The sequence below is a fragment of the Antennarius striatus genome, chromosome 13, assembly GCF_040054535.1.
Source record: "Antennarius striatus isolate MH-2024 chromosome 13, ASM4005453v1, whole genome shotgun sequence".
Taxonomy (NCBI): domain Eukaryota; kingdom Metazoa; phylum Chordata; class Actinopteri; order Lophiiformes; family Antennariidae; genus Antennarius; species Antennarius striatus.
In genome coordinates, this window is record NC_090788.1 from 10,878,914 (window position 1) to 10,951,002 (window position 72,089).

Sequence of the window (72,089 nt, forward strand, 5' to 3'; positions counted from 1 at the left end):
GTGTGGGCACAGAGATGTTGTACATCAACCAGCTGAGAATGGTTATAAGAAGTGACTGCTGCTGGAGGGAAACTAAGAGAAATAACAGCAGGTTGGAACCTATGACATCATTCTATGACATTTCTCACCTTAGAATTCTTTTCTGAAAACAACCAAACCTCAACTGCAATTGAGGTTTGGTTGTTAATTATGTTTTGGGGTGTGACAGGCCTTGTTGAATCATTTTCTCACAGCCCTTTAGTGTGGCTTTAAAATTTGACCAAAAGCACTTGCAGGTTTTCATGGGTGAGTTATGCCGTGAACACAGGTCAGATGGTTTTACTTTGCTGGAATAAACCGACTTCTCTCACAAACAAATGAGCTATCCTTTCATTCCCATACAGCATGTACAAAGTGGCAAAAATAACCCAACTCCATCATAGTTTGGTGCTCTAAATAATATCAGACTGACTAAATCAATGTTTGCACAGTTATGCAACAAATGACTAAAAACAATCTTCACCCTTCTGAAACAGATATCTGACAGTTACACAAGGTGCAGACCACACAAATTCAAATTTAGGTGAAGTTTTTCCAACCCTTCACCTAATAATCCCATTACTTCTACAGGTGGAAACCACCATGGATCACCTATGTGACCTGGAAACTCTCAAGGATGAAATTCACACTGAAGAGCAAGGCAGATGTTCTTCAGATGAGCTTCCTGTGACGGTGGTCAGTTGAAATAGAGATTATAGTGGTTTAATCCCACATGATCTCTGCTTCTGAGAGCCACTGCAGCAGAAAGTCAGGAAAGACCAAAGCTTAGAGAAAGTGCCCGGTTAGTGTCACAGCTGGGAATTGAAGGAAGTGACAGACAGATGCATGAATGAAGTCTCACATACTCAATGAGCTTTGTCTCTGTGTGCTCATGCATCCTCAAACATCAGTGAGGTCATTGATGTATTTTAATTCCGTTTGTTTGACTCTAAAACCCTGCATAGAGGTGAGGATGTGACTTGAATCAAATGAAATTATATGCAGCGGTTGTTTCAGACAAGTGAGAGTAATGTTGTTACTGTCAAGTAAGATGTGAATTGATTTTTGTTTTTCCACCAGCGGTCTTTAAAGCAGGACAGCTTTGCATGTAAGACATCAGAAAGTAGATTTCTTTTCATAATGCAGTTGAGAAAATAAGTAATCCTCTCTATGCAGATCATACTGTGCATGGGTTATTATTTTCCTCCTGTCTTTATTCCCTTTGATTTCATTTCACCGTTGCAGGCAGATACTAAGTCTTATCTTTTGGATTTAATGTCAGATGACAGAGATATTACTTTGCCCTCCAGTGGAAACAGGTTCATGGGTTCTGTGCTCTATTGTTTTTATGAAAATCAGACGAGGGGTTTTGATTTACACATTAAAACCAGATCCTGACAACAATCAGCCCTGGTCCGGTGTCAGTGCCAGCCTTTGGGAGGATGCCTCTCTGTCTCCATCTGTGAGAGATGAAAACACTCTTGTAGAGCAATTAATAACTGTACATGGAGGTGAAAAAAAGAAATACCACTGAGCATTTCAAGGACAGGTCAGAGAGGTAGGTCACGTCCTCCAGTGGAGTCAGATTATGTTGGCAGCTGCAAAACTACAGATACTTTCATCCGGGTGCTCTCTTAATCTCAACAAATGTAAGCTGGTGAAGCTTCGGCACAAATCCCTCTTTTAAGAGATAAAGAGAGGAGGAGGATGATTGCTTTTCCTATCCATTTTTACTCAAAGAAGCACCTCACATCAGTCAAAGCCGTTGCTTCTGACTGGTGCTGCTGCTGACAGGTGGAGACTGGCTTTGTTTTATTTTGGATTTGGACTCAACAAAGGAGAAATCAGGACTTTTTGATATTTTCAGGTGCTTTAAGCTCTTGTTTCCAGCAGTTTGATGTCTGACATCCTGTGTCTGGATGTTTCAAAGCTTCACAAGTCTTGAACAAAATAGCACTGCCTTGTTGTTTTGTTTCTAAGTTGAACACAGCTAATGCCAAGAGCAGATGTAACAGGCAAAACCAGACAAAAGAGGGAAGAGATTTTAATCCGTTTGCAGCACTTGATTGCAGATAACAATGTTTGCCAGCCGTGGTGGTACTGGAGGAGGTAAAGGAGGGAAATACTCAGTGGAAGATCTTTATGGTATCAGCAAGAAACCCAAGGCATCCTCCTCCTCAGGGAGCATCGTGGCCAAATCTGGAGCTCGGAGTAAGGGCTCAGACCAGAGGAATGAATCCGAGGCCCTGGCCTCTCAGATCCTGGAGGCGGCGCACCGGCTGGTAGAGCGACGCCGACTGGAACTGTACCTGAGAGAATATGGCCTCTCCCTGGCCGAATGTGAGGCTGAGCGCTCCGCGATGACATACAGGTAAGGAGAAGAAAGCAGAAGAGAGAATTCAATATCATTTTTGGTTTTTGTGGATGAAAATGTGTTGACAAATGTGCATCCAGTTCCATTAAATCAAACCTCTTTTCCACTTTATAAATAATCAGAAATAAAAAGTTCAGATTTATCATTGAGAGAATGTCAGGCCATCCTGCGCACTCAGCCATCATTTATATTTTTCTAACATAGCACTAATGTGCAGATAAGTGCAGCTGATGGCAATGAAATATGTTAGTGGGGTTTTATTTTAGATGTGACCTAGAAAGAAATATTCCACATGTAAGGAACTCTGGAAGCACAGCGGTGTGGAATATATGTTGCCGAGTTGTAGAAACATCTGTTTGCTCATGATCACTAGTGATAAAATACTGATTTTTGAATCAATACTGATTTGATCAGTATTGATTCAATATTGACCTCTTTGTTGGTGTCACTCATGATTTAGTCATTCCTAAAATGTATAAATGTGTTGATCGTAAGCCTATATTTATGAGACAGATCAGTGACATGCTTTTTATGTACTTTTCATGACACAGAAGCAAACACACCAGCTGTAGACCTCAGGTAAACTGGCCTCTAGGTGGCAGTGTCGTCACAGAATCGTGACCAGTCACCACTATGACTGGAATCAGACAACAGACCCAAGTGTGCAGCTCCGACAGAATCATTTGTCAGAAGGGACGAGAGAAAACACTCTCAGATCTACTTATAGCAGATTCTATCAACATGTGGTGATAAACATTGCCCTGAAATGAAAGCTTTTCATTTCAGGGCATTTTGCCCCCACCTGATTCGTCCACTGGTGACAGTTGCTCCCTCTCCACCTATGTGCGTAGGCCCTGGCTCATTTGTGTGATGATGTGTCACAGTCGAACTACCTCGTGTGTGAAAGTGATTACTTGTAATCAACACAAAAACTGCAAACTATCCACCTTGGCGTCCTCACTAATTTGCTGGTTTTGTTGGCAACAACACTTTCACACCTCCAGTCATCTAGTGAGTGCAAAGTAAATTATAGGGGAACTGAGACACACACTTACATCTTGATAAAAATACTCTAAAGGCTGGTTGGTCTTATTTTTGACTTATTTTATTTTTTGGAATGAAATAAACATAAAAATAAACATAATAGATTCATAATAGATTGGAGTGAGATCGGTTCGACTAACTCTGAGGTACCAGCTGAAGTTTGTTAGACATTTACCTTTTCTGCCCCCTACCTATAGTAAAAATGATGTTCAATATGTCACATAGTTGCAGAGCATTTAATATGCAATTCAACATCACAACAGCGTGAGATGAAAGTTAGGTAAAATCACACCATGCTGCCAGAGACACAAGTAATAGGATGATGTGATAATGTGTGTGCGAAGGAACTGACTTTAGTTTTTAGTACTGGTAGAGAGAGGGGGGAAGGGGTCAAATTCTGAAGGGCCCCACAGAGGCTTGGCTCTGTTGGCCAAACAGAAACCGGATGGAAACGTGGACTTTCTAGAAAACCGAGATGAGAATAATTTTAATTTGATATATTTCTCTGGTTTATTTGTGAACATGCAGAAATGCCAATAGTTATAATCTGATATCACGAGCAGCGTGTGTTATATCTCCACTAACATAATGTGACGAAGGGACTGTGTGTGTGTGTGTGTGTGTGTGTGTGTGTGTGTGTGTGTGTGTGTGTTTGTGTGTGTAGGTGTGTGTGTGTATGTGTGTTTCAAAAAATGTCGAGCTCACATACGAGAGAGAGAGAGAGAGAGAGAGAGAGAGAGAGAGAGAGAGAGAGAGAGAGAGAGAGAGAGAGAGAGAGAGAGAGAGAATTTTGAAACCCTCACATTGTTCGTGTGTCGTTTTTTATTGAAGGTTATTGAAGATTCTGGAAAAAGAAAGAAATACTGAGAAAGATGTCGGACTGATCTGATAAATAAAAGACGCGCTGACAGAGAGGTGTCGTTCTGACTGCAGATGATTCGGGGCCGGGATGCCGGCGTTTTTTCTAATCCGCGCACCGTGAGATTTTGTGGGATAACGGGAGACCTGCTCAGTTGTCTTTGCTGCCGGTATGTGAACGACTTGTGAAGGTAATCCAAACCGGCTCAGCGTTTGCTCTCATTGGCTTTTTCATCCCTCCCCTTTCTCTTCCTATTGCACCAATTTGATGCTGCGCGCTCGGCGATGATGCATCGGTGGGGCTTGACTATGTGAATTTCGCATCCTATCAAGTCTGTTTACCGTGCTCGGACTGCGATGTAAAAAAAAAAAAAAAGCAACCGACCCAGTTTGTGCTGACCCACACTGAGACAGAAAAAAATCAGCAACAACCAGGGGTAAAGATGCTTTATACCGAGACGAGGTGCGAGGATGCCAGTAGCTGTGATTATGCGTTCGCCGCAGCCCGCTCCGGAGCACCACGGCTGGAGGAGGACACATCCAACCTCAGCTGAAAAGGAGGCAGCAGGCGATCAGGCGCTTTATAACCCAACGTAAGCCACAGGAGCCCGTGCATGTATTTTATGTGTGTGTGTGTGGGGGGCAGCAGAGGAGGAGGGGAAACCTGGCATCTGAAAGGAGGCATCAATTGCACTGAGGTTTCCCCCATGAGCTGCCACATCCCAGAACACGTCTGAGGACTGCTGTGAGCTTACAAGCCTCCTAATGATTTTTGGAGAGCAGCCCTGATGCATCTCGAGAGTGTGAAAACTCAAAAAACCCTTTGCCAGACAGAGACGGAGCAGATGGTAACTCTGTGTGTGTCATGTTAGAGGCTGGACTCTTGCCTGCTCCCTCAACCTTCAGCCAAAAAAATAAAAAAATCTGACCTGGCCTGTCTGAGCCCCTCCGCATGAGCGCCACCACCTTGCCATAACAGCACAACAGGGTCAAACGGCAGCAACAGTTTACAGACATTCGTCTCCCGGGGAACCTGGGTCAGGATGCAGGTGTCTTTTGCCTGCACTGAGCACAATCTAAAGAGTCGCAGTGAGGACCGACTTTGCGGCCTTCGCACCGCTCCACCCCCTGGAGGAAGCAGTGGAGGTGTAGGGGGAGGTGGCGGAGGAGTTGGAGGAGGAGGTAGCGGTGGTGGTGGAGGAGGAGGTGGTGGTGGAGGAGGTGGAGGAGGTGGTGGGCAGGGGAGCAATGGCAACTATATCTCCCAAGGCTCCGTCAAATCCAGGGAGGGGTCTGGGACCCGTCAGGCCCCTCAGGGCCATGCCCACATGAAGGAGGCTATCGGGCGCCACACCAGCATGAAGTACAGGTGAGTATGGAACTCAGCAGGTGGGGGTTTCATGGGATGGAGGGATAATTCCATAATCAGAAGCACATCCAGTACAGGTGATGTGGTCGGCCTCCTCTCATTGACGCCGGCTTTCTCATATTTCTGTTTGTCAGTCTGTTTTGTTGAAAGGCAAGGTGAATTTAAGGTTAGCTTCAAATGCCACCAACATTCATTCAGTAGCACGCTGCAGCCTGCCTACATATCCATTAGCAGTAATGAAAAGCACCTCAGAGAGTGTACAGACAGCAGTTATTCTCCTGACATTATAAAAACACTCTAAAATGCTCCCTCTCTTGGATGTAAAAAAGCTCATATAATCCATAGCAAACAGCCATAATGTTATCTCAGCATGGCAGGCGCTGAGTATACAGGAGCGTGTGCCATAGGGTTACGTTTTATGCAGATTCTAGCCTGGCCTTTGCTCCGCATCAAAGATGAATAAAAACCCTCCAATAACTTACCTAAAATCACCTCAGGACAGCCCAGTTTTTATTGTGGTTTTTAAAATGATCTGTTTCCCATAAAGCAATGGTGCCAAAGAGTATTTTGTGCACAGAAGGCAAATGAATAATGTGATTTGTCTGTTTTAGTGAATTCTGAGTCAAACTCAGTCCAGTTTGATGGATGAGTCTGATCTTGACAAGGACAGCCCCCTCCTCTCCACTGACAGAGGGGTCTTCATAGCATCAGAAAACACTGCACAATTATACATGCATGTATATGAAAGCATACATCATCATAATCTATGAGGGCATAATCTCACCTCCTGTTTCCCTCATTTTGGCTGTAAAATCCAATAACCGGGAGGAGACTTTTAATGACCTGTTTTCCAAGTAATCAGGCTGATTGAATTGCTGCAAATTTAGCTTTCATTTAATGGGGTGTTTAAAAAGGGAATGACTTACAAGATGAAACCTACTGTTTTTTCCATCCCTGAGAATCACCTACTTCTGATGGAGGTGGATTGTTGTGGTTATTCTGCCTCAGGAAACATGTTACTGATAAGGAGTGCAGCAGCACAAGTCTACAGCATATGGTCAGCTGTCTCTGCCAGGGGCAACACCCCAGGCCTTGTCTTTAGTATTTGTCCATCTTGTTTCCTAATCATCCAGCACTGCTGTTGCTTATCAGCACCTTTAGCAACTGAGCTAAAAAGCCCCACCAGCCAGCCACCGAGTTATTTCTGGAGGCACAGCACTTATACAGTACATGCTCCATTTTACACTGCAATCACAATCAGACCTTCAGAAAGAAACATGGATGTATGAAACACGACGGCATGCTGAATGAATGAGTCTGGGAATGGAAAATGAAATGAAAAGTTGCCAGCTAACAAGATCTCTTCTGATTTTGATTTCCCAGATTGCAGCTACTGCTGCTATTATCTGCCTTGCTTGACTGGGTGCTTTATAATCCCTCCAGCCGTCTTATTAACCCGAGCGTTCATCGCTCGCTGGCAGGTTTCAGAGCCCGCTATCACCCCACAACCCCTAGGCTCGCTTCCCTGCTCCAACTATCTCTCTGTTTGATCCTCTCTTTATCTCCATGATATGATGGAAGTTTTTCATTTCCAACTTCCTGAAAATATATCGTTCAGCAATGTTGCAGTGTACTGCGTTCTTGAAATAAGCATGCACATTTGGGATTGGAAGGGTTAACCAAAGGTATCCCATATTTACTGCTGTTTGTGTTTCACGGCAAAGACACCCACACCAACATCGGAACAATAAAATATATGACGCATGCAGCCAGGATATACTGTTGAAGGTCATTTTATATCCAGATAACAATCTTCATCACCATGCAATGCATCTGCTGTGGATTTATGAAAACCAAAACCATGTGACCGACAGAGCTGAGAAGGATTTGCAGTCACTCAAATCAATTTCACACATAAGTGAAAGGTAAAAATCATAATCTTAAACTACCAATGATGAACACGTGATTCTAAATTCCATTCGAGGAATTGTGTGCTTTTGAGTAAACACTTGTTGTCATGGTGACATCAGCATAGATTGAGCTATACCCAGCATGTGTCTACTGGCATGCAGGCCCTGAGTTCTCTGTAGTTTGGAAACTGTGGAGGGGTGGGTCTATAAGTAATGCAGACAAAGTTATGTCATTCTGCAAATAAGGTTTCTATGGCAACTAGGTCATCTCTTTTCACCAACACCAGTTCAAGTGTAGAAGATTGTATTTCCAGAATTAAACTGCCCTTGTTGGACATGTCTCATGGAGGTATGTAATCTATTTACCTTGGTACACATTGTGCCAGTTAGTCAGCCACATGCAACTATGAGAATGATTTTCAGTAGAATACACAACCCCACCCAGGTCCAACAGTCCCCTTTAATGCAATCAAGCCTTCTCCAAAACCAATCATTCCCTTTATCCTGGTTCAGACACATCCTTCCACCAAGTTTCATGGAAATAATTCCAGTGGTTTAGTGCTGATATCAAAGGCTAGGTTCAGACTGGCAACCAAAATCCGATTCATAGCCCATCCAGATTGGAAGCGGATAATTCTTTATTAGTCTGAACACATTGTGTAAAATCTGATTTTTGCAAAATGGATTGAAACCATTTTCAGGGGGTAGTTTCAGGGGGTAGCATTTGGAAGGAAGTGTTTCAGTATGAACAGCTGCAAACACATCGATCGGTTTTCACTGTCTGTGATGTCACTCTCTGCGCCGCAAGAGCCAATGTGAGTGATGGAGCGTGGACGCCGCGTCTGACTGGATTTCGTTGCTATGGCAACCTGTTAGATCGGCCTTAAAATGTGGCCCAGTCTGAACAGAGCCAGATCCCACCGACCAATCGACCAAAAAACCAATGGGCATGGTTTGGACATAATGAAACATCCAGTGTTGGGTGTATCTTCTAAAACAACTCAATACAGACACCAAGTATAATCTCCTGCTCTCAACGGGAGCAGACCTCTTTCTTCTGTCTCCTGTTGTCGCTATCTCTCTAACTCATACCCAGACTGACTCTCACTTATTCTCCGCAAAATGCCAAAAGGAAAAGGAAAATTGGAGGATACTAAAGACCAGATGGTCTCTATGAAAGAATTAAAGAGTGAGTTAAAGAGCAACTTTTATAAGTTAGGGAGTGACTTTGATAAAAAGTTGGAAGAAACCGGTGCTCGACGCCTTGGAAGAAATGAAGGTCAAAATGAAGAAAATGCAGAAAGACGTGGAGGAAAAAGACCGAAGAATTGTTGTATTGGAACAGGGACAACAAACAATGGATGATTTGGAACAACGCATTTGTATAAATGATATGATCATCACTGGAATCAAAATTAAGCAGAGGAATTACATAAATGCTGTGGACAGCGCTGACATCGAATCTCTGGAGCAACAAGTGAGTTCTCAACTGAGGGATCTGGAGATAACTATAGATCCAGACCAGATTGAGACATGTTAACCATTGCCATCTGGAGGGAGGAGACCACCTGCAGTGCTGATAAAATTCAACAATCGTAAACACAAAATTGCTGTTCTGTAACAAGGCGTCAAACTGAAAGGAAAAAATGTCTACATTCATGAGAATCTCACTAAAAAGAATGCTGATATCACTAAAAAGGCTTGACAACTGAAGAAGAATGGGCTGATCGACAACACCTGGATGAACAACTGCAGGATCTTCATCAAAACAAAGGGGCTTTCTCCGGACCAGATGAAAACAATGGTGATCAGGAGTGCAGAGGAGTTGATGAAATATGAGCAATAAAGACGGACAAGAATTTTTACAACACCAAAGATCAGTACAACAGAGTCACTTTCAATATTGGGAGCTCTACAATTTTGGACAAGTCAAGTATTTCATGGAACAGTCGAAAAAATCAATATCATTGATGTCAGAAACATGGACTAATGAACAAAGCAAAAAAAACAAAAAAACAAACAAAAACCAAAACATGTATTTGTGATAACATGGGATAACATTAACTTTGAGACTTTAAAGAGCATATTGATATCTTTTGACAATACAGTATAATACCATGTAAAACTGTTAAAGTGTCTGCAACAAACTGGTTAGTTCTTGTATAAACACTTTCTGCTGAAAGAGGTGAATATGATCATTATATTCTTGTGGAGAACACTGGCAAGGCCAACTTCTTGTTTTGACTATCCACGATGTTAACAAACCTTGAGTTCCTAGGAAGAATGTAAACATGGTTATACTCTAGGGTAAAAGGCTAATATCTGGAAGTGAATAAGGGTATGAACGTCTGTCAAAATTCAATGTATGAGCTGGTTGAAAACTTTTAATGTCTGAGTTTGTTGATTACATATTCTAATGAGAGAAATGTTTGTTGATTCTGGGGAACGGGAATTTCACAAGCCTATTGGCTTTGATCCGTCTGCCCTTTTTTTCGGATGTTGTTGTTGATGTTGTAAGTATGATGAAGGTGTGAAGTCTGCTATATTAACAAGTCCGGAAAAAATAAAATAAATAAATAAGTTGAATCATTAATGCTTTTCTACTGTTTCCAAAGCAAACTCCTTGGTTGTGTGGTGTGAACTTCATCTCCTCACTTATCAAATAAACAATAAAATATTTTGAATGCAATAATTAGCATTGTGTGAATTCACAGTAGTATCTCTATGCTGAATGTGACGCTATGAGCAGTTAGCTCAGCTCAAATGGACAGGTAGATAGTGGTGGACAGACAGACGCAGGCTAACTGCTTTGACTCTATTCAGCTAAGGACTGTTAGTGCTAGCTTGATATTGAGTGAAGAGACATGAAAGTGGATAAATCCTCTCATCTAAGCCCTAAGTGCTATAATTCCTGGTCTTGTCTTGGTCTCTCTTGCCTACGGCTCACATTCTTCACCGACAAACTGAGTTTCCTTTTCTGCTGTAGAAGAAGTTTGTTTAGCCAGTAATTTTGTTGAGCTATAATTTTCAATATAGTAACATCATGTCAGTTAGTAAATATTAAGGATTTAATATTCCTGCTCTCGGGCAGGATTACATTTCTCAGTCCAATTAAATTTGGCTGCACTCAGACATTTTTCACAATAGGAACGAAAAAACTAAACCAAATAACAAAGATAATTGCTCACTGAATGATTAATGACTCAAAAATTAATGACTCTAATAATAATAATAATAAAATATAATCATACCCAGGATTCGGCTGCTTGTTAAGTTTGGGATGAAGGCTTTTGCATGGTGGCAGGGTTTGAAGAGTTCTGACATTTCTCCAACAGTGTATCTTTAGTCTATGAGAAATTGAACTCAGCAACTGTGTGTGTGATGATGGTGCTCATTTACTCCTGTAGTTATGTTGCTCTTACAGGATACCCGCTGTCACAGTTACACCTTCATTCACACTCCATAGCGTCAGTTTGTAAGTTTGATCCTAGATTATTCATGAAAATGTTTCTGAGTTGATGTGGAAAAAAACAATAAGCAGACTGTTCCCACTTTGACAAAACACAAAGGACACCACATGTATTTACTTTGCAATGAATGCCAAAACAGCGATAAAATATGAAGTGGACTCATCATGAAAGATAATTAATTCATAATTAGTCAATTTGCCTTAGGGTGTTATCGTAATGAATAACCAGTGGAAACAAATGGCTTGTGTAGCAGGAAGGAGGACTTTGACCTTCACCTCGCTTTAGACATCTTGCTTTCAAGACGATAAAACAAATTAGTGACACAACCTCGAGGTCCTGCAACAAGCTCAAGTCATGCTGTATCTTCACCTTCTTGATTTCAAACTATGAGTAGTTTTGGCTTCAAATGTTTCATCTAATGAGTGAAAATGGATTTGTAGAATAGTGTGATAATTATTATTAGCATAACTTGTTCACCTGTGCGTTGAGATTTTAAAACAAATGTAAAGCGGAGTTCATCATTCCTGAATGTGAAGTGACTGCTGGGTCAGTGTTGTTTAATGAGGCCTACATTTGTCAATATTTGCCCAGGGATAAGAGCGATGACACAAAGGCTACTTCTGAGCTCATCACAATCAGAGTCAGACGATCCATGATGTGTCTTCTGAGTAGGTCATCTAGTTAAGGTCAAAGTCCACTTTCTCATCACACACCATCATGTCATAACAACACAACCTAAGGAATCTCCACAGATCCTGGAAAAAACTTTTAAACACATTAACTAAATTGAAAATCTTTCTGTTTTTATGTGTTGAAGTTATAAAAGCCCTTTAGACACATACAGTAGTTACTTGAGAAACTGTAGAACTAAAAAGAAACACACAATTCACACAAGAGGTTCACATTTTTAATATGAGCTGATGCGACTTCTCAACTGTGGTACTTCATTACACGCAATTTCAGTAAATAGGAGAATCACAACCACGAATGAGGTGTTAGCAGGACCAGCTGCTGAGGTAGTGCATCTGTGTGAGTCTGTCTTGTTGCTTCTACCTCATTTGCTTTGCTCACAGCATGTGTGTTTCATAATTAGGAAAGACCTACTTTCCAAATAACTTTAATACAAGTGAATGAAAAAAGACAACATCACACAAAAATGGTGTTCAGCCTAATTCATGAATAATAGCTGTAGCAGGAATTAAGAACACTGTTGGTCACAGTGAGCTTTTTAAGAACAAGGGAGAGGTGCAGAGTTGTGGCAACTACGGAGGAATAAAGCTGATGAGCCATACAATGTAGTTATGGTAAAGAGTAGTTGAAGCTAGACTAAGGGCAGAAGTGAGCATTTGTCAGCAGCAGTATGGTTTCATCCCAAAAATACATGTAGTGTACAGATGCACTATTTGCTTTAAGGATGTTGATAGAGAAGTACAGAGAAGGCCAGACGGAGCTGCATTGTGTTTTTGTAGATCTGGATAAAGCTTATGACAGGGTGCCAAGTCACTGCAGATAATTTATTATTAGACTACAGCTGTCCTGGCGTCATTAATGATCATCGAGCAAAAGAAGGCCAGTCCATGAATATATTGTCTTAGATGAAACTGGTCCATGGCGCAATAAAGGTTGGGGACCACTGCTGTAAGACAGTGGTGAGGTGTGCTGTAGATGTAACAGAGGAGTTCAAGGTGGAGGTGGGACTGCATCAGGGATCAGCTCTGAGCCCCTTCTTGTTTGCTATGGCGATGGACAGGCTGACAGATGAGGTTAGACAGGAATCTCCATGGACTATGATGTTTCCAGATGACATTGTGATCTGTAGTGAGAGCAAGGAACAGATGGAGGACAAACTAGAGAGGTGGAGGTTTGTCCTGGAAAGGAGAGGAATGAAGGTTAGCCGTAGTAAGACAGAGTACTGTAGGACATGTGTGTGAATGAGAGGGACCTAAGTGGAAGAGTGAGGTTACAGAGAGAAGAGATCAAGAAGGTGGAGGATTTTAAGTACAGTACTTAGGGTCAACAGTCGAGAGCATTGTGGCGTGTACAGGCAGGATGGAACGGGTGGAGAAAAGTGTCAGGTGTGATGTGTGATAGAAGAGTTTCAGCTAAGATGTAAGGAAAGGTGTACAAAACTATGTGGTCTGACCAGCGATGTTGTTCGTTCTAGAGAAGGGGCTCAGCTCAGACCTGATCCCTAATGCAGTCCCACCTCTACAGACAGTGTCACTGAGGAAAAGACAGGAGACAGAGCTGGAGGTAGCAGAGATGAAGATGCTGAGGTTCTCTTTGGGAGTGACCAGGATGGATAGGATCAGGAATGAGTACATCATAGGGACAGCGCATGTTAGAGGTTTTGGAGATAAAGTCAGAGAGGCCAGACTGAGATAGTTTGGACATGTCCACAGGAGAGATAGTGAGTATAATGGTAGAAGGATGCTGAGTTTTGAACTGCCAGGCAGGAGGCCTAGAGGAAGACAAAAGAGGAGGTTTATGAATGTAGTGAAAGAGGACATGAAGGTAGTTGGTGTGAGAGAGGAGGATGCAGAAGAGAGGGTTAGATGGATGCAACTGTGGCGACCCCTTAATGAAGAAGCTGAAAGGAAAAAAAAGACAAAAAAGAAGTCGGTCACAGTGAGCTCTCTTCTGTCTGTCAAAGGGTCACCTGACTCTAAGTGATTCATCATGGCCCTTAATTTTGCTACATTTTTGGGTTTACTTAAATTTAGGTGTTTGCTGCTAACATCTGTGAGTTCGATTCCGCATCTGCAACGTGTAAGTCTGATTCAAACACAAAAGTGTTTGAATCAGAAGAAGAGCGCTGTGTTGGTCACGTCTTTAAGGAGAATGAAATGCAATAGAGATAAAAATTCAGTTTAATCTGGATTAGGGTTGTGGTCTCTCCACATCGTCTTAATTTCTGTTTTTCCACCAGTGGGTATCTTTGTCCTTGGACTCAAATTTCCAAAATGGATTTTGTAAATGCTGTGATCACCACAAATAGAAAGCCTATATATTTTGCCGAGGTACTGTAGAAAAAAGTCTCTGCATGACCGACAAAATAATGTTCTTTGTATCTTTGGGTGAACTGACTGTTTAAAACCCTAAAACGTTGAATACAGCATTATTGTAAGAGAACAGAGAGTCCACCATCCTCCCACAGTTTGTGCTCAGAAAAATGTGATTATAAGCACACACACATACACCGCCCACGCACACAGGACTGACGTGAGCGTTATTAATATCTAGGTGTGCTTCCCCCTGGAGAAAAGCCTGCTCAGCATGTGTGTGGCATTTTCTGACAACTAAAGGAAAAAACTTCATCATTTGCACCCAACCATCTGTATATAGTGTCTTCCATCTGTCTCAGATGACAACTAACTGTAAATGTCAGCATAGGTTAAAATGCTGACTACATCGTGTCAGAGCACCTGTGAGCCTTCTCTCTGTCCTCCATTAATACTGTCTTGATTAGCCAAATCAAGAATAAGTACCTCATTTGGGAACTGTGGATTATGATGAGTGAAAACAAAAACAAGAAAACAGCGCTACTTATAAATGCTGCAGAGGACCATCTGTCTTTTCTGTGAGCTCACATGTGCATTCATGCATGACCATATGTAGATTTTTCGCCCATGTTGGAGTGTAATTCCCTTTGAGCGTGAATATGCACGTGAAAGCATCAAATGGCCTCACTGATGCTTGCACAATATAGAACTTATCTGCTTTCGCATATTTGACAAATCACTGCAAATGAAATAAATATAGACAGAGCATCTGCGTTTGCATGTGTGAGCAGAAGTGGGAGATAGTGTTATGAAGGAGATTGTCAGAGGAAACAGAGAGCATATGTTCCTCCATTCTCACTGATTGTAATTTACCAGACTGCAGCACTGCAGAGTGGGGGCAGCCAGTCACACCAAGAAACAATATCTCCAATTTCCCACAAACAAAATGATTGTATTTTATCTGACACCGAAGCATTTTAGTTCTTCTACCCTTGTGCTCAAGCACAGTATCATCCAAACATATCAGTCAGCTACTGTCCTTATTAAAAAAACATGGCAAAGACATTGATACAGTAAGAGTGTGTTTGTGCAAGAGTTGTGGATGCTAATGGATACTTGACATCACCCTCATGCTGACTCATGTTGAGTTGTTGCACTTTTATCCCCCCGGCATTTAATGTGGGAGGATAGAGAGCTCAGCATGTCCATCCCTCCGCCTCTTGTGTAGCAAAGAGGTATCTTTAAATGCTCTGGGAAGCTTAAGAGTCTTGTTGGTTCTAATTTAAAAATTGACTGAGTCTGACATGAGGGATGGGGTTGCTCATTGTTTGAGGTGAACACATCAATGTTCTAACTGAATCTGAATCGGAACTGAATCTCAGATGAAGGTTTTGTCAAATGTTTGTTTACCAAGCAGAGCTCGGTATATTTCAATAAAACTTTATCACACATACAAGCATCTCAAGGGATGCCTCTTCATCCTTTTAGATGTGATCTGTAATAAAAAAATTATTTTGGGATGTTTTGGGGAGTGGAGGTACATCTTCTAATGTTTTTTATTGATTGATACAGGCTTTTATTACACAAGGCTGACAATGAAAAACTAAAAATGTTGGTCATAAAATGAAAAATAATCCTACAAACCATCCAGGCTGAACAGATTGTTTTTTTAAACTTAATTTAGTTTTCATCTTCACAAAAAAGATGTCACATAAAAATGTCATCTTGACATTTCTACATTCCTATCGTTTGAATACAGTATTAATTATGCAGGTGATATTGAGATCTAAATGCTTCTATTTTTGAAAAATATATTTTCTTTCTTTTTACTGTGAAGCTGCTTCAACCAGCAAGAAATATTTTGGGGATGTTGTAATTGGTCCAACCTTGTCAAGCATTAGTAGACATTAAAAAAAAAATCCTTTAACTTTCTACAATTGAAGTTGAGAAAAAAACATTATAATTTGACGAATGTCACAAAACATGCTAGTAAGGGAGAACAAAACAAATGAAAAAAACAAGTATTTGAAAAAATGACCTTAGAAAACGTATCTGAAGTATGTTTTCTCCCATGTGCCTTATTTCTATTTCTCATTTCTGCTCCCAGTGTTCAAAGTGGCTGTCATTATGTGATGATAAGAACTGTCCTTAGTCGACAAACAGAAAACCTGAGCCACATTAACATACAAAGATTCATCAACATCAAACCTCACTGACACTTTCCCTCTCCGTGGTGCATTCCTAACCTTCCAACTCTGTGATTTTTTGAGTAAAAATAACTGACGTCAATAATAACTGCTTCACACACTCACAAAGTTTCACACTGTAGTACAGACACAAATGCTTACATATGCAAGAATCTAAAACTAGCTTTAGGTCAAGCATTAAAAATAGATAGGAAAAAAATAATACCAAGACTTGCTCTGCTGAGTCTAAATGCTCTGACAGACTGTCTTTCTACATTTGGCTATTTGTGTTGGATGCAGGCAAGCGGGCAGCGAGGAGAGAGACATTGGAGATGGAGAGACGGCGAGCAGTGAGTCGCTCTGCAGTTCTGTTGCCTCTCCAGCTGGCTCCCGGCTAATTAGAATGGGGGAGATCATGCACGGAGGAGGAGATCAAGCAGAAAGCCCACACCATTTGCAGCTCCACATGCTCCCGTGATCAGAAACGCTGCTCTCTGCTTCTTAATGCTCGCCCTTCAAAAATTCAGCTCTCTAGACAATGAAATGTTACCCGTCGAGTAACCGACTCCTCTTTAGCTTATGGAACATTTTGGGCCATTCGTCCTGCAGAGCAGAGGAGTTGTCATTTGGACTCTGGGCTGAGCTGAGCTATGTTTCCTCTGGATGTGCTGCTGACCCAGTATGCTGAATTATTAACACAGGAGGGCAGAAGGTCAATTGCTCTGAAATAATTAGACACAAAGTAATTAAACCACTTCTGAGAAATAATTTAAGTTACTTCACATTTCATTATGGAGCGTTCACATCCAGGAACACTGTGGTTGGAAAGACATAATATTTAATGATTTTTTTTTCTTTCTGTTTAACAAACCTGGTTGCTTCCAACCTGCACACATGTTGGGCATTAGGCTGAGCTCCACCAGAAGTCTGTAGGGAAACATACACAAAAGGATGAGTGAAGGGGAGGGGGCATCAGGAAGGTGGAGCCAATTAAAACCACTTTACAAGGCATTTGAGAGATTAATAATGCATCTGATTTTCTTATTTTGTCTATAAAGCCTGAACATATGTCATTTGAGCTGTCATTGAAAATGTGACTGAGAACTTCAGTAAAAAATGGCATTAAAACGAAGAAGGGAAGCAAATTCAAAGTAATTCAGGACTATACTGCTCATTGAATGTCATTCACACAAATCAGTTTAATATAATTGGATGTACAAATGTGTCGTCAGCACCCAAACATCACGTCATCTTTCCTCATTTACCTCTGACCTTCTTCTTCTTCTTTTCCGTTCGGCTTTTCCCTTCAGGGGTCGCCACAGCGAATCAGTTGCCTCCATTTAACCCTGTCTTCTGCATCCTCTTCTCTTACACCAACTACCTTCATGTCCTCTTTCACTACATCTATAAACTTCCTCTTTGGTCTTCCTCTAGGCCTCCTGCCTGGTAGTTCAAAACTCAGCATCCTTCGACCAATATATTCACTATCTCTCCTCTGGACAAGTCCAAACCATCTCAGGCTGGCCACTCTGAGTTAATCTCCAAACCACTAACATGTGCTGTACCTCTGATGTACTCTTTCCTGATCCTATCCATCCTGGTCACTCCCAGAGAGAACCTCAGCATCTTCATCTCTGCTACCTCCAGCTCTGTCTCCTATCTTTTCCTCAGTGACATTGTCTCTAGACCAAACAACATCGCTGGTCTCACCACAGTTTTGTACACCTTTCCTTTCATTCTAGCTGAAACTCTTCTATCACACACGACACTTTTCTCCACCCGTTCCATCCTGCCTGGACACGCTTCTTCACCTCTTTTCCACACTCTCCATTGCTCTGGACTGTTGACCCTAAGTACTTAAAATCCTCCACCTTCTTGATCTCTTCTCCCTGTAGCCTCACTCTTCCACTTGGGTCCCTCTCATTCACACACATGTACTCTGTCTTACTGCGGCTAACCTTCATTCCTCTCCTTTCCAGGACAAACCTCCACCTCTCTAGCTTCTCCTCCACCTGTTCCCTGCTCTCACCGCAGATCACAATGTCATCTGCAAACATCATAGTCCATGGTGATTCCTGTCTAACCTCGTCTGTCAGCCTGTCCATCACCATAGCGAACAAGAAGGGGCTCAGAGCTGATCCCTGATGTAGTCCCACCTTCACCTTGAACTCCTCTGTCACACCTACAGCACACCTCACCACTATCTTACAGTCCTCATACATGTCCTGCACTGCTCTAACATACTTCTCTGCCACTCCAGACTTCCTCATACAATACCACAGTTCCTCTCTGGGCACCCTGTCATAAGCTTTTTCTAGATCTACAAAAACACAATGCAGCTCCCTCTGGCCTTCTCTGTACTTCTCTATCAACATCCTCAGAGCAAATACTGCATCTGTGGTACTCTTTTTTGGCATGAAACCATACTGCTGCTCACAAATGTTCACTTCTGCCCTTAGTCTAGCTTCCACTACTCTCTCCCATAACTTCATTGTATGGCTCATCAGCTTTATTCCTCTGTAGTTGCCACAACTCTGCACATCTCCCTTGTTCTTAAAAATGGGCACCAGCACACTACTCCTCCATTCCTCAGGCATCTTCTCACTATCTAAGATCCTGTTGAACAACCCAGTCAGAAACTCTACTGCCACCTCTCCTAGACACTTCCATACCTCTACAGGTATATCATCAGGACCAACTGCCTTTCCACTCTTCATCCTCTTCAATGCCCTCCTCACTTCATCCTGACTAATCTTTGCTACATCCTGGTCCACAACAGTCACCTCTTCTAGTCTTTGTTCTCTCTCATTTTCCACGTTCATCAACTCTTCAAAGTACTCTTTCCATCTTCCCATCACACTACTGGCACCTGTCAATAGACTTCCATCCCTATCCCTAATCACCCTAACCTGCTGCACGTCCTTCCCATCTCTGTCTCTCTGTCTTGCCAACCTGTATAGATCAGTCTCTCCCTCCTTACTGTCCAATCTAGCATACAAGTCATCATAAGCTTCTTGTTTGGCCTTTGCTACCTCTACCTTCACCTTACGCTGCATCTCCCTGTACTCCTGTCTACTCTCCTCAGTCCTCTCAGCGTCCCACTTCTTCTTAGCTATCCTCTTTCTCTGTATGCACTCCTGTACCTCCTCATTCCACCACCAAGTCTCCTTATCTACTTTCCTTCCAGATGACACACCAAGTACTCTCCTACCTGTCTCCCTGATCACATTAGCTGTAGTTGTCCAGTCATCTGGAAGCACCTCCTGACCACCCAGAGCCTGTCTTAACTCCTTCCTAAAAGTCATGCAACACTCTTCCTTTTTCAGCTTCCACCATTTCGTCTTCTGCTCTGCCTTTGCCCTCTTGATCTTCCTCACCACCAGAGTCATCCTACACACCACCATCCTATGCTGTTTGGCTACACTCTCACCTACCACTACTTTACAGTCACTGATCTCCTTCATGTTACACCGTCTACACAAGATGTAGTCTACCTGTGTGCTCCTACCGCCACTCTTATAGGTCACTCTATGTTCCTGCCTCTTCTGGAAGTATTCACTACAGCCATTTCCATCCTTTTTGCAAAGTCAACTACTATCTGTCCTTCTGCGTTCCTCTCCTGGATACCAAACCTGCCCATCACATCCTCATCCCCTCTGTTTCCTGCACCAACATGTCCATTGAAGTCTGCTCCAATGACAACTCTCTCACTTCTAGGCAAGCTCTGCATCACTTCATCAAAGTCCGACCAGAATTTCTCCTTCTCCTCCAGCTCACATCCTACCTGTGGAGCATACCCACTAACAACATTGAACATCACACCTTCTATTTCTAGCTTCAGACTCATCACTCTATCCGACACTCTTTTTACCTCCAGGACATTCCTAACAAACTCCTCCTTCAAGATAACTCCTACTCCATTTCTCTTCCCATCTATACCATGATAGAACAACTTGAACCCTGCTCCTAAACTTCTAGCCTTGCTACCTTTCCACCTGGTCTCCTGTACACACAGTATGTCTACCTTCCTCCTCTGTATCATGTCAACCAACTCTCTACCTTTTCCTGTCATAGTTCCAACATTCAACGTCCCTACTCTTAGTCCTATACTATTGGTGTTCCTCTTCTCTTTCTTCGAGCGAACGCACTTTCCTCCTCTCCTTCTTTGACCAACAGTAATCCAATTTCCACCGGCGCCCTGTAGGTCAACAGCGCTGATGGCGGTCGTTGTTAACCCGGGCCTCGACCGATCCGGTATGGAAGTCATAAGTTTGATTCGCATCTTTGATTTGGCAAAAGTTTTACGCCGGATGCCCTTCCTGACGCAACCCTCTGTATTTATCCGGGCTTGGGACCGGCACAATAAGACACTGGCTTGTGTCCTCTTGCGGCTACATTTCATTTAGAATGTTGAATAAATTTGGTTCCACTTCACAATTGTGTCTCACATGTTTTTCATTCATGCAAAATAGTTTCAGTTTGTTATCTTTAAGTTTGAAGCCTGAACTGTGGCAAAATTTCAAAAAGTTCTTGTGGGGGGCTAGTACTTTTGCAAGGCACTGTATGCTGTTTGGCTACACCCTCACTTACCGCTACTTTGCAGTAACTGACACATTACACCGTCTACACAAGCTGTAGTCTACCTGTGTGCTCCTACATCCATTCTTACAGGTCACCCTAAGTTCCTGCCTCTTCTGGAAGAAAGTATTCACTATAGCCATTTCCATGCTTTTTGCAAAGTCAACCACCATCTGTCCTTCTGCATTCCTCTCCTTGATACCAAACCTGCCCATCACCTCCTCATCACCTGTTTCCTGCACCAACATGTCTGCACCAATGACAACTCTCTCACTTCTAGGTATGCTTCGCATCACTTCATCAAAGTCCAACCAGAATTTCTCCTTCTCCTCCAGCTCACATCCTACCCGTGGAGCATACCCAATAACAACATTAAACATCGGTCTGGCTTCAGACTCATCCCTCTATCTGGCACTCTTTTTACCTCCAGGACATTCCTAACAAAGTTCTTCTTCAAGATAACTCCTACTCCATTTCTCTTCCTAAGTACACCATGATAGAACAACTTGAGCCCTGCTCCTAAACATCTAACCTTGCTACCTTTCCACGTGATCTCCTTGACGCACAGTATGTCCACCTTCCTCCTCTGCATCATGTCAACCAACTCTCTACCTTTTACTGTCATAGTTCCAACATTCAACGTCCCTTCTCTCAGTCCTATACTCTTGTCATTCGTCTTCTCTCTCTTCCCACGAACACACTTCCCTCCTTTCCTTCTTCGACCAACAGTAGTCCAATTTCTGCCGGCACCCTGTAGGTCAACAGCACTGATGGCAGTCGTTGTTAACCGTTAACCCAGGCCTCGACCAATCCGGTTTGGAAGCATAGGTTTGATTCGCATGTTTGATTTGGCAAAGTATTTATGCCGGATGCCCTTCCTAACACAACCCTCTGTATTTATCTGGGTTTGGGACTGGCACAATAAGACACTGGCTTGTGCCCTCTTGTGGCTGCATTTTACCTCTGACCCCCGCAGACCCTTATTCCTTACCTTTTTTCAACAGGAACTTGGGTAAATCAGGCCTCCGTGTTTCCTGCCTCGGTTTAGGTGAGTCGGTGTGAAGACGGGAAAATGTTCATGTCTGTTTCATCGACTCAAACAAGTCAAAAGTCTCTCCTCTTGTTCAGGCACCTGGGTGACATTTGGATCACAGATCTCTGATGAGGTGAGGATTCTGCCATCTCTCTCTGTTTGCATAAACAGTTGATTCCTGGGGAAGTTCAGTAATATTTCTTCTGTGGATAACAGCTCTCAGTGCTTTCAGTGATACACATCCCATAGATATAAGGCTTGGGAATAATGGTAGAATAATGAAATATTGGATATTGTATGATGTTAACCATCTTATAGATGACACAGATAACTGGAATTTATCAGTTTCAATGCTTGTTTCCCCCCAGATGGCCGAGAACCTGATGTCCATAGCTTATGAGAATGGAGTTAACCTTTTTGACACAGCGGAGGTGTATGCATCTGGAAGGTGAGATCACAGTTCTTCCTCCAACCATCGCTTTTCTGCTGTTGTCCTCCGTGCAGAATTTTTTGTCATTTCTTTATATCCTCAGTTTGTGTAACATAGAAATGTCTGCATATCTCCAATATGATTTACATCAGTGGTCCCCGACCTTTTTTGCGCCACGGGCCGGTTTTATCTAAGACAATATTTTCACGGACCGGCCTTCATTTGCTCGATAATCGTTAATGACGTTAATGACAACTGTAGTCTAATTATAAATCACCCGCAGTGGTTTTATGTAAAATGCAGACATCAACAGACAATAAACAACCTTTTTTTCTTAAATTGATAATCAACATCTCTGTAAACAAAATAATTGTAAGAAATAATTACTGTATATTAAGAACTCAATTCAAGTGACGGCACTGATGAGGTGTATTTTGAAATAAATAAATAATAATCCAATAAAAGGGTGAACAAGTCAATCAAATAATAATAATTATAATTACAATAATGAGAATTAGTGGTTGGGACCGCTGATCTAGGGGTAACGAGAGACAATGACATCTGAAGTGTGGTTCTGGTCTACTCCGCAGTTTGGTTTTCTTAACGGTCATTCAGAAATTCCCGCTTCAGAAAGACAGGAGGGGGCGGTAAGGTGGCGCAGTGGTTAGTGCTGCCGCCTCACAACACGGCAGACATGGGCTCAAGTCCCGCTCTGTGCAAGTTCGCATGCTCTCCCCGTGTCTGTGTGGGTTCTCTCCAGGTTCTCCAGCTTCCTCCAACCTCCAAAAGCATGCGCTTCAGGTTGATTGGCCGTTCCAAATTGCCCATAGGAATGAGTGTGTGTGGTTGTATGTCTTTGTGTGTGGCTCCGCGGTGTACTGGCATCATGCCTGGAGTGTCCCCCGTGTCCCCCCCCATGCCGTCGAGATAGGCTCCAGCTCCCCGTGACCCGCTGCGGTGGATACAGCAGTGGTAATCTGAAGATGACTGACAAAGACAGGATGGAAGCAGGGTTTTCAATTCTTTTTGGGCGCTTTCAGGATAATATGCCTTGACTTTAATCCAGAACACTGGATTAAAGGGCTGACTGATAACCTGTCACGTGACCAAGACCTGTCAAGCGGGACAGATGTACGCATTCGTCTGTGCAGAATGACGCACAGACGTCACTTTTCAAAATAAAACATCTTTAGTCTGGTAACCAATAAAAAAAAAAAATCAAACTTTCTGTTTGTGTGCCACCCGGTGCCTAATGTCCCGCGACCAGGTACCGGGTTGCGACCTGGTGGTTGGGGACCACTGACATAGACGGACGTAGCATAGAATTGGGTAATACAAAAAATAAAAATCTTACTGACTCCGAAATAAATTAAAATGGAAGTAATGTAAATTATTTTTTCTTTCTGTGCGGTCCAGTACTAAATGACCCACGGACCGGAACCAGTACACGGCCTCGGGGTTGGGGACTACTGATTTAAATGACTGTGCAGTGAAGTTAGCATGACGTCATCACAGTGAATGATGTCTTTCTCCACAGAGCGGAAATAACTCTTGGGAACATCATCAAGAAGAAAGGATGGAGGTGATGTAATTTATTTTTGAACTCATGATGATGGCTAATAATTCTTTGCTGTTCTGAAATGCACTCTATCTCTATGAGTTTGATTAGTGTTATAATGAACACTCGATTAAATTATCTCAAGGGCAGTGACGTGCCGTGAGGTTCATGGCTGGTGAGGCACTGATTTCATCATAATTAGATTTACAAACATATGAACCTACAGTGTAGCTTATTCATCATTAAATCATAAACAGTGAGTGGGTAATTTTTAAAGTCTCAGAGCAGAATTATTTACACGTACAAACTGTAACACACAAATAAGCACATTTGATTAAAAAAAGCATTGTTATGTTGTTACTACACGTTTGTTTATATGTTACGTTTACTTACAAATGAAGTCCATGCGCAGTTCCTTCTGAACAAAAGCATCGAACATTTTTTGAGTCGAGATATGTAATCCTCCATTTTTATAGCAAGGCAAGGCAAGGGGAAAACTAATGAATGGCTGCAGTTTGCTGTCATTTCTGTGGATGAGGACGAGGAATCCTCGGCCGAATCCCTGGGGTCACCAGCGCCCCCTACCATGAGGCAGGAAAACTGTGTGCCTCACGTAGTGACTCTTACCAGTGGTTTCAGGAGTGCTAAAAAGATGTTACACACATCTTGATGAAAAAAAACACTACATTATATACATTAGCTAAATTATGGAAATTTTGAAAATTTTAATAGTGACATATAGAGAGATTACGGTCCCACTGTATAGCATGTCAGCACAGATAGTCGAGCCATTGCGCAATCCATGGTGAGGCTCGGCTGGCTGGTGCCTCACTGCACGGCTCTGCTCAGTATTTCAGCGGTAAATGTGAAAATTCAGCAATCTTGAGTAAAAATAGCCTAAAATTGGTGACGTTACATAGAAAATAACTTTATAATTTCCATCCCTGGATAAATATAACCACTAAATTTATTTTTTTCCATTTTTTTTCTTTCATGATGGCAGGTGAGGCCGTGCTTCACCTGCCTCCCCTGACTGCACATCACTGCTCAAGAGAAATTTATGACTTTAAGACTGATGAAGTGCTTGAGCTTCAGAGAGTATATAAAAGCCGAATAAGAAAATATAAAAGATCACAGACCATGGGAAAGTTTTGAGAAGTTTTAATGCATTTTTATTTTAATAAAAGTTAAAAAAAAGAGGAATATAACACTGGCCTAAATCTGTTAGTTTACTGTCTTTTGTACTTGACTAATATACAAAAATTGGAGGTACAAATTGGGAGATAAAGGTTTCTCTTCGCAACCCTTTCTTGTTTTCATCAGGCGTTCAAGTTTTGTCATCACGACAAAGATTTATTGGGGAGGCCAGTAAGTACAACACTAACCGCAGTATTTTCCCAGTAAAAGTGCTTGTGTTCATTTATCATTCAAAGGAGAATCCATAACATATATTTTCATTTCCACAGAGCTGAGACAGAGAGAGGACTTTCTAGAAAACACATCATTGAAGGTGGAGTATAACCTTTTTTAAGTACTTAAGTACAGTTATGACACTCTAAAATTATGTTAACTGGGAAGTCCATGAATACTTATTTATTCTCCTAACATAGCAGATGCTTATTACCATCATTCTTCCTCTCCTGAATTGTATTTTGATAACATGCATTTTTCCTTTTTCCTCTTTAGCTTTGCAACTTTATTTCTTACGCCATATTGTTCATGGGATTCCTTTGGGCAGATGCGCCATGATTGGTTGGGTGCTTGATTGACAGGTAGTGGGTGAAGTTGGTGACAACGTGACAGTGTGGCAGTGTAAGACTTTCAAGTGAGCTTATTCAAATACATAGTTCGGGATTACAACTATGCTGGGCAAACACAAATAACCATATATTTGCAAATAGCAGCAAATTTAGCTCCCAGGCAGTAGCTGCTCCTGCGCAGATTTGTGATAATTATATAGTGGTTATAGTATGAAATTAAACAGTTACGGTATGCTAGAGGTACAAAATGTTTGAGGCAATGACATTGAATGAGTTTGAATAAACCTTCACGCTATCTCCTGCACTGTTTCTTTGTGTCTGGTCAACATGTTCCATGAAGTAAATTAAGTTAAGATAATACATCATCAACTGATGAGAAGCTGAAGGAATATGTTTGAAAAAGGAGATGACAAATATGTGGTAAAATAACTGACAAGAAATAAAGTTGCAAAGCTAAAGAGGAAAAAGGAAAAATGCATGTTATCAAAATAGAATTCAGGAGAGGAAGAATGATGGTAATAAACCCTGAATGGAGTAAAGGGAAGCCCCGAGGGTGAACCAAATTCTGTCTTTGAGGATGATGACATTTTCTTAACAAAAGCAAATTACATTTTAAACCATTTCAGTGATAATTCTGCAGACAAAGTGTATAAGAGACGGAAAGAGATGGGCCCCAGAAGTGCAGATGTCATTTTCTCCCAAATAACAGCAAATCCAATCCCGATAAACAGTGTGTTTCTGACTTTCAACCAATAGGAATTCAAAAGAGGAAAAAAGTTCTTGCTGAACTAAATAATGATAAGCCAGCTATTATGAGTGTTATTTTGAACAAAATATCATCTCCAATATGTTATATCTTCATTTGAAGGGGGGGCTGGAAACCTGCTCAGGTTGCATGTCTTCAGATGAGTTTCTCAGCCACCAGACGCAGATATATATTAGTATTCACCAGGGTTGACCAAATCATTAGAGAAATTGTACTTGAACAGAGTTTATTCCGTTTTACACATAATAACCTGAGTTTTCATTTTCAGTATACAGATGGATATACAGCATATGAACATGTACAGCACAAAAATTTATAAAATAATAAGTGGGGGTACTGGGTCCACAAAAGATAGTTTTGGGTGGAGCGTACATAAAACAGTTTGTGTACAGCAGTCAGGAACAGCATATTGTTCTAACCAGAGACGTAACTTCTCTTCTACGCATCTTTCAAGGAGGAAGTGCTGACGCATTTGTCTCTAAAAACAAACTCCACCTTGTGGACTAAAACGGTATTAACCCATCAACACTACAGTTTAGAGCAGTGGTCCCCGACCCTCGGACCGGTACGTGGATCATTTGGTACCGGGCCACACAGCATAAAAACACAATTTATATTACTTCCGTTTTATTTATTTCGGAGTCTGAAAGATGTTTTATTTTGAAAAGTGACGTCTGTGTGGAATGACGCACAGACGAATGAATGCGTCTGTCGCGCTTAACAGGTTTCCGGCAGGTTACCCCTAAATTAAGCGCCCGCAACCGGTCAAGTGTTCTGGATTAAAATCAATGCAGAATATTCTGTGATCGCCCAAAAAGTATCATAAACCCTGCTTCCATTTCCCACCCCCCTTTCTCAATGGAGCGGGATTTTCTTCAGTGACCGTAAAGAAAACAGCGTAGTAGACCGGACGTCCGGAACACACTTCAGATGTCATTGTCTCTCGTTACCTCTAGATCAGCGTTCCCCATCCACTAATTCTCATCATTGTAATTACTGTATTATTATTTTATTGATTTGTTCACCCTCTTATTGGAAATGATCAGTATTTCTCCTACGTTGAATGCATTAATTGTAAGTCGTCATATTTCTAAATAAACATCAGTGCAGTCACTTGTATTGACTTTTTAATATAATTATTGCTTTTAAAAAAAGTTGTTTATTGTCTGTTGATGTCTGCATTTCACATAAACCACTGCGCATGACTTATTAATAATAGACTACAGCTGTCCTGTCGTTATTAACGATTATCGAGCAAATGAAGGCCGGTCCGTGAAAATATAGTCTTAAATGAAACCGGTCCGTGGTGCAAAAAAGCTTGGGGACCGCTGGTTTAGAGCACATGTGTCAAACTAAAGGCCCGGCGGCCAAATGGGGCCTGCCATATCATTTTATGTGTCCCGCGCGAGCATACAAGGTCAGAGTGTCTAATAAATAGGTCAAAAGTGTGCTTTGATTAAAAACTACATTTTCCACAATGCAGTAATTAAACCCATATTAGCTTTGACAAAAATGTTTTGAACAAAGTTAATGTCGTAACTTATGTTTGATGATAATTTTCTTTATTCACTTGGATAGTTTGACCAGTGATTGGTGGAGTTCTATGGGTTCCATTTTCCTGTGGGAATTTAATGAGTCTCTTCAGAAGTATTTGTTACCATGCAACCTCATCAGATGCTTAGCTGTAAGATTTTCCTCTTTTCCTAAAAAATAAGCATAATAAAAAAAATGCAGAGAAATGTGTAAATAAACCTTAATTAATGAAAAGTCTTTAACCTCTATGGTAAAAAAACACAAACTCTGGGTGTGTGCATGGGGGAAATGGTGATCATAGTAAATTAAGTGTGTTTTGATGTTTAGTTTTAAATAATATTTTGGTTAATGTTGACTGTCTTTTTTTAGACTCATCTGTAACATGTTTTATATTCTGTTTAACATGTTTTATTGGGGGGCGGCACGGTGGCGCAGTGGTTGGCGCTGCTGCCTCACAACACGGCGGACTCGGGTTCGAGTCCCGCTCTGTGCGGAGTTCACATGCTCTCCCCGTGTCTGCGTGGGCTCTCTCCGGGCTCTCCGGCTTCCTCCCACCTCCAAAAGCATGCGCTTCAGGTTGATTGGCCAGTCCCAAAAATTGACCATAGGAGTGAGTGTGTGTGTGAATGATTGTTTGTTTCTGTGTGGCTCCGCGGTACACTGGCGTCGTGCCCGGAGTGTCCCCCGCCTCACGCCCTGAGACTGCCAGGATAGGCACTGGCTACCCCGCGACCTGCGTTAGCGGATTAAGCGGGTTGGAAAATGAATGAATGAATGAATGAATGAATGTTTTATTGGGTGTGAACCCTTGGAAGATTAGCCTTTACGTTTTCAGATAGTGGTGATTCAAAATAATAGTAAACAAATATATGTTGAGGGATTCATTTAGTTTAAATGTCTTTTATGTGCATGAAATTTTTTTTTTCACTGAGTGTATTTCTCCAATCTGAAACAGAACATCAACCAATGATGAAGCATTTGACGACCGTCTAATCGTTGTCTGGCTCAGGTCACAGTAAATAGATCAACATACCATTAAATCAAATGAATAATTCTACTCTTGTGTCTGGGACAGAGGGAGACAAAAGTAAAGGAGGTCAGCTGAGGAAACATAGAGATGGAGCTTCAGTGCAGAGGACAGATATGAACTTCGTTATTTTTCCAGCTACTGGTTCTTATGCAGGTCCTCCTCTGAAATAGAATACTAAAGAAAGCTAAGAGGCTAATGGTTGCGTGTCGTCATCTTGTTTGTTTTGTAAGTAGTTCAGCCTTAAGCCGACCGTTTGGAAAGAACTGAAAGTCTGCTGATAGTAGTGCAAGCAGGGACAGCGCTTATATGTGGTTTTCTACTGTGTGTTACTTTATCTGTTAGGCTCTACACTGAAATCCTAGCAGGAGTTGCTGACCTAAGATATTTGAATCGTAAGAAAGTCTAGGAGACAAAAAAATAAATTTGAATCTTTCTTGAATTTGCTCAGTGCTTAGTTTTTTGTAGCCCTGTTAGCATGCAGCTATATACAGTAGATGTCAATTTTTGGTGGCTTGTGGTTTGGTCCAAAACTGAAATCTCTGTGGAACAAATATTCATAGATGCATCCTATGTACCTATCCTAACTGGCGATCCATTGATCTTTTTCATTAAGGGCCATAGCAAAGTAGATTTTGTTGAATAATTAATAATTTTAAGGAGTCAACCTATGACATTCAGTAAATACAAGAAGGCTTTGTTGATCTATTTTCTCATCTAGTTTCATTTTAATATCAGCTTTAACTGTATTCTGTATTTAGTGCTACTCATACTAAACTAATTCCCTACAATATTGATCATGCTAACCAACATGTTGTTATTATCATTGCGAGCCTTTCAGCATGAAGACATCCCGTTTGGTTCAAAGCAAAAACTATTGGAGTCGTTTTTAGCTTGGGTAGTTTTGGTTTTTTTTTACAAGGTACCAAGAATCAACAATCTGAGAATGATAATAACTGATCATTGATCATTGTTAACAGGTTTAAGAGGATCCTTATCAAGATTACAACTAGACTATGTGGATATCGTCTTCGCCAACAGAAATGATGTCAACAGTCCAATGGAAGGTCTGTCAAAGATGTTTGAAGTTCTCATATCCTTATAAAGCTTTCATGTGATGTCGTATTCAAAATAATCTGAGTATCTATTTGAATATGATTTTGTTTCCTGTGACTCACAGAGATTGTACGGGCCATGACATTTGTAATAAACCAGGGAATGGCGATGTACTGGGGGACGTCACGCTGGAGCGCCATGGAAATCATGGTAAATACTGACTTCCAATTCAGGAAGTTTCAATCTTAACAAATGCAATGCTAGTACATTATGAAAATAACTGCTTATTGGTAACCATGGCATTTTGTTGGGCACTAGGAGGCCTACTCAGTGGCACGTCAGTTCAACCTAATACCACCGGTGTGTGAGCAGGCAGAGTATCATTATTTCCAGAGGGATAAAGTCGAAGTGCAGCTTCCTGAGCTCTACCACAAGATCGGTCAGACATCCTCAGACCTGCAGCCATATTTTTATCCTTGCTTTTCTGATTAGTGTAATTTGATTGTCTATTCTTATTCCACCTTCTTCTTATTCCAGGTGTTGGAGCAATGACATGGTCTCCACTTGCTTGTGGACTAATCACAGGGAAGTACAGTGATGGCGTGCCAGACTGCTCTAGAGCAGCCATGAAGGTCAGTTTGATTTGAGTGGCCCTCCTCTAGGATTTCTCTCACTAAAAATCAGCCTTAAGTTCATTCCTGAAGCAATCTGTGGGGAGCTGCAGGGTGAATCCAGTACTGAATCATGCTTCTCTCCATTTTGCTCCTGTCAAAGGGATACCAGTGGTTAAAAGAACGCGTTAACAGCGAGGAGGGCCGCAGGCAGCTAGCTAAAATCAAGGAGCTCCATCTACTGGCAGACAGACTGGGCTGCTCTGCTGCGCAGCTGGCTATAGGTAGGCAGGACCCAGTCAAAAACATGGGTACACACTGGGATGTGTGACTGGAGATTAAGAGTGAACTGTCTTTGAACTGGACGTTTTGCAGAAGTATTTTGCAAAACATATTATTTTATGCTTATTTTAGGCATATAATAAAATTGGTTTGGTTGATCCTGCAAATATGGCTGTAGTCTAAGGCTCACTGTAATGTGTAGGCAATCCACTTTGGATTAGTGATCTTTGCATGACTTTTTCTCATCTGTTTGTAGTATGAAAAATAAGCCACAAATGTTGGTTGTATACTTATTTGAAATCAACTGGTCAACTGATTTTACTGCTTAGCCATTATTAATGCATTGTTTGCTGCTAAATTTAAAATGTAGTGGCGAGTAATCTGATATGCAGAATAGCCTGAACAGTCTAGTTTTGTCACAAGTCTTTGACCGTCACTGCTATCACACAGTTTCCCTGGTTTGCGTGTTTTTGATAGCCTGGTGTCTGCGCAGTGAAGGAGTCAGCTCCGTCCTTCTGGGTGTTTCTACCACAGACCAGCTGCTGGAGAACCTGGGCGCTCTTCGGGTACATTTTCCCACATGCATAATTTTGCTTGACAGACTGAGTCACAGTTGTTTGAACCAAAAGATACACTCCTTTGGGCATAGCACGACGTGTCAAAAGTGATATTTAGAACTAATTGTCGTCTTTTCCTTCTTTTTTGTAGATTTTATCCCAAATGACTCCACAAACCATTACTGAGATTGACACCCTGCTGGGAAATAAGCCTCACTCTAAGAAAGAGCTGCGTGCTTAAATCTGAGTGACACATGATGTTTCAAGAAGATGAAAATGAAAATGACATTGGGAAATGTTGCATTTTGCTCTGCTCTATACTCAACAACCTGCATGTCCTCTGCAACATTATGCTTCCAGTATGTGCGCATATCCATGTTGCACAGTACATTGTAACATGTATGAGACACTGATCTCTCAAGTGTGAAAAAACAAAACAAAATAGGTCATGCATTGCTCATTGCTGATTGTTCACAGATTAATCATCTCTACAGGAGGGTGGTGAAAGCTGACAGGAGGGACGGGCTTCTGTCCAACACAGACAAAGACAGGCTGAATGATACTTAGCTGCTTTCAAAGCAGATTTGACTCTAACCGAATGTGGGAGGAAAACCCACCTCTGTCCTGAAATGCAACTTTACTGTACGTATGGTGCTTTTACTGAACATCTGAGTCTCCTCCCGTTGAAATGCCTGGTATTCTCTTTGACGTTTAGAACCCAGCAGCCAGAGACCAAAGGTCAGCAGTCATGTGTTGAGCCTAACATCTCCCAGAATGTGCATGTGACTGATCTGCCTTTCTCACTGCTTTAAAGGTTGGGAACAATGGATTACTTATTGAGTTGTAAAAGTGATCTGACTGTAAAAAAACATCCAGTCTAGTGTACCATAAAAAAAAAAAACACTGAACGCATGCTTTTAAAAAAACTGATGAATTGATTCACTGACACATTCTAATGCATTCTGATATAACGAATGATTATTGCACAAACTGCTTGATCTAAATTAAAATGAATGGATCACATCATAACCTTGTAATATGGATTTTAAAATCAAAGTGCATTATGCTAGTTATTGCAATGTAAAATCGATAAACAGGATGGCAATCAGTAGTGAATAATGTTTTGAAATTTGCTTCCCAACCCTGCTTCTCTCTCAGCCTCTTTGCCTCCTCAGTTTGTAAACTGAGCATGTCCCTTTAAGAGAGAAAGCCCCAACAGGGTGTAGATGTGGCATGACTTTTACGGCTGATGTAGATTTGCAGCCCCCTTGCTTGCCATTTTTTTACTCTAAATGGTGTGACAGTTTGATACAGGATCCATACTGGTGGGCACTCATAGTTTAAAGATTCTACAGACTTTATGTTCACCTGTCCTGTATTGTCCATAAATGAAAGCTATGAAAAGGATGCTTGCATCACATTCAAAGATGCTATTTTTGTGCCAAGGCAGTTGGACATTAAGGACAAGTCACTGAGTAGTTCATCAGATGTGATATTACTCTTGCCACGGGTCACTTGGGTAAGATTTAGCAAATGTAACTTGTTTTCTGTGGAAGCATAAAAATAGAGCTCCTCTGCACATGTATCTGGGAATATCATTTGTCCCCTTGAATCTTGCACAAATGTACAACTCATTTTATACTGTGCATTACATCTCTATTCCCTTTAGTTTTTTTTTTTTATTTAAATACTTTGTAACATGAAGAGGGGAAAGCTCCTTTTGTGATTTCCTGTGAAAAAACAGCATTAATCTCCAGAGGGGGAGTGTTTTGATACATGAAGTTATTTTAGCTGGTACAAGGTTACATTGTGCTGTAAATACGCTTAGCTGTTTAGCGGCGAGATAACGAGATGAAAGGTTAAATATGCGAATCATGAAAGAATTCCTGAAGGAGCAGCTGTAGCAGCGCTCCCGTCTGTGATTCTGTCATGATGTACAGCTTGACTGAGTGTAGCTTCCAGTGTACATAGATACTTCAATCAAACCTTGAAAATGTAACTCAATCAATCAATCAAGTTTTGCCTGCATAACTTATATTTTACTGTCTTGCAACAAAGAGGAACCACAATGAATGTATCATGTCTGTTGCTGAAATCTATCTAATCTAGAGGGACCATGCATATGACGTGTTTTAAATTCAGTTTCTTTTTGTGTCAAAAGCATAAAAACCCGCAGAGCTGCTGTGCAAACATTTAGGTTGGGATTCAGATAAAAGTAGCTTCATGCATCAACACACCAGTAGGATAGGATTTTGTGTTTCGCAACCTGAACTTGCAGGCTCCACATACAGTAGCTGTTATGCTGAATGTTAATGTTAACAGTCCTTCCATGTTAATATCTAGAATAAAGTGTTTATTTGTGTATGTGTGCAGGGATGTGAATGCAGTGTAAACTGTAAAACAATCAGCAGCAGTTCCCTGAAGTACAGCATTTCTCACTGTGACTGAACCCTCCCCAATTTTACATTTTGCTATAATACAGATAATCACGTGGTTTATTTATCAGAGGTTGACAGGTTATGTGCAATGAAGAAAATGGCTGTTTTATTAGGAATGAATAAGAATTAAAACAAATAAAAAGGCAGCTATATTTGAAAACAACTCCTTGAGGTTTAAAAATACAGGCTGTACAGATACCACAGAATAATTGGACTTGTTTTATTCTCCCAAATGTCTGTAACCTCATCCTGTGGGGCCAGGACCATTTAAACGAATGGCACCAGAATGATGTGACTGCCTTTTGTCCAGCTGCTGGGACACAAACAGTAAAACATCTGTGACGCCATCCTGTCTCTCATTGGATTCCTAAAGTGTCGTCAGAGTGAGAAATGAGGTATCTGTGTGATACAGCAAGCCACTCCCTATTCAAATGGACCTAAATGCTGGAAAACATTGGGTGCGTCAGCGCAAATACTGAGAGAAGTTAAAATAAAACTGGTTTGGTCACATGATAAGTCCCGTCATGAAAAAGCTGATTACACAAGATGATCAAAAACACTAAGGGAGCAATAGCTTGGAGGATTTGAGATTTACAAGCGCCCACGTATAATAAAGCATAATTAACACTTTGCCTTGTTGTTGCTTTTGTATCACATCATTAATTATATCAAAGACCAGGGAGAGAACTGGAGTCAAAAGTAGTGAGGAGCTGTTTGTGAGCACCCAAAGTGAACAGATCTAATATGAAATCATATGGAATGCCAGCTCATGTCAGAATGGAATGAATTATAAGGAACAACCTTATTCTGATATTTAAATGCACACTGATGATTTTATAACTCCTTGAGGCTTCATTTCTGTCCAAAAACCCCATTAATATATCAGTCATCTACTTAATTGCTTTAGGGTGTCATATTTCCCATTAAAATATGCATGACTGTTGTATTACTGGTGCAAACGCACCCCAGCACAACAAATACCTAATCATTTAATCCCTGGCTGAATCTATAGTTCACAAGCAATGCAATGCAATGCTGCATTCCACAAAACTCCAGTAACTGGTTATTTTAGAAAGTTACTACACCTTATTGAAATTTAACTAGTGTTTATGAGACATCATCAGCAGGAAGTTTCTGAGAAGTGGGAGACAGGCTGGCAAAATGCTGTTGTGGTATTTTGCATCAAAGCTGAGTAACATTGACCTTATCCCTCTGAGCTTTTACCCAAGATTATCGCATATAGGCTCTGTTAAGTGCATAGTTGCCAGCAACAGCCATCAACTTACTTAAGTAAATACTTTTTAATACAGTTAAACTTTCATTTGTCCGGGGTAATCAGACTGCAGCAAATGATGTCATGACACAACTTTTGTTCACTTGTAAATTTTTATTTTATTTTAATTTTATACACTGTTATAATCACCGAAGGGAAATTAAGAACACACAACCTAGCTTTTGTTAGTCAATCACACACATGCATATTAGTGTGTACAGGCCCCTGTAATACACACAAATACACACAGGGGGGCCTGTAAGCATGCAGGGGAGGTAGAGTGGTGGGCACTGGGCAGCTCCTTCCGTGGTGCACCCAAATGAGCAGCTTGTGAGGGGTGACGCTGCCTTGCTCAAGGGGCGCCTCGGCAGTACCCCGGAGGGGAGCTGACACTTCCCACTGTCAGTTCACCTCCGGGTGTTTTGTTTTAAGGTTTATTTGGGTTTTGTATAATTTTTTTTTTTGGGAGGGGGGTCAAACCGCCGATCTCAGAACATTGAACGACCCGCTCTACCGCCCGCTGTACCACTGAGCCACTGCCGCCCCCTGAGCCACTGCCGCCCCCTTGTTAGTTGCAATTAATCAAAAATTAAAACTCTACTAACAGGAGAGGTGATAACTACTAAATATCTGCACACTATCCTGAACCAATGGGTCCTCTCGGTCCCTAATTCATCTCTGCCGCTTGCACATCTGCTGAATCACACTCAACTCCCCACAGGTTCCTTAACAACAACAGCTTTTTACAACATTTTGCCCTATGTCCCCTTTAGCTGCTGAGGGAATGAGTAATTCCCCATAGCTGATGAAGTGTGCCTCTCGGAGCTAAGCCGAGAGGCAAAGCTCTCCATCTACCGTTCAATCTTCGTTCCTACCCTCACCTATGGTCATGAGCGATGGGTCATGACCGAAAGAACGAGATCGCGGATACAAGCGGCTGAAATGGGCTTTCTAAGGCGGATAGCTGGTGTCTCCCTTAGAGATAGGGTGAGAGACACTGCTGTTTGCAAGGGGCTCAGAGTAGAGCCGCTGCTTCTTCGCATTGAAAGGAGTCAGTTGAGGTGGTTTGGGCATCTGGTGCAGATGCCTCCGGGACGCCTCCCTAGGGAGGTGTTTCTGTCACGTCCAGCTGGGAGGAGACCTCGGGACAGACCCAGGACCAAGTGGAGGGATTATATCTCAACACTGGCCTGGGAGCGCCTTGGGATCCCCCAGTCAGAGCTGGTGGATGTGGCCGGGGAAAGGGAAGTTTGGGGCTCCCTGTTGAAGCTGCTGCCCCCGCGACCCGATTCCGGATAAGCGGTGGAAGATGGATGGATGGATGGATGATGAAGTGTGTTTTTTAATAGCTATTTTTAAGGTAAACCCATGTCCTTTCTTGTCTTTTATCTATTAACCCTCATTGGCACATCATTACTTTTCAAACAGTCATTTTTTTCCATCACAACGGCTAGTGAGCAACAGTAATCACACAAAACCGAGGAACAAAAGGATGAGTCAAGTGACCACAGGTTGCTTTTATTTTCTACTAAAATACATGTTTCATGCAGGTTTTTTCACTTCACAACAATCAACAAAAACACAATGAAACTATGGTGAAAACAACAAGAGCCCTCACAGCATTGAATGAAGATGTCAAGGTCGCTCAAGGTTTTATACCTACATATTTCAAGTGGCTTCACAGATGAGTCGTCATCTGTCCTAACATGTTAAAGGATGATTTAATAACCACCAGTCAACAAATCACATCTGGTCATAATGCTGCAACAAATGATATATTAAATGAAGTAAAAACTGTGTGCTATTGCTCTAGAAAGTTTTTTTATTTTTTTTTTAAATCAATGTACAGCAAAACAGTATTAATCTGTCAGTTTGATATCCATGGATGTCATGGTGTTTGGCTGGTTGGTTAATCTCATCATGGGAGACAAAGATATAACAAAAATGTAATCTTTACTGCCCAGTTTTATTGTCAACTTTGAAACTTTTGAACAGAAAGGGTTGTGCATGGACCAGATGAGGCCCAGCTGGAGTTCAAACAGTGCAGAAGAAGGCAAATGTGAATCAGAGTTAAATGAAGGAAGGACTGGGCATGGAGGAAGTACTCGACTTCACAAGGCCTACTATGATCTTCGTATGAAAATAAAAGGAGGTAGGCACATTGTCTCTACTGCTCAGATAATACAAAGACAGCTCAATAAGATGCAGAAATCAGTGTGGAGTACAGTATTTGTCAAACATGCTACAAAGTCTGTTTTATTTAAAGATGACAGTCCAGCACAGCATGCTTGAAATCAGCCATGAAACCTTTTAAATAGGGATGCTTGATATCAATCAAACCAAAAAATTGCTTAAAAGGACAATTCATATTACAGTATTTTCTGCACTATAAGATGCACTGAACTATAAGGTGCACCTTCAACGAATGGCCTATTTTACAACTTTTTTCATTTCCAAGGCGCACTGATTATAAGGTGTGTCTGATTATAAGGCAAACTTTCAATGAATGAAAACGGTTTTCACATAAGGTGCACTGGATTAAAAGGGGGCGGCACGGTGACGCAATGGGTAGCGCTGTCGCCTCACAACATGGCGGTTCCGGTTCGAGTCCCACGCTGTGTGGAGTTTGCATGCTCTCCCCGTGTCTGCGTGGGTTCTCTCCGGGTTCTCCGGCTTCCTCCCACCTCCAAAAGCATGCGCTTCAGGTTGATTGGCCGGTCCCAAATTGCACATAGGAGTGTGTGTGTGCGTGGTTGTCTGTCTTTGTATGTGGCTTCGTGGCGCACTGGCGTCGTGCCCGGAATGTCCCCGCCTCATGCCCTATGCCAGCTGGGATAGGATCCAGCTCCCCGTGACTCGCTACGGCGGATACAGCGGCAGAAAATGGATGGATTATAAGATGCACTGTTGGTTTTCTGCCTTATAGTGCAGAAAATACTGTACGTGTTGTTAACTAAAAAAGAAATTATACCTGATCGGTACGATCACAACAAAGAGCTGCCTTTATTTACATTTAAAAAACCAACAGCAGCCACAAACAGTTAACCAGTGTTCCAAAATCAACAGGGAAAGATGGTTAGGGGCTGCAGATCAAGCCGTCTCCCCGATATGATGATATTTTGGATTTATTTTCTGTTTCTTTGAGCTGACTGGTAATTGCTACTAGCTATCAATTTTGCTACAATTTGTGGGTCACGCTCGAAACACAAAGCAGAGCAAGCAGAACATCACTCCGTATCCCATCATGTCGCTTTGTGCCTTTTATACAGACGCTGATTCCACTGTATCAAGACCCTCAAATTTCACCATTTGGAATGTTTACACAGAGCAGTGAGTCGGAATTAAGGGGCAACCATTCCGCCATTAAATGGATATGTACAAAGAGCCATCAGAAAGGGCATCGACACTTTAATTAGGATGTAGCGCACACACACCTATTTTCATTTGAAATTAGCAAATAGATTTAGACTATTTTCAAACACTAAAATATGAAATTATCATTCATAAGTAGGAAATAGGAATTTGAAATCACTGGTTAAAAATAGCGATAAAATAAAAAACATATCATGCCTCCCTACTTTTAGGAAGGGTTTCCTTCTTTATAAAGCTATTTGCATATTGGTACTAGTAAGACTTAAATTGCTTTTTCATGTAAACAAGGAGACAACAAAACACACAACTCATGCACACATTATCATCTCTGGAATGAAAAACAACAATAAACACAGACATATGTTACTGCACAACATATTTGGTGGCTTTTGCTTAGAATTTTAGGTTGCAGGATAATGTCAGAGAGCATTGTTAATGCAGAAACAAACCAACTGCAATTTACTGCATCTTCTTTTCTTTCTTATTGTCTGTCTGCATGACATCATTAAGAGTAAATGACATGAATGCAATCTGCTCAAGCTCACTTTCCTTCCCACACTCCATCAAGCATGAAAACTGATCTTTGTCTCCGTTGTAAGCCAGGTCTGAGTAGCCACTGGGTCCCCTGTGGATGATCCTGGGCTTGTCCCATCCTGATGAGTGCAGGGGGGATCGGTTCAAGTAAACACCCATGTCCCGTCTACTGGACTTGTTAGTTGGGTGGATGAAGAGGAGCCACGTCTGTGTGTCTGGAGACAAGAGCGAAGTGCCACAGGCTTTGCTCTCAGCATCGTCATTCGGGACAAATTCAGGAGCCGGAAAACCGATGACACTGCCTTGACAGCCTGATGGTGGTTCAACGAGCTCTGGGGCAATGTGGGGTTTATCAAAATACACGCCGCTGTTTTCACTCAGGGCTTCACATCTGTGGCCTCCAGCGTTACGAGCGTTGCAGTAAAGGTGACTTCTACCCTCATGATCTATGATCTCTGCCATTTCACATTCACATGACTTCTTTCGAAGCATCTTACCGATGCGCCACGTCTGGCCAAAGTCCTCACTATATACTGATAATGCACGTGGGTAGACAGTGCATGGAATGGGGAAGGAACAGCACCTGTATGGGACATAGTAGGCGTATGCTGGGATGATCAATCTGCCATTCTCCAGTTGTACACCATGTCCCGGACCCACAGCAAACGTGGCCCACTTGCGGATAGATTCACCAATCACACTTTCAGTTAAGTCTTTGGCTTGACTCCAGGTTTGTCCATCATCTGTACTGCTAACAAAGCAAAGACGGGCTTTGTTCTTACCTATTATGACCTGCCTGAACTCTGTGGTGTTTCTCCACACGCAGATAAAAAACAAAAACAGTGTTTTGCTGTTTTTTTCATAGACAGGGCAAGGATTCATCGTACGGTGGTCTGGCAGACATGCCGTCAAAAGATCTTGAGTGGATGCCCACTATAAAAACATGACAAAAATAGCAGTAAATGTTAGAGGTTATATATATTAAAACAATATCTCAACTGATAGTTGTTGTGCAAGAATATCAACCTGAACAGATCCATCATCTTTCAAAGTCCCTCTTCTCATTACAAGAATTTTGGCATCGTGGTCAGCAGGCGAGGCTCTTTTCTCTGCAAAGGCAAGGAAGGTGTGGTTGTGCCTCAGATAAATGAGGGCAGGAATCCTGTATGTTAGCCCACTTGGCTCCTTTTCAAACAAAGTTGTTTTAACTGGTTCCTCTCCACTGCCACTCTTTGATGATGTGTTTCCCATGGTAGAGCAGAGTTCCTGTTAAAATAAAATGTTATATGATAAATATATGATAAAATATGATAAAATCATAGCTTGTTTTGCAGCCAGCTTCTAACAACCTTTAGAGCAGTCTGACAGTAAGAGTTCACACTCCAGCACTTCCTCAATATACACATATGACTGCAATGTTACAAATGCAATCCAGCTCGTATTGTGTGCATAACGAAAAGCTTACCTTCACTTGTCAGTCTTCGCATTTGTCACACTTGATCGTTGCGTGAACGACATTTTTCGTCAAATTTCACGCCACTCCAGAAAGCTTGTTCACGACACCGATGCTTTAGATTTCTCCGAAAAGAAGAGGCACTTCAGCAAGAGGAGATCTGCGCTCACTTCCTCCGTCGTTTGGATGTAATCCGTTTCAATCCGATGTCGGATTTAACACCAATATCAACTACAGCTCCATAAATCCCTAATAATTATAATTTTGTTGTGCCAAAGAAATAGGTGAATAACAAAAACCGTGTCTTTATGCAACAGGGAGCAACTGTTGAGCTCCAGAAGTAATAACAGGCATGAAATCTCGTGTACAAATCCACGCATGCGCAGTATGGTTAACGAGGAGCCACTGCGGTGCATTAAAACCGACTGGATTTGTCATATGCTACTATCTTATCAAACAGTTACACCTGCTGCATTTCGCTAATGCAAGATGTTTTCTATTCCATAGTTGGTGAACCGTGTCTTATTCAATTCGAACTTGACCTGCTTGGTTCTCCATTCTCTTCCCTGTTCCCTTGTAGGGAATACCTTCATGTTTATTTAGAGCGCCCCCTGCTGACGGGAGGTCGGGTATCACTTTACACGCTGTTGCTAAGATACAGAGCTGGGGCTCAAACTCAGATGTACTGCACCAAACTGCTAAACTAGCTCGGTCGGCGAAAAGCGTAATAAACACAGATAAAGATGCTGTTTCAAGATAAATGGATCACATTAGCAAACAAGATGACTGAAGCGTCATATAAATGTTTCCCAGCCCGGACTTTACCGCATCCAAGAAAAGAAGGTGGGTGCTTATCGGTACATTTAGTTCATGGGGGACAAATTCAAATACATGGAGAGCAAAAAAAACAAATTTGCTATGAGCCGAGGGCTGGACTGTTTCAATATTTATTAAAACATTTTGAAATGAGCATGGCCTATTGAACCAAGAGCTAACACAGCATATATTATTTAACAGTGGCGGGCCGTGCGTGTCATACCTAGGCCTTAAGTGATGTTATCCTTAGTCAAACGTGCATAAATACATCCCATAATGCTGTGAGCAGCTCCCACCGCTGCCACCAATGTGGCGTTCAGGACTGAGACGTTTATAACTTCTCTCAAATGGGACAAAAACCGGCGTCAGCCCCACTCCGTTTATTGTCACTTGCACAGAAGAACCCAGCGGTCACATGTTTTATAGACGTCACACATCTACGTCACAACAAAATCGACTGAAATGACCATCATTTATGACACCACAGCAAGAGAAACGAAATACAGACATAAACTAACACACTACTAGATGTTGCACCACCTCTATCAGGTATAAAACAGACTATTTTCCTGCAGGGACACAAGTCTCTTTGTGTATTTGCACTACAATCACACAGCTGCGCAAGTGCACCACATTATTTACAGACATTGCAGAAGAGCAATTTTTTTTTACATCTTTAGTATATTTGTCATTTTATTTCATCATAATTGATTTGATATAAATGAAATTTAATTGCAAGAACATGTGTGCCATAGATTATGAAAACTTGGATAAATGAATTGCTTGTACTCACCGAAACAACTCTTCAAACGGCTTATTTAAACACAAAATCCATTCTCCTTTCTTTCCTCAAGAACACTTAGCTACTTCTGGTTAGCTAGAACAGGTTAGCTAGTACAGGTTAGCTCCTTCAGGGATCGGACCCTCGTCTCACTAGAGCAGTGGTTCTTAGCCTTGGTTCGATTGAACCCTAGGGGTTCGGTGAGTCGGTCTCAAAAGTTCAGTGGAGATGGGGGTCAAGACAAAACATCTGACATGATGTGTCAGGTGTTTTTGCCGAACATACATGAATCACTGTGTAAGTTTGACACATCGTGTCAATTCGTAATGACACGCCCCCCTTAGCCATCACTGGCTGCAGGTGATCACGCTGCATCAATTAGCCTACCTGTGCTACATGGGATTTTGTGCACTCAGTAGTCGATTTATGCCTGTCGTGATGGTACGTCATCTGATGGCTTTCTTAATATTTTGATTAGTAGTAACTATCAATCAATCAAGTTTTATTTATATTGCCCTTAATCATGGCCACAGACATTTCAAAGCGCTTTAACAGACCGAGAAACCGAACTGAACCCTCCAGAGCAAGCATGAGCGACAGTGGCGGGGAAAAACTCCTCCGATGAGGAAGAAACTCCAGGCAGGACCCACACTCTTTTGGGTGGCCATCCGCCTTGACCGGTTGGGTGGAAAAGAAATCAAAGGAAGATAAGAACAGGGAAAGAGAAAGAGAAACAGAGAGAGAGTGGCAGATAGACCAGATAGAGTCAGTGTCAATATGGTTAAGGTTATGTTTCCCATTGCTAAAGTCAAGGCACAATTACAGCTGTGTGGATGACTGTATGGCGGCATGGAGGAAGAAAGGAAGCAGGACCCCAGCTTATAGATAGATGAGGGGTGTTACTGGTGGGCTTGGAGGAGAAGGTCCACAGCACATGGATAGATGGGGGTGATACTGGTGGACTTGGAGGTGCAGGTCCACAGAGGAAGATCCACAGCGGATGGGTGGATGAGGGGTGGAACAGTATGATGACACGAAGGAAGCGAGGCAGCAGGACCCCAGCCGATGGTTAGGTGAGGGCTGATACTAGTGGATGGGAGGTGCAGGTCCACAGTGGATGGGTGGATGAGGGGTGAACCTGAGAAAAACCTGTGAGGACATAGAGCACAGAGACTCCAGGGAAGAAGTTGAGTTAGTAGGGTGTGATTGGAGGCTTGGAGAGTGAAATCGGAGAGGAGGAGGAGTAACAGAGATGGTTGGAGAGAAGGAGGAGGAGAGAGGAACTCAGTGAGTCTGGATGTTGAGTCTCCAGCAGTGTAGGTCTACAAGAAGAAAACAAAAAAACCCCCCAAAAAACGTAGTAGCCTAAGTTGCCTTAGTTGTGAAATTTTCAGTTTTAAGTCTAGTATTAAATAGTGAGAGGGTATCTGCCTCCCGAACTGTGGTAGGGAGGTGGTTCCACAATAGAGGGGCTTGATAGCAAAAGGCTTTAGCCCCCATCCTACTTTTGTAAATTCTAGGAACCACCAGTAGGCCAGTGTGTTGAGAGCGTAATGCTCTAGATGGATTATATGGAACTAAAAGTTCCTTCAGATATGTCGGTGCCTGGCCATGAAGGGCTTTGTAAGTGAGGGTGTAATGGAAATTTGTATTGTGTGTGTCCTGATTTTACTCTTATCATGTCATTACTGAGAACTTGCTTCAAAAACTCTCCATGCAACTGCTGGGCTAAGTCACATCTTAGTTTGTTTGGACAAAGAGGTCACAGCAGGTCACAGCCCATTAAACCAGATGCAGCAGACCCAGTACCTGTCTCAAAGGAGAACCGATGGAGAGGAGATGGAGACCGGTTTTCAGTCAAGGTGTAAGATGTTTTATGGGTGCATGAAAGCCTTTAAATTGCATTCCAAGGTGTAATAAAGATTTCTTAGGTTTCTTAGTTTTGGTGTGATAGGTTTGGTGCATTCCAAAGGTGTAAGGTCTCCTGATAAAGATGGTTTACGAGTGCGTGAAAGCCTCCTACACTGCATTCTCGAGGGTGGTGATGTTTATTCCTCAGCTGAGGGTACCACCAAAGGAGGGCCACCTGAGAGCTGGAACTGGCCATTCCTGCTCGTGTAGTGGGTTGAGAATCAGTTAAGTTTTGAATAGGAAATAAGCACCCCCTTTATTTTTCTGAGACGTTAAGAGTTATGTTAGACTGGGAAGTGACTGGGATGCACTTGCAACGCCAAGTCAGTGGGTGGCGCTCGCGCGCTCCTGGGGATCTAGGGGAGCGGCATCTTCGCAAGCTTTATTGGCGCGAGTCATTAATAAAATGACTTGTGACCTGTGAGGACGTTAATCCTTGTGCTCCGCTGTTGATCCGCATGTACCGTAGAAACATTTGATGGCTCTCTGGGTTGTGGTTGCGCAGGTGTGGATGAGTGGGAGATGTCTGTTCTGTGTTCGGGATGACTGTGGTGGATGGAGGGTGGTTACTGGTGGAGTTGGTTGTGTGTTTCTGACGAGTGTGTGAATACTGTTAGCATACTAGTGGTGTGCCTCATGGAGTGAGTGTGACGTTGTTGCGTTGGAGTGTTTGCTTGCATGACAGTGATATTTTGGTTATCCTTCATTTATGTTCCAGTTAATTTATTTTGATAATTATTAATTTATTTGCTTTTATTGTACCATTGTTTATTTGTTGTTTTGCAGATTATTGGTTGTTTCTTTTATTGGTGAACATTTAATATTTTTTTTATGTTGTATGATTAATAAAATGACTTGTGACCTGTGAGGACGTTAATCCTTGTGCTCTGCTGTTGATCCGCAGTACACAACCACCGATTCGCAGTGCATTTGGCCTGTGCATCGTATGAGCCGGTCCAGATTCCCCTAGGTCTGGCGCCGGTTACATTTGGGGGCTCGTCCGGGATCTTCTAGAATCACTGCCAAGTGAAATGGGTGCAGAGAAGACGTGAAACGTCTGTCCAAAGCTTCAGGGAAGGCTGTATTCCAGTACGTCATCCAAAAGAGCTGAGGCCACCCGTGAAACGTCATCATGTCCACAGCTGCTCCACATCACGTCCGGTGAATGCTGATCTACCAGATCCAAAAGAGACTTTCTGAGTTGAGTCCGAGTCAGTTAACGACTGTTGCAAGTTCTATTGAAGATGACGGTGTAACCCGTAGCGTCGGTGATCTGAGTGAACCAGAGCTGTATGATCTGATTGTTGACTACATAAGAAGTGAAAAGTTGAGAAACCTGGAGGATGAAGGCATGGCTCAGCTCCTTGTCCTTGATGATATGCTGAGTGGCATGCTTACCACCGACGGTGAAATTGGAGCTAGTCAGATCACACCCTGTAGAATGGCAGACGTGACAACCCAGCAGCAGGATTGTTCCACTCCACCTCCTCCTGACTACAACCCTCCAGATCAACCTCCCACGACACCAACCACTAACATTCCCCACCACCCGCTGAATATGGACAGTAACAGCCAGGCCCTGCCACTCTTGCCACGTGACCAAGATGCCCGTGCAGCTGCAGAGGACGGAGACGCTCACTCGCTTCCGTCACCTGCAGGAAGGAGCGACAGCATGCTACACAGGAACTTTGCCTCTACAGCATCGAACAAGTCGCTCACATTAGGTGCTGGTGGTAATCCCCGGCTTCTAGTGTCGGAGAGCAGGTATTGAGGTTTAATGATGTTGCAGCTCTGCTCCCACGCAGAGAATTTAAGTTACATGGTGGACAAATCAGTGATGTTGGTTCTGACATGTCTTACAGTAACCTTTGTAGACAAATAGATGAAGGGTTGCAAGAAGGTTTTACTGAGTCAGAAGTAATTCGCACGGTGATCAGGATCACAAAACCTGGCACATTCAGAGAAATGTTAAATAACAGGGATGATTTAACTGTTAATGAGCTGAAGTGTTTTTTCCGTGCGCATATCAGAGACAAAAACAGTACAGAGCTTTTTCAGGAGTTAAGCAATGCTAAGCAACAAGACAGAGAGAGCCCACAGCAGTTTCTGTATAGGATCATGGGGCTGAAACAGCGTGTTCTGTTTGAGTCACAACAGCTTGGTGCAGAGTTTACCTATGACAAAAAACTGGTTCAAGGTACCTTCCTCCACACGCTGTACCAAGGGTTAAATGATAAAAACAACCATGTTCGACATGACCTCAAACCCCTCCTAAAAGATGTGCAGGTCACTGACGAATTTCTCTTAGATCAAATCACTAAGTCTTCTAGTGAGGAGACAGAAAGACTAAGACGGTTTGGTGCAGTAACTAAAACTCGACCAGTGACCGTGAGCTCAGCTCAGCTTGACAGTAGTGACCCAGTCAAAGGAGCTAACGTTGACATTGAGTTACAGGCTAACCGTGTTGCTATAAAAGGGGGACCCTTGCTCACCAGCTGCCCATCCTCCAACACCAATGACTGAAATCAGAGGCAGATGCAATGATTGTATACAGCAGAGCAAGGTGAGCTGCCCTCACTGTTTTGTTTGTGGCTAAGCTGGACATCGCGCCATCGGCTGTCTGCAAAAGAGGGTTCCGGGAAACGGGCTGAGGTCACTAGAGAGGGGCAGTCAGTGACCACAACAGCTAGAGGAACCCCAACACCAGCCAGCCGCTCCAAAGCAGTTAACCAAAAAAAAGCTAACACACAATCTCAACAACAACCAAAGAAACGCCTCGCACAACTGATAGGTAAGCGATGTATGGTTTCATGTGCTGTTGATGGAGTTCCATTCCAGATGTTACTCGACTCAGGGGCCCAAGTGACTATGGTGGGAAGAGTTTGGATGGAAAAAGTGCTTCCCCGTGTTCCGATCCAGCCTCTCAAATCCCTACTGTCGGACCTACCATTAGAGATTACGGAATGGTAGCGATGTTCCCTTCGATGGGTGGGCAAATGTTGAACTCCAGATATGTAGTAAGAATCAAGGACATGTCACCATACAAGTGCCATTACTGGTCAGTAACCACTTTCTTAACTATCCTCTGTTAGGTAGTAATGTTATAGCTGAGATCATTGAATCACACAAAGACCAGGGGGGTGAGACTGATATTTCTGCTTTACTCAAAGAAGCTTTAAGTATCAGCAACAGTGCAGTGGAAGCTCTAGTTCCAGCTATCCAGGTTCTCACTCCTGAAGAGATGGGCCGTGAGTGCAGCGTAAGAACAGGGAAGAGAGGTGTAACTATTCCAGCAGGGCAGATTTGTGAGGTTAGGTGTAGAATCAGAGAATGGCCAAGGGGCGGGGAAATGTTTTTTCAACCGGAGTTAGTGAGTAACTGTCCTGAGGGATTAGAACTGTTACCAGGTCCCGTAGATGTTCCGAGTGGATCCACAAAAGTAGTCAGAATCCCTGTTCAGAACCCCACTAGACATAATATCTACCTCACCAAGAGAACAGTTCTAGGTACGTTGGAGGAAGTGGCTGAAGTGAAACCCGTCAAATGCTTTTCAGGTGGTTCAGAACCCGTTCATCACCCCACTGTAAATGCTGCTCAGCAAAGTCCAGATAAGCAGAGGAAAACAAGAGGTAAACATGACCATAAAACCCTGATAAAACAAAAATGGCACCCACCTGTTGATGTTTCTCACCTGGAAGAAGAAGAAGAAGAAGAAGTACACTTTATTAATCCCCGGAGGGAAATGACACAGTCACTCAGTTATATGTTCTTTGTGTTAGTTTTTAACGGCAGTCAGTGTATACACAGGCCCCGTGAAACACAGCACACAGGGGGGCCTGTAAGCATGCAGTTAGCGTTAGTACACACATCAAACATCACACATAGGGAGGCAGAGTGACGGGCAGCGTCTTCAGGAACGCGCCCCAATTGAGCAGCTTGTAGGGGGGACGGTGCCTTGCTCAAGGGCACCTCGGCAGTGGCTGGGAGGTGAGCTGACACCTCCCACCGTCAGCTCACACTCCCTCCGAGGATGTCCTGGCGGGAGCGGGATTCGATCCGCCGATGGTTGGGGCGATCTGTCTACAGGACATCTGCTCTACCGCTGAGCCACTGCCGCCCCAGAAGAGGATGAACAGAAGATTGTCAGAGACATGTTGTATGAAGAATCAGATGTGTTTGCCAAGGATGATTCTGACATTGGTTGCATTCCTAATTTGCAGCTGAAAATCCATCTCAAGGATGAAACGCCAGTCCAAATGTCCTACAATTCAGTTCCCAAGCCATTGTATAAAGAGGTAAAAGAATATGTCCAAAACCTGCTTAACCAAGGCTGGACCCGAAAGTCCACCTCACCCTACTCATCTCCGGTGGTCTGCGTCAGAAAAAAAGACAAGAGTTTACGCCTTTGTATTGATTACCGGGGTGTAAACAGCAAAACTGTCCCCGACCGCCACCCTCTTCCACGCATCCAAGACCTACTAGATAACTTAGGGGGGTACTCGTGGTTCTCCCTACTTGACCAAGGTAGCGCTTACCATCAGGGTTTTGTTGACGAGAGCTCCAGACATGTGACTGCTTTTAGCACGCCTTGGGGTCTCTACGAGTGGATCCGTCTCCCATTTGGTCTTACCAATGCCCCTGCGGCATTTCAAAGATGTATGGAGGGAGCCCTTGATGGGTTAAGGGATGAGTGCTGTTCCCCATACTTGGATGATGTGCTCTGTTTTTTGAAGACCTTTTGTGACCACGTTGATGATGTGAGGCGGGTACTCTGCCGTCTGAGAGAGCATGGTGTTAAGCTACGACCAAAAAAATGTGAGTTATTTAAAAGGCAGATCAGATATGTAGGACGTCTAGTGACCAGTGAAGGTGTCAAAATAGATCCTAAAGACCTTGAGGCAGTTCAGCATTTGAAGGACAGAGAACCAAAGAATGTGGGAGAGGTTAGGGCCTTCCTAGGGTTTTTAAGTTATTTTAGAACCTTCATACAGGACTTTTCTAGGATAGCCCGGCCACTGTTTAAGCTCATAGAAAGTACCAGTGAGTCTAGCCAGATGCCTGCTCCAGCTAAGCCTAGCAAAGTTAAGATAAAGAGTACAAAAAGTGGCCAGCTCTCATCCAGAGCTCTTGTCAAGTGGACATCAGAGCACAGGGCTGTGGTGTCGCGCCTTGTTGACATGCTGACCAGTCCACCAATTTTGCTTACCCAGACTTCAATTTACCCTTTGTTCTACACACTGATGCCTCAAATGAAGGTCTGGGGGAAGTACTCTATCAGCAACAGGGAAACAAACTCCGTGTGCTACCACCTTCATTCTGGCAAGCTTGAGTTTCTTGCCCTAAAGTGGGCAATCTGCGACAAATTTAGAGATGACCTCTATTACGCTCCCACTTTCACAGTATACACGGACAATAACCCCCTTACTTATGTATTTAGCACAGCTAAGTTGAACGCAGTTGGGCATAGGTGGGTGGGTGAGTTAGCCGACTTCCATTTTACTATCAGGTATCGGCCAGGCAAGTCAAACACAGACGCTGACACCCTGTCACGATATCCAGTGCTGTTGCATGATTACATAAATGAGTATACTGAAGCAATGCCACCAGAGGTAGTCTCAGCCATCTGGCAGGGGAACGAAGCTGAAAAAGCCAGTGATGTGCCCTGGGTAGCTGCGTTGCAGCAATGTGCCAATGAAACAACTTTTGACAGCACTCCAGTTATCATTCCAAAAAATATCCAAGCTGCTCAAATGGTAGACCCTCACATCAGTGAGGTGGTGAATCTAAAGAAAGGAGGATGGAATCCAAATGATAAAGACAAAAGACAAATGGGACGAGAGACACACAGACTAGTCCAAGAATGGAAAAGACTCAGACTGGACAAAGGAATATTGTACAGGCAGGCAGGACAACGGAAACAGTTAGTTCTCCCCAGTAAGTTGAAGTCGACAGTACTGAAACACCTACATGATGATATGGGACATGTCGGAGGAGCAGATAAGGTCCTTCATTTAGCTCGAGAAAGGTTTTACTGGCCCTTTATGCAACATGAAATTGAAGACTACGTTATTCGGCATTGCCGGTGTGTCAAACAGAAACGGCCAACAGTCCCAGATAGAGCACCAATGGGCTCTGTAACAACTAGTGCCCCTTTCAAGCTTATCTCTGTCGACTATCTCCATCTGGAACCAAGTAAAGGTGGCTACGAATACATTTTAGTATTGGTGGATCACTTTACTCGTTTTGCACAAGCCTATCCGACCAAGAACAAGTCAGGCAGAACAGCAGCGGAAAAGATTTTCTATGACTTTATTCCACGTTTCGGGTACCCTGAAAAATTACATCATGATCTGGGGCGGGAATTCGAGAACAGCCTTTTCCAGAGACTCCAGCAGCTGGCTGGAATTGCCCATTCTCGAACGACCCCCTACCAGCCGCAGGGGAATCCTGTTGAGCGCCTGAATAGGACACTGCTACAAATGCTGCGTATCTGCAAGAGGACAAAAAGGCTGAGTGGAAAGATCACCTACCCCACATAGTTCATGCTTACAATTGCACAAGACATGAGGGAACAGGGTATTCACCCTTCTTTCTTCTGTATGGAAGAGCTCCACGCTTGCCCATTGACCTGCTCTTTGATTTAAAACCTGAGCAGGAGTCACAGTCCAGACAAGAGTATGCACAGAAATGGGCTTCCCGCATGCAGGAGGCATATAAAATCGCCTCAGAGAACAGTGGAAAGTCCTCAGCTAAAGGCAAAAAGCTCTATGATCGGTATGCTAAGGGTATTGTGCTTCAGCCGGGAGATCGGGTTCATGTCAGAAATATGTCAGAGGGAGGCGGGCCAGGCAAACTCCGTGCTTACTGGGAAAAGAGAATCCATCGTGTTGTGGAAAGGATAGGAGAAGGACCAGTGTACAAAGTTCAGCCAGAAACTGGAGACCGGAACCCCCGTGTCCTGCATCGTAACCTTCTGCTACCTGTCAATGACTTACCATTGGAACAAGATGGAAGGCCTCAGCGTACAGCCAACAAAAGGCAAAAAGGAGACAAACGGAAATGATGAGTGGAGTGGAGGAGTGGTTTGATTCATTGTGTGAGTGAGTTTGTGTGTGAGTGAGTTTTCTGTGTACCCACCTCCTACGAACCTATTTATTAAAGTTTTTCACAAAACAGAGGGGTATTTTAAAATCTATCCTAGCTTTCACAGGAAGCCAGTGCAGAGAAGCCAACACAGGAGAAATATGGTCTCTGGCACTGGTCCTGGTCAGAACATGGGCAGCAGCATTCTGAATTAGTTGAAGAGTCTTCAGCGACTTTTTGGGGCAGCCTGAAAAAAGTGTGTTACAGTAATCTAGTCTGGAAGTGATGAAAGCATGGATTAATTTCTCTGCATCATTCCATTTTAAAATATGCCTGATTTTAGCAATGTTAAAAGCAATGGAAAAAGGCCGTTCTAGAAACCTGCTTAATGTGTGTCACATCTCGGTTCAAATAGTTTCTGTTTGTTTTCTTTCTGTTAACATATCATATCATTCCAGATCCTGTCTCATCTTCAATCAGTTCATTCCCTGCACCTGCCGTTTCTCCACATACCTGCAGCCACTCACCAATCTGTCCCCACACTACCAATACCAGGTCAGCCTTCTGCTCTCTGCCAGATTGTTTAGTGTTCACCCTGACTCTCCAACCTTTTATTTCTGCCTGTTGTTCCAATTCTTGTTTCTGACCCAGCCTGTTTCCCGGACCCTGCCTTTCATCGACCCCTCCTTGGATTTGTCTGCCTTATTTTGGATGGCCTTCCTGTGGTTTTTGGACTCTGCCTGTTTGTCTGTCGTTTGGATGTTGGACTGATTACCCGGTACCTGACCTCTGCCTAAAATATTAAACCTGTTCTAAGACTGCCCGCGACTGTCGTGCTTTTGGGTTCCCCTTGCCAGTCGTGTTCGATCCCCTGACAGTGTGTGTGTTAAACGAGAGATCCTGATCAAAGATGACACCTAAGTTCCTTGCAGTGGTTTTGGCCTCAAACATGATGCATCCGAGGCTTTTTCGGGCCGAGCACAATGACCTCAGTTTTATCCGAATTGAGATGCAAAAAGTTATTGGTCATCCAATCTTTAATCTCTTTGATGCACGCCTGTAATTTGCACAGCTGATTGACTTCATCAAGTTTAATCGAGAGATATAATTGCATATCATCGGCATAACAAAGGAAGTTGATGGAGTGTTTCCTTATCAAATTATCCAGAGGAACCATGTATAAGATAAACAGTATTGGACCAAGAACCGAGCCTTGAACTCCATAGCTAACTGTAGTTGACTGGGAGGAGTCGTTATTAACGTTAACAAAGTGGGAACAGTCAGTTAAATAGGACTTAAAACACCTCAATGCTGATCCCTTAATACCAATTGTGTTGTCCAGTCGTGCCAGAAGAATATTGTGGTCAATTGTGTCAAACGCCGCACTAATGTCCAAGAGAACCAGTATAGAAACAAGTCCTCTGTCTGAAGTGGTTAGAAGTTCATTGCTAACCTTGACAAGTGCTGTTTCCGTACTATGATGTTCCCTAAATCCCAACTGGAAATTCTCGAATAAACTGTTGGATTTAAAGAAATCACATTACTGATTAGCGACTATTTTCTCCAGGATCTTAGATAAAAATGGGAGATTTGAGATGGGTCGATAATTATGTTGAACAAAAAAAGAAAGTGGTCGGACGAATATGTGCAATGTTAGGTAAACGGACTTTTATCCACCCAGAGCAGTTGTGCGTGTTTAAAACCGGAAGGAAGAACACGAAACAAACCGTCTCGTTTATCAAATATATATTTTTACCCTAATACAATATTTCTAAGCAGATCTGGGTTCTCTGTCCCTAACATAAAATCTGGTTTTGTATGAACCGTGACAAAGGGCAGGAACAACACATTCCAGAGAATCTCAGATATTTATTATGCCCGTCTCTAGGCTCCACCTTAAGGATGAGCCGCTATACATTAACACATATACAGTACATCGTGTCGTTCTCTGGCTGGTTGTTTTTCCCTTATATGGTTCTCCAGTGTCAGTCACCAGTATCAGTCTCCCATACCAGTCTCCAGTGTCTCCACCTACAACAAAGAGCCAAACAAATTACACAGCCGGCGTCCACCGTTTAGCGGTGGACGCCCATTACACAATGTATTTAGCTATATCATTATTAGGTGAAATACAAAGTAAATACAAAACCTGAGAATATATTTGATTATATTTTCCTTCATTCCCTCTCTTGACCTATTGAAAATAGGGCACAAAAATCATCCAGCGTAACGAAAATACAATGTCAAAAATTCATATTATAAAAATACATTGTTTTATTTTGTTTTTTCTTTTCCTTTTTGTAATAAACGCAACTTCTGAAATATATAAAAATAGAATATAGTAACAAAAATAAAGATAAAATATAAAATTCAAATACTAAAATTGAGGTATGGCACTTAGGGAAAAGTAACTGTCCCCTGGTTGGATAGACTCACCTTCCTTACAGTCAGGGGTAGGGACAAACACTTATTGACCTTTACCATTTGGAGCAGCAAAACTGTTAGCCACTTAACGTGTGAGCAGAGAGTGGATACAAGGAATACAACAACAACCACATACACCAGCATTGCGACTACTGCAGCAACAGAGATTAGAACAGACATAAGAAGTCTTTTCCAATTTTTAAACATGGATTGAAAAGAATCCCACGTGGAAAGATCCACTCCAGAGTGGTTCTTCATCTTATCCGTGAGGGTTTTGAGGCCATCAATTACCTGAGTTAACTTACCATCGGGAGAAGTATTGTTAGGAATGAAAGTACAACATTGATCACCAAACATAGCACATACACCTCCTTTCACAGCCAAAAGCATGTCTAGAGCAATACGATTCTGAAAAGCCATGAGAAGTGGCTTTAAGCTGTTCGTGTACTGCTTCAAAACCTCAGTGTGTATAATTTCCTAATTTTTGGATATTATAATGGACATAATTAATCCTATCTACATTTTTGTTAGTAGTGATCCAAGGGAGAATACTTTCAAAACCATTAGCAATTGGATTAGCAAGTTTATATTCATCAGGTACTCCTCTAGGTATTCCAATCACATCTAAATATATAAGGTCATTTTCTCCCAACCATTCTGTTTTGATTTCACGTTTTTTACGACTTAAAATAGAGGTAGTAGGTTTAGCTTCTGAGTCTAGGATTGAATCTAGATCTGCTGCATAGATATTAACAGGCAGTAGAAAAGTGATTAAAGTACAACGCCCTTGTGCTGTTACAGGAATTATATCATATAGTCGATCATTTCCACACCACCACCAGAGGTCAGCACGAGGTTTCATGGCAACATTAGTTGTTCTCACAATAGTGATGTTGCAAAATACTTCAGGGATAGTTCCAATGTTAACAGGATTTGTATTGTGTTTAAATGATACACAAATAAATGGTAATTTTGCCACTCTTTTATCAAATATAGGTTTTCCAGAAGAGACTACACCTACTGTGGGAAACAATAGATCAAATTTAGCCAAATTACCAGTGAGTTTGTCCGAAGACATTACCTCTATGATGTGTTCAGCCTGGATAGGTGCTGGTGCGATCCTAAGTCATGGCCTGGAAGAAATACACACTACACAATCTTCATTTTGACTCTCTGTTGCCTGTTCAATAAGTAAGAGCCAATTATTTTGAGTACCTGTGAGCCCTGTCCAAATTCTGATCCAATAATCTACAGTTGAAGGGGTTGGAGCCTCAAAATTCACTACTAAATCTTCCTGTGGTCTTCTGGTTTAATCGCATTGTTAGATGTGAAAATAGCTATACATTTCCATGTTCTCTCTTCCCATAAGGCCTGGTCAAGTTTGAATAACTGTTCACATGTTGCATATGGTCTAATATCCGAAGATATCCCTATATCGTCTATCCTGGCACATATTAAACATTTTACAGCCTGTATTTTATACCGTAAATCACTTTCATCTTTACAGTTAGCTGGATACATGATGTATTCTACATATGTGTCAATGTAATCTCTGTGCTTGTTGATCGGGAGAGAAGCATGTTCTTCCACAACTCTATAAAGAACTGTGTAGTGTATTCCCCTATTTCTAGCCAACTGATCCTTCAATAACTGATCTGTGTCGCGTGCTTTATAACGTGTATTGAATATAACAGTGGAATTATATATTTGGATATTTTCGACTATAGGTTTATGTTTTATATATTTAATGTACAAACACGTAGCTACTATTGTCAATATTGTAACTAACACCAAAAAAATAAGTAGACTATATAACTGTTGTCTCCCTCTCTTGGACTGAGGGAACCGAAGTCCATTATACAGAGCCATGTGTGTGGGCGGGACGAATTAAGGAATAATGAAACCACTTCTGTCCTTTTCCCTGCAACTGGACAGCAGTGTGTGTGCGCGCAGTCACAGCGTAAGGTCCAGTCCAAAGAGGTTTGTCCCACTTCCTGGACAGAACCTTGAGATAAACAGAGTCCCAAACTTGAGGATGTTGAGAGGTTGGATCCACTGAAGAATCACGTGCCTGCAAAGAAAAACACTGGACAATAGCATGTAAGGTCTTGTAATAGTCACGGTGAGGAATATCTGCAAAAGAAACATCAGAGTCACAAGTTAATGTAGACGTAGGACCTGGCATCAGTCGACCTGTAAGGAGTTCAAAAGGTAAATGACCTGTAGATTTGTTGACAGACTGTCTGACAGATAACAGAGCTAGAGGTAATGCATCCAACCAATTCAAATTTGTGTCATGACATATTTTAGCCAATTTTTCTTTCATTGCCCTGTTCATGCGCTCAACCTAACCTTGACTTTGAGGATGATATACACAGCCAAAATGATGGTCCATGCCTAACATCCTTTCCACTGCTTGTAAAGCTTTGTTGTTAAAGTGTGTACCGTTGTCCGAATGAACACAAGAAGGAAACCCATGTTTTGGTATGTAATCGTTAACAAGAGCCTTGATGACCACTGCGGAGTCCTCACGACCCGCAGGATAAGCTTCAACCCATTTAGAAAAAGAATCCACAACGACCAGAAGGTAGCGTTTGCCACGGACTGGCCTGATCATGTCAGTGAAATCAATAACAATCTCATCTCCTGGCCATAGGGCTGGTTGGAAACGGCCAGGGAGAGGTTTGAGAGTAGGCTTGGCATTAAAAAATTGACAATTTTGACACGCCTGACAATAGTCCCAGATTAAATCAGTCATATGAGGACGCCACCACGCTGCCAAGGCAGCATGCATGGTATGGGGGCCAACATGGGAGGGTGAATGAGCAAATTTAAGCAAATACTTGGAAAGTGGACCCACGGGAAGGACCGGGCAACCATTCGATCCCACCCTTAAACCATCTTGCCGTTGTACCGCCTTGCTTTGGGTCCAGTAAGTCTTTTCCTCAGGTGAGGCCCGAGATTGTTCTGATAACACCGAATCCAAGTCCAAATCCACAAGTTGAGAAGAAGACAAATCTGAGCGAACAACCATAGCAGAGGGACCGGGATAACCAGCTGTGCGTTTGGCCAATTCATCAGCTGCATTGTTGCCAGCAGCCAAAATAGAGTCAGATTTAGAGTGTCCAGAGACTTTCACAATGGCCACCAAATGAGGTAAATATATGGCCTTTTCCAAACGCATCATCAAATCAGCATGATCTATAGGAGAACCTTTAGCCGTTTTGAACCCATTTCTTTTCCATTCCACCAAATTAACCAGCGCAGCTCCCAAAGCACACGCCGAATCAGTGAAAATTGTCACGTCCAAATCAGTTGATTGTTCCAAAGCCAGACAAAGGGCCAAAACTTCAGCGGCCTGAGCAGAAGGTGGATAATCCACCAAGACTTCATCATATCCCAAGAAAGAACCAGGAACCTGAGAATTGTCAAGAGTCACGACTGCAGCAGCAGCATGTAACTTACCTGTGTTGTCACGCCAAAAGCAACCATCTGTGAATTTCCATGTGCTATTAGAGATGATAGTGCTTGATAAATCTGGGCGAAGTTTACATGAACGTGCAACTTCAAGTGCACATTCATGCGGTCCCAGAATGATGTTTTCCCTCATGTTGATACCCGAATAGGAGTAAGTGATGTGTGGTGCAGTCAAAATCTTGACCAGGCGTGTTTGACGCAATGAAGACATAGTGAAAGCCGAAGACATAACAAAAGCAGAGACAGAATGTTCAGTCAGAATCGTCAGAGGATGGCCCATAACCAAATGGGCTGTTTTATCAATGACACGGGCCAGACCAGCAGCATGCTGCGTACACATTGGTTGGCGAACTTCAATGCCATCCAGCATAACACTAGCATACATCAAAACTGATCTGCCACCATCAGATTTCTGAAAGAGACAACCATGTGCCATACCATCGGCACAAGAAACATCCAAATAGAAGATCTTAGAATAATCTGGAGTTTGCCAAAGACTTGGCCGAGGCTAGGTCCCTAACCAAGGTAGTAAAAGAAAGGTCTGCATCAGGAGTACAAGTCAGAGATGCAGAAAGATTCCGAATCCCTTAGTCCTTCACCAGCTGTCGTAGAGCAGCAGTTTTCACAAGATAGTCAGTAATGTATTGTCTTTCTGTAGCCACAAAGACCCAAGAAAGAAAGCATTTCCATTACAGTTGTGGGTCTTTTGTGTTTCAAGATAGAAGAGCGGTGGTCCAGTGACATGGAGAGACCACAAGCTGACAGTTGTCTACCAAGAAAAGACACAGTGGCTCTGCAACACTGTAGCTTCGTCTTGGAGACCTTCAAACCAAGTTCATACAACTTGAGAAGCAAAAGCCGTGTTGCTTCAAGGCAAATAGTGTCTGTTTTTGCAGCAATGAAGAGGTCATCGACGTATTGTACAAGTTTACAACCGTCTGGGAGTCGCAACGTCAATAACATGTGGAATAAAGCCTGATTGAAAATACCTGGACTGTTTTTGAAACCTTGTGGAAGTCGGGTGTATTGTAGTTTGCAATTTCTGTACCTAAAAGCAAAATAATGTCTTGAATCTGAATGTAATGGTAAACAGAAAAAGGCATTAGCCAAATCAATTACTGTAAACCATTTCAAGTCAGGTCCCAGTGTGGTCAAACAGCGATGTGGGTCAGGTACAGGTAAAACTGGCGTAATTGTAACGTCATTTATAGGTCTCAGGTCATGTGCCATTCTCCAATCCATGCCATTGGCTTTTTGAACCGGCCTTACCGGCCTTAATGGGGTATTATATGGAGAAGTCGATAACTCCAAAACCCCTGCATCCCATAATGTTGGGTCTAAATCTCGAACACTTACTCAAAAACTGTTCTAAGCTGGACCAGGGTCATCAGACAAAGGCACCCAGAGAGGTTTTAAAGTTTTACCAGCTGCAGCAGGGAGAGACATAGAAGAGGTGCACTTAACTTAGCGCAATTCGAAATAGACTCTGACTCTGTCCCACCCGGCTGCTTCCTTTTATTAAAAAATGGATAGAGCAGAGTTAGATAAAGACGCGCACAGGCGCCGTAACAGTTTGGATCACACACAAGGTCAAGAATAAAAAGATGTTTTTCTGCATGTTGGGAGGTAACTTGTGGTTATCTATGTTGGAACATTCTAATCGTCATCAAGGTTGCAGCTGTCTACGGTTGGTGATTAACCGGAACAAGATGTTTTTGTCAGTACATTCGGGTGCAGCACTTGTAAGGTAGATTGTGACACTTTAGGAACACACATATACTTGATTTGAATTTTAGATTATTTTACATTTCCCTCCTGTTGTGGGTTTCTAAACATCAAACACAACTTGTCTCGAAAGCTTTTTATCGTGTCATCATGGGAGAAACCTTTACATACAGGTGGCCAACCCAAGGAGGGGCGAAAAACCCTAAGCAATCTGGAATGGGAACATGGAGAAATGCACAGTTAGGGAAAATTCCCCTCTTACCCTCCGCATGGAGCGGCAATCTTATGACCTGGATGACCTGTGGGAAAAAGGGTGAGCCTGACCGAAGGTGCCACAATCGCCTAAGTTGCGACGGGTGCTTGGTGGTGGCTATACCACGCAGCAGGGGACCAGGCAGGTGCCTGTTCCTCCGACGAAGGAGAGAGTCTTTTAGATAGAGGATAGTTCCTCGTCAATGTCAGAGTCAACGTCCTCGAGTTTGACAAGGTTGTAAGCATGGAGGTGGGCAACGAACATCCGGCTCACCATGCGTTTAGACATGGGGACCACACAACACGAGCAAAAGGCACATGTCAGGAGGAAGAGGATGACGACGGCGACAAAGGGAAAGATGAGTTTTACCAGCACCTGGGACCATGTGCCAGAGAAGAGCCAATCGAGCCAGCCGGCTTGGGAGTGGGGGTCCGCGGACATGGCGCGGCGAAGATTTGTCATGGTTCGCATAGCATCGATGATGGTGGAGTTCTCGTCTGGGATATAGGTACAGCAGGATTCACCAATCATTGCACAGACACCGCCTTGGGGGGCGAGGCTAAGATCGAGGGCCATCCTGTTTTGGAGAGCCATGAGACGTGTGGCTGTAAGTTCTTTGTTCTGGGCATCATTGACGGTGATAGAGGCGTTGATAAAACTTTGGAGGTGATAATCGATGGTCTCAAGGCGCAAAGTTTTTTCCTACTCCAATGTTGGGAAAAAGGGCTAGGAGGACTTTTTGTCCTGTCGTCCAATGTTTGTCTTCCGAGGGGACATCGGATCCCCAGATGGGATCATGAGGCTTGAAATCCACATATCGGTGTCTTCTGGTGGACATGGGCAGGTCCTCGAGGGTCAGAAGGTAGGTGTGGTCGGATACACAAACCGGCACACAGATGGCAGACGAATTTCGGGGCATGCCATGTATACTCTCCAACCGCAGAGCCACCAAATCTCGTCCAGGGCGATGGTGAGAGTAGTAGAGGGAATCGAACGGATTCTTTTGCAGTGACTTGGAATGATGGAGCCTTTCAGATTGGCTCCAGTGATGTTGACGCACAATTGAAAGCAGGTGCCATTGCAGTGGTCCAGGTCATTGTGGTCGAGAGTCGCTCTAAGACCTAGGGGCTTAGCGTTGGTTAGAAGTGGCAGTGGGGTATACCGAGGTGCGTTTGGGTCTGTGAGGGTGAGTCCCAGGGTCTGGTTCAGGATGCTGAGAGAGTGGGTTTCGCTGAGTGGGGATGCGTTGAGGTGTGGTTGGGACACAGCGTGGGGGAGGATGGAGCAAACATAGCAACCAGACTTGTTGGCTTTATGGGCTGTAAGGTTGGCGTACTTCCACCAAAGGTTGGCGTGGAACGGAGAAGGATGATCGGGGTCGATCTCATCGTTGTGTATAGTCCATGTAGACCCAAAGTGGCTGGTCGTCGTGTGGCACTGGTGGGATGACGGCCGAGTCGATGAGTTTTTTAGCTGCTGGGAGGGCAGGGTTGCCTCCAACGACGGAGGGAATGGTTTTCGGTGATAAGACACAGACGCGAATGTGGAAGTCTGGGTCCGGGCCATCTGTTGCTGGGCACAGGCTGAATCTGACGCATCCTGGGGTGGTGGGCACAACTGTTATTACTGCGTGGGTGTCGTTTATTGACATCTTGGGGAAGAGCTGACGGTAGGCTCTGGCGGTTTCCGATACTGCCCATTGGTACTTATCGCCGGAGTGTGTTGGCCAATATGTGTAGAGGAAGACTTCACTCCATGGTTCCTCGTAGGGCTCTCCTTGGTTGTAGCCATAGTGGACCACTTGAGGACTCCTTGGTGCTCCAGCATACCAGTAGAAGTCGTGGTATTTGGCTCCGTCACGTCGTTGTTTATTGGCTTGTTTCCTCCAGGAGTTGCAACGGTAGCAGTAGGTGGTGAGCCCTTCCAAGGGGATGGTAGTCGATGCTTTGGTTCCATTGAGGGGTAGGCAGTATGTGTAAGGTTGAACACCTCTATCATAGCTGGTGGTGGTTGGGCATTCTGTTGCTTTGTACTCGTCTCCCCAGATTTTTGTTTGGATGTTCTGCTGGTTAGTTGGAGTGGCCATCAGGAGTCCAATGGTTGTTACCAGGAGTTGCTGGACCTTCATTGTAGTTCTTGGACCTTCTTGCAATGGGACTGGTGTATCCACGTGTCTCGTTCAGCAATTTTGATGGCCATGGGGGTGGTGATCAATACCCTGTAGGGCCCGTCCCACTTAAGACTTGACCAGTTTTTTCTCTTGATCACCTTAAGCAAGATCAGGTCCCCAGGTCTCAGCAGCTCGTGTGTAGGCGACAGAGATAAAGAGGAAGGGGGCAGATCATTTGCTCTTTGGATTTCTCTTTTTACAAAGAGTTTGCACAGCCATTCTGTCAGGGGATCGAGCTGGCCTATTTGTTCTTGTACCGTTTGACCTTCCCACAGTGGGAGGTTGAATGGTCGGCCGTGTACCGCTTCAAATGGTGTCAGACCTGTGTTTGTGGGTGTGATGTGCATGTATGTTTTGACTAAGTCTAAACACTCTGGCCATGGTTTTTTGGTTTCTTCCATGGTTTTGCGGAGTCGCAATTTGACCGTACCGTTTGTTCTTTCAACTAGGCCTGCACTTTGCGGGTGATACGCACAGTGATGTTTTAGTTTGATGCTAAGGTGTTTACTTATGTTTTGGACAATTTCGTTGACGAAGTGTGTACCATTGTCGCTACGAATGACGCGTGGTATACCGTGTTCTGGGATGATGTGTTTGCATAACGCTTTGGCGACTGTGATTGCGTCTGCATGTCTGGATGGGACTAGTTCGACCCATTTGGTTAGTGTGTCAATCACCACTAGGCAGTACTTGTAGTTTTGGCTTGTGTTAAGCTCGATGAAGTCCATGTGGATGATTTCAAATGGGTAGGAGCCGATTGGATGTTGTTCTTCGTTTCGGTCTAATGTTGCCTTGGCTGTTGTGGCGGCAGCATGTGATGCAGTTCCTACAAAAGTTTTTGAAGAAAGTTTGGAGGCCTTGTGACATATGAAAGGCTTGTTCCACTATTGATATCATCCCTCCTGTTGAGACATGGCTCCTGCCATGACTCAGCACAGCAATTGTGTGGAACAAGCTGCGGGGAATGCATGGTTTCGTATCAACATGGTAAAGGTCATCGGTGATGGTAGCACCAGACAGCATCCACAAGGTCTTTTCTTTGTCCGGGGCAGCCGATTGCATGTCTTTGAGGACTTCCAAGGGGATCGATTCAGGAACACGCGGTTTGGAGGCTTGATGGGGGTGCATGGAGACGGCGTGTTTGGCCGCAATCTTTGCGGCTGCATCAGCCTTGGCATTGCCTAAGGAGACTGGGTCGGTGCCTGACGTATGGGCAGCACATATGCAAACTGCTAGGGTTCTGGGTAGGAGGACGGCCTCCAAAAGGTCTTGGAGGAGCGTGGCATGCATACCGGGTTGGCCCGAGGAGGTCTTCATACCGCTCCTGGCCCATTGGGCGGCAAAAATGTGGAGTGTGGAGAAGGCATATTGGCTGTCCGTATAGATGGTGACGTCATCTCCACGAAAAAGTCTGCATGCTTCTGTGAAGGCCGTTAATTCTGCAGCTTGGGCTGACCAATTGCCAGGCAGTTTTCCAGACTTTAGGGTAGAGGTTTGTGTGACTACGGCATAGCCAGCGTGGTTCGTTCCATAAGGGGCTTTGGAAGAGGAGCCATCAACAAACACAATATTACCAGTCGAAAGTGGTGTGGCCTGGAGATCTTTTCGGGGCTTACAACAGACGGACGTGCGTTCTTGGCAGTCGTGTGGGTCACCATCTTCGGCAGTAGGCAATAGTGTAGCTGGGTTCAGGGTGCTGCAACGCTTGATGGTCCAATGGGGCTGTGAGAGCAACGTAGCGGTGACGGTGAGATGTCGAGCTGGTGAGAGGAAGGACATTTTGGTTTGGGTGAGCAAAATGTCTATTGCATGGTTAACAAGTAGGGTCAGAGGGTGGAACAGGACCAATTCGGTTGACATGGTGATAGCCATGGCGGCAGCACAAATGGCCCGAAACACATGGGGGTAGCGCAGCGGCGACAGGGTCCATTTTCCTGGAGTAGTAAGCTATTGGCTTGAGCTTTTGGCGATGGGGTTGGAGGAGGACAGATGTCATGAAGCCGCTTTTGCAATCTACCGTTTGGGTGAAGGGTTTTTTGTAGTTGGGCAGGGCCAGGACCCCGACGATATCCTCATAGCCAGCCCTACAACGGACGAAAACAAACTCGAAGCAACATCCTTGTGTACGCACTTCGCCAACACAGGAAACAAAGTCTCGCTTGCCAAGATACAATGGTGCCAGCAGGAAGTCACCTTCTTGGGCCACAGGATCTCCGGAGATAGCCGTGCGGCGTGGGTAGCGTCTGTGGTCCTGGTTGGGACGGCCTCGGCCTCTGCTGCGATGGGCGTTTTGGTAGTAAATGCCAGTCGGCGCTGGGGGGTCGACTGTGGTGAGGGCTTCGACTCCTTCCAGGATGGTCATGAGTTTGGCTGTGGCGCCCGAAGCTTTGCGTTTTTGTTGCACCTCAGTGGCATGCGTTGCCCACTGGACGATTTCCTGGACTGTGGCAGTCCTCCAGGTAATGAGGTGTTTCTGGATGAATCCTCGAATGATCTCTTGCATGCCATCCATGTGGTGACTCTTAAGTTGGCTTTGGTAAGCACCATTCGGGTTTTGGTCATCTTGGAGGCTGCTATTGGCTCTAAAGACCTCTTCCAGGCGGGCTCTGTATTCCTCGACAGACTCAGAGGGTTTCTGGAGGCACTGGCGGATCTTGGAGTAGTCTGGGACTTTTCTGAAGGTTTGTTCCACTCTGTGGAGGACTGCTGCTGTCCTTCCGGCTAGGTCGTCTGAGTCGTGTGGGAGGGGGGCGCCATCGGTTCCGTTCGGGTTGAAGGAGCCTCGCACTCTGCTCCAGCGATGTCCTAGAGCCATTCTAAGGGCATTTTCCATTTCCCTGCCATTGAGGTGGTAGCTAAGAGCCAGGCTGCGGAAGGTCATTGTCCATTCTGTGGGGTTATTTTCGACGTGCCCAAGGCCCTTGCAGGCTTCGGCGCATTCCTGCTGAGTCCATGGGATGTACCAGGATGGTTGGTGGCTGGCCATCCGGCTGGCCTGTGTAGCCCGGATTTGCAACGGCGAACATGGGGTATTGGGTGACAGCTCCAGGTGATTGGGCTGGGTTTTCGAGCCAGAAGGGGTCGTCGGCTTTGGGGAGTGGTTGAAACTGTGGGCTGCCTGTGTATGCTGGAGGGCTACTGGTGGTGAAGGGGCTGTTCATTCGTTGGGATGAGGTTTGCACGCCCTCTTGTGGCAGCTCAGGATACAAGCGTTCTTGCTGCCTGCGAGCATGACGGGTGAGGGAGGGCGAGCTATCATCAGGGAGGCATGGTTTGGCATTTCTTCGGAGGCGGTTCTTTTGGGTCCGCCCCTCGAGGGTGCTCTGAGGATCTTCATGTTTCTCGTCAGACTTGCTTTGGCTTTCGTGGCGATCACTTGCTTCAGTCGAGTGTTCGGATGGCTGTTTGGGCGTTGTCTCATAGTCTGGGGAGATGCCCAGGGCAGCCATCGTGGCTGACTGTTTTGCCTTCTTCTCGTCTTTTTGTTGGATGGCGAGGATTCTTTTTGTGCTTTGCTCGAGCCAAAGTTTGGCCATTTTCAGCTCCTCATCTTTCACATTCGTTTTCTTTCCTTTCCTCAATTTTTCCTTTCGCTCGTCTCGCAATCTTCGGACCAATTCTGTCATTTTCTCAGAGTTCTTCAAACATGGGTTGAATCCGTGTTTCTTGATCCATTTTTCCAGAAATTTACAGGAGTCCGCATGACATTGTTGCATAAAGCGGACGTCGGGTTTGGTTGCAATGTCTTTTGCTAGGGTCTGTCCCATGGTGCAAATGTTTGTGTGTGTGTGTGTGTGTGTGTATGTGTGTGTGTGTGTGTGTGTGTGTGTGTGTGTGTGTGTGTGTGTGTGTGTGTGTGCAAACAGGACTTGGGGTGCGTGAACGGGCGACGCGTGTGAACGGAACAAACGCTTGTCCACAGACACAATCTGCCACACAGCACAGAATGGATCCGCTGATTCGATGTTAATTTATCATTCACTCTTAACTTTCACGTTTATAGCCAAGCAGTGGATACATCGAAGACAGACATTGACATGAAACAATGATTTTAACACTTTTGGGTTCGAACCGTTTTATAGTGCACTTGTCCTTCTCCGGGCTTTTATCATATTTTCTGTGAAGGCTGGACCAACGTTTGATTCTTAAAATTTGGGGTTTCTTTATAGTCGACTCTGGTACGCGGAAACGTTGCACCGAAGACACACTGCGTTGGTCTTGACGGACTTTTAACGTGTTTTGCCACGGAATCAGTTTGAGACACCGTGGGTCGGTTCCCGGAAATCGACGCGCACTGCCGTGAATGCAGGAAGATTCAGGTCCTAACTCAACTCAATAGGTACCCCTTTTTCCAGCTCTCACGAGTTACTTTACGTGGGAGGGGGCCCGGTCAGTCGTCCCGGACGGACTGAACCTATTAGGAGCTCTCTTGATTGTTTAAATTGTTATTATATGGTCCAGCCTTGCAACACAACAAAATTTCACTTGAATTCTTTTTATTCATCAGATTTTATCTTGTCCGATGTTGCCCTGGTTCACGGGGGGACCCGTCACCGGAGCTTCTCCTCGGCACAGGAAGTCGAGTTTGGCCTCTTTCGGAGTGACGAACGTGGTTTGATGGAATGTGGTTTGGTTTGATGGCCTTCGCGTTCCCGCGTCGATTTGAAGTCCAGGTCTTGGGTCCCGGGTTTCGGCACCAGAGAAATGTTGGGTCTAAATCTCGAACACTTACTCAAAAACTGTTCTAAGCTAGACCAGGGTCATCAGACAAAGGCACCCAGAGAGGTTTTAAAGTTTTACCAGCTGCAGCAGGGAGAGACATAGAAGAGGTGCACTTAACTTAGTGCAATTCGAAGTAGACTCTGACTCTGTCCCACCAGGCTGCTTCCTTTTATTAAAAAATGGATAGAGCAGAGTTAGATAAAGACGTGCGCAGGCGTCGTAACAGTTTGGATCACACACAAGGTCAAGAATAAAAAGATATTTTTCTGCATGTCGGGAGGTAACTTTTGGTTATCTATGTTGGAACATTCTAATCGTCAGCAAGGTTGCAGCTGTCTACGGTTGGTGATTAACCGGAACAAGATGTGTTTGTCAGTACCGTCGGGTGCAGCACTTCTAAGGTAGATTGTGACACTTTAGGAACACACATATACTTGATTTGAATTTTAGCTTATCTTACACATAACTAACTAAATACTCCATTGTGTGTTGGGGTGGGGGGGCCAGGTAAAGAGATATGGACCGTCTGAACAGACTCATCCGCAGAGCGGGCTCAGTGGTCGGGCTGAGCCTGGACTCTGTGGATATGCTTCTGGAGAGCAGGACCATGTCTAAAGTTAAGGCTATCATTAACAACACCAGCCACCGCCTACACACCACCTTCTCCCAGCAGAGAAGCACCTTCAGCGGCAGACTGCTGTCACACAGCGCCTCCAGAGAGAGGCTGAGGTCCTCCTTGATGCCCTGTGCCATCAGGAGGTACAATGACTCTCTCAGGAGGAGCGGGCGGGAGGTGACGAGGTCAGCACGGGGTTGAACGGATTTAATTTAATTTTATACTGTTTATATATATATATATATATATATATATATATACACACACATATATATATATATATATATATATATATATTTAAATTTTATACTGTTTATATTTTAGTTATATTTTAGTATATAAGTCCTGTAAGTGCTGCATGTGTCTGCTAGTGTAGTGTATGTCTTGTGGTATGTCCTGTGATGTCAGTTTTTCTTTTTCTCCTGGTGTTTATCCAGTATTGTTCGTTATGTAATGCCTGAGCAGTGGATATATACAATTTCCTCCGGGATTAATAAAGTATCTATCTATCTATCTATCTATCTATCTATCTATCTATCTATCTATCTATCTATCTATCTATCTATCTATCTATCTATCTATCTAACTCTGTGATCGTATCTTCCATGCCTTGGTCAGCTGCAGGTGGCCAAGGATACTGAGAACGGTGAATAGGTGTATCATGTTGTAGTTGAATGTGTATTGGCTGAAAGTTTTCACAAAACCCTACATCGAAGGTTGAAGATGACCAGACCTTTTCGGGTATGGTTTGCAACATTTTCTGTGTATTTGGGTGGTCTGTTAACTCTCACCCATGGTCTCGTGAAACGACATGATGTTCCAAAGAAGACAAATCAGATGTATGACCAACATGTATCCTATATGAATCTGTAGAAGGTGAAAAGTCAACCATAGGTGTATCTGTGGACCGTCAATCAGTAGTGTCAGTTGATCGCCAGACCATGGGGCCGAGCTCCCTCGCCTCATGGCCTGGACTCAAAGCTAAAGATATGTGCGGTGCAGCCTTAGGGGCCATCTTATACCAAGATAACTGTGTGTCATCTAAAACACAATTGGCAGTGACACCCTCAGGTCCCACAAAAATCAGAAACGAGGAAAGATTCCATCGACAGCCTTCAATTGACTGAAATTCCACTGACATTGTACTACCATGTCTATCGTAATACAATGTACAATATAAAGGATCAATAGGTGGGTTGTAGTCTCGAACAGACACAATCCATGGTTTCCACAACATGTAGGCAGAGAAGATACCATGTCCAGAAGTATCCTCAGGAAGCAACGCACACCAATAGATGTCCGCGTGGTCAGGCGGGGTCTCAGCTTGTACCAGCCATAGTCCATCTTGTCCACAAAACATTTGATGGTTGCATTCAAACTCAATTCCATTCGGAAACCGAACCATCACACCCAGTGGGCCACATAAACTGCTAGCGCCTGTTTTCAGCAATATGTCTCTTCCCGTCAGGTTAACAGGAGTTTGAGGCGAGTGAATGTATGAATGTTCAAACCGATACCCAGCAACCTTGGTTGACAGTGGCTTGGTAAAAGGTAGATGTTGGGGTTTTCCTGAAAATCCAGTCAGTGAGGCAGATTTTGAAGACAATGATGACTTTGGAAGTGGTAGACTCAGGGTTGAGAAAGTAGCACCTGAGTCAGCCAACATATAAATGTCTTGTTCTGCCACTTTAGCCGGGAGTAATGGTTCTGCCGATGCACCATTACCCACAGTTTCCGGGTACCCCTATTCCTGTACAGGGTCCCAGTCATAGTCCGAGGTATAAAACTGACTGACTTCAGCCACATCTCTCATCTGCCATGGTCGCTGTGCGGCTTGTCCCCTGGATGATGCCATGCCACGATTGAAAGGTGGACCACCACGACCACGGGGCCGGAACCAACGTCTTGCACCTTGACCCCACTGTTGTTGGTTCTGCACTGGATTGTGTGGGCACAGTTGAGCCCAATGTCCCTCCTGACCACAGATGAAGCATACATTGCTCCTTTGGACTCCTGTTGGATATCTATAACGCCCCATATCGGGTCCCCTGAAACCACGACCACCTTGACCTCCTCCACGCATTGATCTTTGCCAAAATTAGCCGTCTTCTACCCCTTGGTATTCCTAATTTCATTTCTTTGTTCCTTTTTCTTTGTATTGACTTCTTCACGTACCTTAGCCAACTGTAACTTCAGAAGTTGAGCCTCCATCTCTTTTAAATCAGTGTTTGTTTTAGATTTAGAATCGTTGTATAGTCTAAGATGATGTGAAAGTAGGTGTTTAAATCTTTGTTCGTCACTAATCATGAGATCAGGATCTCTTTTCAGTGCTTGTTTTGGTTCATCTGGTAGTCCAGCCAATAAAGCTGTCCTGTCACGGGGTGTGAACAGGACCCAAGTGCAGCACAAAGAGACAAGACAGGAGTTAAGTTCAACAGTGTTTATTTTCAGGCCGGGCAGAGTGGGAGTCGAACCTGGGTATCCCAGGCGACAGGCAGGTAACCGATAGGCCAGCGGAGCACGCTGGAGACACAATGGATCACTCCAGAGAAAGGGAGCAGGCAGGAGACGAGGTCAAGGGACGGAAGGCTAGTCAATTTACCAGGGCTGGAACAGGAGGCAGAGTCGTTGGACAGGCGAGGGTCAGGTTTACCGGCACAGAGAGACCAGGCAGAATCCGTGGACGAAGGGCGGGTAGGTTGGCTGGGAGGCAGACGAGAGGCAGAGTCCAGGGACGAAACAGGTCGTGATCGTGCAGGCAATCCGGAGTAGAACGCTGGAGAGTAGGACATTGGTCAAATACAATCTGGCAGAGACTGAGTGTGAGACGTGGGATTAAATACCGGACTGATTGCAGATGGGCTGTAGGTGTGGGTGATCAGCGGGAGGTGTGGTCAGGCTGGGAGGTGGGACAGTGGAAACTGTGGAGCAGACTGCAGGAACGGAGTGATCATGACATGTCCTAAACATGGATTGTGAAAAGTCTGCAATATGTGCCTGTTCCTCAATGATTCGAGCTAATCTAATGTACAACTGGAAGCAATGGCCTTTTTTATATCTCCAATCGCCAATCGTGTTCCCTTAAATAAGCTCACAAATGCTGCAACCCATTGTCCGCCTCCTTGTGCTAGTCTTGGTAATTTTTCAATCACAAGTGCCATGTCTGTCAAAGAGAATGGCTTATAATTGTCTCCCCCCGGTGTAGCTACCAATAGCATTTGGTGTAATAGCATCTGTTTATATTCTTCGTCTTCAGAGTCAGAATGTGAAAGCTGCATTTTAGCCTGTCGGCGTGTAGTCATCGAATGCGTACGAGTAGTCAATTTTTTAGGTCTTGTGTGTGTTTTGTGTGATGCAGAAACTCCATAACACTCATAATCTTCATCTTGTTCTGAAGCCGATGTGCCTGATTCTCCTTCCATTGCAGCATCCCATAAGTCATCACTGCGTCCCTTCTTTTTACTCTTCTTCTTACCTGAATGTTCTTCCGGTGTGGATTGTATTTTTGGTTTAGCCGCTAGAACACCGCCGTTCTGCCCAAGATTCTTGTACCTGCTTTTGTGCTTCATCCATACGTGCTTTTTGTTCCTGTAGCATAGCAGCGACATCTAAGTTGGTTTGTTCTAAAACAGATGCATATGGTCCCTGTTGCGTCGTTTGTGGTGTTGTGGGGATAGCTGACGTTGAAGGTGATGCAAATGGCATGTCAGTTGGAACACTAGGGGGTGTTGTTGTACATTGTGGTACACCGGAGCCAGCCAAGTTATGGTTTATTAATACTGTTTGTGCAATCTGTTCTTTTAATTGCTGTAGTATTGCTGCATCTTCTTCATCTTCTTCAATGTCGATTGCCACTTTCCCCACTAGATGGAGCACTGGGTACAAAGTCTAAGTCAGAGGAGGAGTGTAGGCAGGAGGGGCTTCAGGGGGAGGAGGCGCAAACTCCGCCCCCCTAGTCTGGGGAATTGACAGTCCCAAATCACACACATGGCACCCTGGCTGCCCGACTGTGCACTTCTCAGCAGAGAAGACCGCGCCCTTTTCTCTTCCTCCTTTGTTCCTTTGTCCGTTTGTAGTGGTCAACGCTGTAGCCGCCACAACCATCTGATGCAACACACAAAAGTCCTTTGTGTCTTTTTCAATTAACTCTTTCCGCTTGTTAAACACGCCTTTTCCTTCTGCCTCTTTCTTTCTAGCATCTATCTCTTCTGCCAACCGGGCTTCCACCTGTTGCAGACATCGAGCGAGTTCACCAAAACCATACTCACCTTTTTCTCCCACAACTCTTTTCTTATTTAAATTTAACCACATTCTTTGCAGTTTGTCTTTCACTTTCCCAAACTCTTTCAATGCGACACCACTCAGAATCTGTGTCGCCACCCCAGCATACATATTCATCCATTCTTTATCACAGCCATACTCCTCACACTCACGCTGGAATTCCCCATCCATTCCGTCAGTCATTTCACACTTTTATCCCAACAAAATCCAATCACACCCACAATTACAACAAACACAACCAGGATATATCCACAATCACACAGCGTCATGGTATAGGTCCAAATTTCAATTTACTCTTGTTCTCCTCTTTTGAACACACTTTTAACAAAATTGATAAAACAATTTACGGGGCCATAATCCTCCCGCGAGAATGCATCAACTCAGTTTGCTGCCGGGTTCGTCAAACCAGCACCCACCACGGGGATAGCAGTGTGCACGTAACATACTAAACTAAACTAATTATATTACCATTACGCACGACGCACAATAAATAATCTTTCCTATAAAAGCTCTTCCTTTCGATGATAAGGGAACTAAATCATGGAAATTTTCTACATCCTAGGCTGCGGGACTAGGCACGAAACCACAGAAAGATTAAACGTATTGTACTCAGAGACCAGTACTAATTACTCTCTCCTCTTTTACCCTTATCTCTTATCTTTCTCTTTTACCATTTTGTCTTATTTCTCATTTTTCTCTTTCACAGTTTACTATTTATCCCTATTAATTTAGCAGCATTCACAACCCTTACTTTGTCTCCCCAATTTAGTCAATCCAATAGCAGAAATCTTGTGAATTATCAAACAGGAGTTCTGCTCACCTTTTGAATCAGGGGCCCCCTGGAGACACCGTAGGATCGTGAAGAGTTTCAGCTGAATTCTCTGCTAACTGCGCCTTCACCTTGAAGTCATATGCGTCTTTTGGCCTGTATCGATCGATCTGTCGTCAAACGGAGTTGTCGTCGAGATTCCTTCCGCTGCACATCACGTGGGTGTCACCAAGTTAACTGTTAGGTAAACGGACTTTTATCCCGAAGTCCACCCAGAGCAGTTGTGCATGTTCAAAACCGGAAGGAAGAACACGAAACAAACCGTCTCGTTTATCAAATATGTATTTTTACCCTGATACAGTATTTCTAAGCAGATCTGGGTTCTCTGTCCCTAACACAAAATCTGGTGTTGTATGAACCGTGACAAAGGGCAGGAACAACACATACCAGAGAATCTCAGATATTTATTATGCCCGTCTCTAGGCTCCACCTTAAATACAACAGTAAAACATCTACTTATGTCTTAAATTTGAAGAAAAAAATTTTTTTTTTTACTAAAGAAGGGTTCA

General features: G+C 43.5%; 2 protein-coding genes across 3 annotated transcripts; one reads left to right on the top strand and one right to left on the bottom strand.

Annotated features, from left to right (window-relative positions):
- The first annotated feature begins 2,298 nt into the window (after positions 1 to 2,298).
- On the top strand, positions 2,299 to 34,471 carry LOC137606087 (voltage-gated potassium channel subunit beta-3). Of its 2 annotated transcripts, none has more exons than XM_068331149.1 (14): positions 2,299 to 2,389; positions 21,814 to 21,857; positions 21,938 to 21,975; positions 22,211 to 22,290; positions 23,810 to 23,854; positions 25,154 to 25,198; positions 25,297 to 25,340; positions 29,897 to 29,983; positions 30,097 to 30,182; positions 30,291 to 30,411; positions 30,510 to 30,604; positions 30,747 to 30,867; positions 31,343 to 31,431; positions 31,574 to 34,471. In XM_068331149.1, the coding sequence occupies exons 1-14, from the start codon at positions 2,379 to 2,381 to the stop codon at positions 31,661 to 31,663; spliced, it is 996 nt and encodes a 331-aa protein (XP_068187250.1). In that variant the 5' UTR covers positions 2,299 to 2,378; the 3' UTR covers positions 31,664 to 34,471. The 2 variants fall into 2 exon arrangements, with proteins under 2 accessions (XP_068187250.1, XP_068187249.1); XM_068331148.1 differs by lacking the exon at positions 2,299 to 2,389 and adding an exon at positions 4,680 to 5,663.
- A 2,179-nt stretch (positions 34,472 to 36,650) lies between these two features.
- Positions 36,651 to 40,958, bottom strand: LOC137606116 (sialidase-3-like). The gene is made up of 3 exons (XM_068331206.1): positions 40,505 to 40,958; positions 40,066 to 40,305; positions 36,651 to 39,972 (listed from the first exon to the last, which is right to left on the bottom strand). Exons 2-3 carry the CDS (start codon positions 40,288 to 40,290, stop codon positions 38,965 to 38,967), a joined length of 1,233 nt encoding a protein of 410 aa, XP_068187307.1. The 5' UTR covers positions 40,291 to 40,305; positions 40,505 to 40,958; the 3' UTR covers positions 36,651 to 38,964.
- Positions 40,959 to 72,089: the final 31,131 nt, after the last annotated feature.

Bases quoted from the DNA above. Each gene is read 5' to 3' on its own strand.
- LOC137606087 (XM_068331148.1), top strand. From the start codon at position 5,338: ATGCAGGTGTCTTTTGCCTGCACTGAGCACAATCTAAAGAGTCGCAGT. The intron at 25,199-25,296 runs GTAAGTACAACA...TCATTTCCACAG, and splicing joins AAGATTTATTGGGGAGGCCA to AGCTGAGACAGAGAGAGGAC. The intron at 30,605-30,746 runs GTCAGTTTGATT...CTCCTGTCAAAG, and splicing joins GCTCTAGAGCAGCCATGAAG to GGATACCAGTGGTTAAAAGA.
- LOC137606116 (XM_068331206.1), bottom strand. From the start codon at position 40,290: ATGGGAAACACATCATCAAAGAGTGGCAGTGGAGAGGAACCAGTTAAA. The intron at 39,973-40,065 runs GTTGATATTCTT...ATGTTTTTATAG, and splicing joins AAGATGATGGATCTGTTCAG to TGGGCATCCACTCAAGATCT.